The following is a 72089-nucleotide window of genomic DNA, read 5'->3' as shown; positions in this document are numbered from 1 at the left end:
GTTCAATCTCGTTACCGGCAAGTCTCTTTACTCGTTTTGTAATACATCATCCCGCAACTAACTCATTAGCTGCGATGCTTGCAAGGCTTAAGTAATGTGCATTACCGAGAGGGCCCAGAGATACCTCTCCGGCAATCGGAGTGACAAATCCTAATCTCAAAATATGCCAACCCAACAAGTACCTTCGGAGACACCTGTAGAGCACCTTTATAATCACCCAGTTACGTTGTGACGTTTGGTAGCACACAAAGTGTTCCTCTGGTAAATGGGAGTTGCATAATATCATAGTCATAGGAACATGTATAAGTCATGAAGAAAGCAATAGCAATAAACTAAACGATCAAGTGCTATGCTAACGGAATGGGTCAAGTCAATCACATCATTCTCCTAATGATGTGATCCCATTAATCAAATGACAACTCATGTCTATGGTTAGAAAACATAACCATCTTTAATCAACGAGCTAGTCAAGTAGAGGCATACTAGTGACACTCCGTTTGTCTATGTATTCACACATGTATTATGTTTCTGGTTAATACAATTCTAGCATGAATAATAAACATTTATCATGATATAAGGAAATATATAATAACTTTATTATTGCCTCTAGGGCATATTTCCTTCAGTCTCCCACTTGCACTAGAGTCAATAATCTAGTTCACATCGCCATGTGATTTAACATCAATAGTTCACATCACCATGTGATTAACACCCATAGTTCACATCGACATGTGACCAACACCCAAAGGGTTTACTAGAGTCAATAATCTAGTTCACATCGCTATGTGATTAACACCCAAAGAGTACTGAGGTGTGATCATGTTTTTCTTGTGAGAGAATTTTAGTCAACGGGTCTACCACATTCAGATCCGTAAGTATTTTGAAAATTTCTATGTCAACAATGCTCTGTACAGAGCTACTCTAGCTAATTGCTCCCACTTTCAATATGTATCCAGATTGAGATTTAGAGTCATCTAGATCAATGTCAAAATTTGCATCGACGTAACCCTTTACGATGAACCTTTTGTCACTTCCATAATCGAGAAACATATCCCTATTCCACTAAGGATAATTTTGACCAATGTCCAGTGATCTACTCCTAGATCACTATTGTACTCCCTTGCCAAACTCAGGGCAGGGTATACAATAGGTCTGGTACACAACATGGCATACTTTATAGAACCTATGGTTGAGGCATAGGGAATGACTTTCATTCTCTCTCTATCTTTTGCCGTGGTCGGGTTTTGAGTCTTACTCAACTTCACACCTTGTAACACAGGCAAGAACTCCTTTTTGACTGTTCCATTTTGAACTACTTCAAAATCTTATCAAGGTATGTACTCATTGAAAAACTTATCAAGCGTCTTGATCTATCTCTATAGATCTTGATGCTCAATATGTAAGCAGCTTCACCGATGTCTTTCTTTGAAAAACTCCTTTCAAACATTCCTTTATGCTTTGCAGAATAATTCTACATTATCTCCGATTAACAATATGTCATTCACATATACTTATCAGAAATGTTGTAGTGCTCCCACTCACTTTCTTGTAAATACAGGCTTCACCACAAGTCTATATAAAACTATATGCTTTGATCAACTTATCAAAGCGTATATTCCAACTCTGAGATGCTTGCACCAGTCCATAGATGGATCGCTGGAGCTTGCATATTTTGTTAGAGGATTAACAAAACCTTTTGGTTGCATCATATACAACTCTTCTTTAATAAATCCATTAAGGAATGCAGTTTTGTTTATCCATTTGCCAGATTTCATAAAATGCGGCAATTGCTAACATGATTCGGACAGACTTAAGCATAGATATGAGTGAGAAACTCTCATCGTAGTCAACACCTTGAACTTGTCGAAAACCTTTTCGTGACAATTCTAGCTTTGTAGATAGTAACACTACTATCAGCGTCCGTCTTCCTCTTGAAGATCCATTTAATCTCAATGGCTCGCCGATCAATGGGCAAGTCAATCAAAGTCCATACTTTGTTCTCATACATGGATCTCATCTCAGATTTCATGGCCTCAAGCCATTTCGCGGAATCTGGGCTCATCATCGCTTCCTCATAGTTCGTAGGCTTGTCATGGTCAAGTAACATGACCTCCAGAACGATATTACCATACCACTCTGGTGCGGATCTCACTCTGGTTTACCTACGAGGTTCGGTAGCAACTTGATCTGAAATTACATGATCATCATCATTAGCTTCCTCACTAATTGGTGTAGTAGTCACAGGAACATATTTCTATGATGAACTACTTTCCAATAAGGGAGCAGGTACAGTTACCTCATCAACTTCTACTTTCCTCCCACTCACTTCTTTCGAGAGAAACTCCTTCTCTAGAAAGGATCCATTCTTAGAAATGAATATCTTACCTTCGGATCTGTGATAGAAGGTGTACCCAACATTTTATTTTTGGGTATCCTATGAAGATGCACTACTCCGATTTGGGTTTGAGCTTATCAGGTTGAAACTTTTTCACATAAGCATTGCAACCTCAAACTTTAAGAAACGACAGCTTAGGTTTCTTGCCAAACCATAGTTCATACGGTGTCGTCTCAATGGATTTAGATGGTGCCCTATTTAACGTGAATGCAGCTGTCTCTAATGCATAGCCCCAAAATGATAGTGGTAGATCGGTAAGAGACATCATAGATCACACCATATCTAATAAAGTACGGTTATGACGGTCGGACACACCATTACACTATGGTGTTCCAGGTGGCATGAGTAGTGAAACTATTTCACATTGTTTTAACTGAAGGCCAAACTCTTAACTCAAATATTTTACCTCTGCAATCATATCATAGAAACTTTTATTTTCTTGTTACGATGATTCTCCACTTCACTCTGAAATTCTTTGAACTTTTCAAATGTTTTCATACTTGTGTTTCATTAAGTAGATATACCCATATCTGCTCAAATCATCTGTGAAGGTCAGAAAATAACGATACTTGCCGTGAGCCTTAACACTCATCGGACCGTATACATCAGTATGTATTATTTCCAATAAGTCAGTTGCTCGCTCCTTCTGGAGAACGGAGTCTTAGTCATCTTGCCCATGAGGCATGGTTCGCAAGCATCAAGTGATTCATAATCAAGTGATTCCAAAAGTCCATCAGCATGGAGTTTCTTCATGCGCTTTACACCAATATGAACTAAACGGCAGTGCCACAAATAAGTTGCACTACCATTATTAACTTTGCATCTTTTGGTTTCAATATTATGAATATGTGTATCACTATGATCGAGATCCAACGAACCATTTTCATTGCGTGTGTAACCATATAAGGTTTTATTCATGTAAACGGAACAACAATTTATTCTCTTACTTGAATGAATAACCGTATTGCAATAAACATGATAAAATCATATTCATGCTCAACACAAACACCAAATAACACTTATTTATGTTCAACACTAATCCCGAAAGTATAGGGAGTGTGCGATGATGATCATATCAATCTTGGAACCACTTCCAACACACATCGTCACTTCACCCTTAACTAGTCTCTGTTCATTCTGCAACTCCCGTTTCGAGTTACTACTCTTAGCAACTGAACCAGTATCAAATACCGAGGGGTTGCTACGAACACTAGTAAAATACACATCAATAATCTGTATATCAAATATACCTTTGTTCACTTTGCCATCCTACTTATCCGCCAAATACTTGGGGCAGTTCCACTTCCAGTGACCAGTCCCTTTGCAGTAGAAGTACTTAGTCTCAGGCTTAGGACCAGACTTGGGCTTCTTCACTTAAGAAGCAACTTGCTTGCCGTTCTTCTTGAAGTTCCCCTTCTTCCCTTTGCCCTTTTCTTGAAACTAGTGGTCTTGTCTACCATCAACACTTGATATTTTTCTTGATTTCTACCTTCGTTGATTTCAGCATTACGAAGAACTTGGGAATCATTTCCGTTATCCCTTGCATATCATAGTTCATCACGAAGTTCTACTAACTTGGTGATGGTGACTAGAGAATTCTGTCAATCACTATCTTATCTGGAAGATTAACTCCCACTTGATTTAAGCGATTGTAGTACCCAGACAATCTGAGCACATGCTCACTGCTTGAGCTATTCTCCTCCATCTTTTAGCTATAGAACTTGTTGGAGACTTCATATCTCTCAACTTGGGTATTTGCTTGAAATATTAACTTCAACTCCTGGAACATCTCATATGGTCCATGACGTTCAAAACGTCTTTGAAGTCCCGATTCTAAGCCGTTAAAGCATGGTGCACTAAACTATCAAGTAGTCATCATATTTGAGATAGCCAAATGTTCATAACATCTGCATCTGCTCCTGCAATAGGTTTGTCACCTAGCGTTGCATCAAAGACATAATTATTCTGTGCAGCAATGAGGATAAACCTCAGATCACGGATCCAATCCGCATCATTGCTACTAACATCTTTCAACTTAGTTTTCTCTAGGAACATATCAAAAATCAAACAGGGGAGCTAAACGCGAGCTATTGATCTACAACATAGATATGCTAATACTACCAGGACTAAGTTCATGATAAATTAAAGTTCAATTAATCATATTACTTAAGAACTCCCACTTAGATAGACATCCCTCTAATCCTCTAAGTGATCATGTGATCCAAATCAACTAAACCATGTCCGATCATCACGTGAGATGGAGTTGTTTCAATGGTGAACATCACTATGTTGATCATATCTACTATATGATTCACGCTCGACCTTTCGGTCTCCGGGTTCCGAGGCCATATCTGTTATATGCTAGGCTCGTCAAGTTTAACCTGAGTATTCCGCGTGTGCAACTGTTTTGCACCCGTTGTATTTGAACATAGAGCCTATCACACCCGATCATCATGTGGTGTCTCAGCACGAAGAACTTTCGCAACGGTGCATACTCAGGGAGAACACTTATACTTTGATAATTTAGTGAGGGATCATCTTATAATGCTACCATCAATCAAAGCAAGATAAGATGCATAAAAGATAAACATCACATGCAATCAATATAAGTGATATGATATGGCCATCATCATCTTGTACTTGTGATCTCCATCTCCGAAGTACCGTCATGATCACCATCATCACCAGCGCGACACCTTGATCTCCATCGTAGCATCGTTGTCGTCTAGATAATCTTATGCTTCCATGACTATCGCTACCGCTTAGTGATAAAGTAAAGCATTACAGCGTGATTACATTGCATACAATAAAGCGACAACCATATGGCTCCTGCCAGTTGCTGATAACTTGGTTACAAAACATGATCATCTCATACAATAAAATTTAGCATCATGTCTTGACCATATCACATCACAACATGCCCTGCAAAAACAAGTTAGACGTCCTCTACTTTGTTGTTGCAAGTTTTACGTGGCTGCTACGGGCTTAGCAAGAACCGTTCTTACCTACGCATCAAAACCACAACGATAGTTTGTCAAGTTGGTGTTGTTTTAACCATCGCAAGGACCGGGCGTAGCCACACTTGGTTCAACTAAAGTAGGAGAATGTAGCGACCCGACCCGAATGGGTCAAGTCTCTGTGCTTAAGTGTCATCCCTGGATCGATATGCTGACACACACAGTACTCGAGGATTTATAACAGAGGTAAATCACATGTAAAAGTAACGTAAATACTATTACCTCAAATCCAAAATAGCGGAAGTAACAAGGTTGTGGATTCCCATCAACACCAACGGCAAAGTTGAGTGTAGAAATCGTAACCCTAACGTATCACTTACTCGTCGTAAGATAATCCTGCAACATGAGACGTTGCAGCCACAGAGGGTCAGTACATTGAATGTACTGGCAAATTCACACCATAGAGAATGATGAATAAAGACTATCACTACATGCATATTTGGCTGGTGGAAAAGCTCTATGGTTATAAGGTTTTTGCGTAAAGCCAATTTTTCCCTACTGCAAAGGAATAAATTTTATTTAACTATCATGGTGGTTGTTGAACATTGAGAATGGTTGACAGCATTCTCAATCCCAATTAAGTAACATCATTAAACCCAACAATATTCATTTAAAGTAACGTGATGAGATCAACAGGATAATCCAAGAACTAGATACTCAAGATGTCCATAACCGGGGACACGGCTAATCATGATTAGTTTATACACTCTGCAGAGGTTTGCACACTTTTCCCCACAAGACTCGATCGCCTCCGTTTGTTTTCTCGCACTACATGGTGTTTGAGAAGATGGCGGATGACCGAGACATAGTCTTTCAGAAGCGTTTGCACCTTACGATGGGTAGACCGTACCACCTACAACCCCTACATCTGCTAGTCTACCACTGTAAGAGTTCACACGACTTAATCAACTATGCTAGAGCCCATAATAGCTTGTGGCTGCACACGGAAGTTTCTAGTATGAATAATCTCATGATCCCTTTGAGCCTGGGTGGCGGTCCAAAAAAACAGGCAAGTCCTGGATTACCCAGGTGCCTAGACAGGCAATCCTAGAATAACCAGGTGCCTCAAATCCACCCAGATGTGTGTTTAAGTTGCCACCTTAAGTAAACCATTAATTAACAATCTCACATCTGTCATGGATACTCTCAAAAGTCAATCCATGTCTACGAGCATAGCATGGCCATGTAAGCATAACGTAAAAGTAACTCCCAAGGTTTGAATGCAGGGAAATAGGTTCCTACCTCATCAACTACTTCCCAATACCCACATGTTATCAATCCTACTCATGCAATGTTTGAGGGTGAAGCTAATGCATAAAAACTGGGTATGGAAGGGGATATGATCAAAGTGTGAACTTGCCTGCAATGTTGATGAAGATGATTCGCACTCAAAACTCTTGATAGCTCTACTCGTCACACTCCGGTCAATCTATCGTAAGCAAGCAATAGTAACCACACATAAGCAATCACTCAAAAGACCAGAAAGATCGAAGAAGTCGATTCGAAAAACATCAAAACCAAGCAAATAACTCTTGCAACATAAAACAATTTCTAACAGTACCAAAATTATGTGAATTTGGCCTTATCAGAAAGTTTAGGTCAAGAGCTTCGATTTGCAAAAAGAATCAACTGAAACGGAGCTACGAAACTCAAGTTATGATCAAACGAAGGTTTGAACTAGATTTGAAGTTGAACAAATTTGATTTGCTCAAACTCCAAAATCCACTTTTTATTGGAAAGAAAATGTCACAAGGAGTATTTTGCAAAAAGAGTCGCTTAAATCGGAGTTACGGATAAAAAGTTGGAGGGTTTTGAAGTTCAGGGACTGTTCTGAAAATTCCAGGGGCTAATCTGCAAAGATAATAATCACAGATAGGCCCCTGCCACGCGGCGCAAAACAACAGGCTGAAAACCGTTCGCTGCAACGCTAATCGAGCGAACGTCTGCTACTTAGCGCATACCGGTTCGAAGAAAAAAACTTCTAGATCTAATCTTGGCCGTCGATTCTAGATCGGACGGAGGAGGCGGCGACGATGACTTACTGCGGCGGTGGCGAAGAGCAACGGCGGCGGGGCGTCGGGCTTGATCGACGCGGCTGCTCCGGGGCTCGTCGGCGATGGCGGAGTAGCGGGGAAGGGGCGACGCGTCGAGGCAGATGCAGCGGTGGGGTCGGCGGCGCTCGGGGGCGTCGGAACGAAGCGCGGCGGCGGCAGCAGATCTCGTCGGAGGCGGGAGCTCCGGCGAGGGCGGCGGTTGCGGCGGAGGAGGAGAGAAACGGGGCCCGGGGCTCTGGTATTTATAGGAGGGGCCGGAGAGGCTTGCGGGAGGGGCAAGGCGAGGCGGCGGAGGAGTCCGCGGCGGCTACGGCGGCGTCCGGCGACGTGCGGGAGTCGAACTTCGGCTCGGGGAGGGAGACGAAGGCGGTGGCGCATTGGGCCTAGGCCTGGCACGAGCTGGGCCGGCCCAGTCGGCGAAAAGATTTTTTTTAAAAAAAACACAACGGAAAATAACATAAAGCAAACTAAAATAAAATAGAACCTAAGCATATAATATATAAAAAATTTCAGAAAAACATTGTCTACAACGTGGGCATTTTAGTAAAGTCAAATAAAATCCACACAAAATCAAATAAATCAAAGAGTGCTACTGGTCTATTAGAACCCAACAAAAATCATTTAAAAAAAACCAAAATGATTTCAAATTAATTTTTCTCCAATTTTCTATTGTAGGGAATCATGTTACCCTAATTTCCATATATTTTATTTTTGGAGAAAAATAATTTGAATAAAACTCAAATAACTCCAAATTGAAAATAAATTCAAAAGAACTTTGAATTTAATTCTTTGAAACTCCCAACTCATATTTCATATAATTTGAAGAAGTCCTTTTATATTCTCTCATGAAAATCATTAAGCTGCATGAAGTTTATGAATTGAAATATTTCCAAATGAAATCCAATTATTTTCAAATACCCTTTCATTTAATTTAAATGGAAGAAGTCATATCATCTTCGCTCAAGGGTTTTGTATTTGAAAAGAATTTGAATTCATGGAGATCAGAAAGCAAATATGAAAGTTTGGGAAAGTCCTTTTATTCCCTCTCATTTAACTTTCAAAAAGTTTCGAATTCACTCACTTTCAGACAATCAATCAAACAATCATTCAAATCTATCTATTTATTATAACATTCCAAAATTTAGAATTTTGGGATGTTACAAACCTACCACCCTTAAATGAATCTCGTCCTCGAGATTCGTAGAGGCTAGCAAGAAAAAGGTTAGGGTTTGGGGGTCTCCTCAAATTCCATCAATCATCACCGGGGTCTGGGGTGCTACCACCCTTAGAAGCATGGTTACGGTTCTATCAAAACTCATATACTCCATCCTTATTCTTGACAATGTCGGTCTTCTTAGATCTTCAGGATAATTCCTTATCCGGGCTCTCCCGGTAGTGGCATAACCTTACCACAATTTTTCTATCCTTTCATCTTGGTAAGGTTCTTCCGAGATTGGGTCTTCTTAGCTGACGGGTCTGGCGCCAAAACTAAACAACTATCCATATCTCATGGTGGTCAACAATTTGGGGTTTCTCCTGTAGGAAATGGGTCTGGGTGATCCTCACCGTATAACCTACGGTTGGCAAAGCTGCCTTGTACAAGGGAAAAATACCTATACCATTCTAAGGCTTAAACAAGGTTTTGATCGTAGTCTCTCCACTATAGGTAAGTCACTCAGATTTACCATCCCATATAGCAAGGCAAATAATAAGAGTAAGTCGGTATGGTGATCAATCCATCCCGCACCCAAATCATTACCTTGTATACGGTTTAGCGAATCTCGCATTGTAACACTCGGTCATCCTCACAAGCATTGCAGAATTTCTCTCGTCGACGAACCAAGTTCGGAATAATCCATTGATTCTGCAAGCCAGACAAACATCTATCGTTCCTTCACAACTCTCAGGTTTTGCGTAAACTCCTATAAAATCGTCTGTCGACAAAGGTATATCCACTTCCAGAGTTTTTCCTTCAGCAAGAATGTGCTTGCTTCTTGGCAGGTCCTGGGGCATGTGGGTTATGGCACACCTCATCACTTGTAGTCCTTGAACTTATCATTGGGCAACTTATCGTTATTCCAACATCAAACTTCCAGCTTCCTAGCATACTTAGAATCCATCCAATTGTATTGTCTTCTTCCTTCTATTGGCACCAAACTAGGACATGATTACTCAGACACATCATGGAGTTTCCGTTGATCGATATTTCCGACATCATACCTCCTTTATATCCAATAGTAATTTATCTCTTCATCCTCGTGGGATATCCCTCATACCGAGATAAAAACTTATACTTATGAAGTCCGTATTCCACTTCGTGGAACATCATTATCCTTTCCGCGGTCAAGCGTCCTTAGAGGGGAATATTGGCCATCTCTGCATGGCACTTCTTCAACTGGGAAACGTGAAACACATCTTGAACTCCTGGCAGTCCTTCGGGTAACTCAAACTTGTAGGCCACTTCTCTCATATGCTCCAAAACTCGGTATGGTCCTACAAATCTCGGGGCTAACTGTCCCTTAACTCCAAATCGTTTAACTCCTCGCAGAGGGGTCACACGAAGACATGCTCTGTCTCCAATTTCATAGACTACCTCCTTGAGTTTTTGAGTCTACATAACTCTTCTGCCTGGACTGAGCTACCTTCAGTCTATCTCGAATCAACTTAACATTCTCTTCTGACTCCTTGATCACATTTGGTCCAAACAACTGAAGGTCTCCAACTTCATCCCACATACTCTTGGGGCATCACACATATCGAGACAAAAGTCGTATTCATTTTTGTCCGAAATCCACTTAGTGGAGTATCCTTATCTTTTCCAGGGGTCAATGGTTCTTACAGGGTACTACCACCCTTAAAATGCACAAATCTTCCATAGAACATATTTCTCATATCCTTAGAATGGCCAAAATCCTTCTTCATAGAGTAACAACTCATAAAATCCATATCAGTACCAACTATGCTAACTTTATTCACTCTCAATTAATTACAATCTCTCGCTTTTCCATTACATGTCTCAAATCAACACCTCAATATAAAAGAAAATGTTCTCACTTCTACTACTCCATTACTTTTGTTGCAAACTCAACTATCTAGCACAAGTTTCCTTCTCCTTGGGGCATTCTCTGGCAAAGTGCCCTGCTCCATTACCACTAAAACATATTACTTCTGACAAGTATCGAGGTTTCCTTTTTGGGCAATTGTTGAGGTAGTGCCCTGACTCCTTGCACCTGTAACAGGTGATATGACTCAGGTCCTTCCTGGAATCCAATCGGTTTCTCTTCCTGGACTTTTCCATTCCAATCAGGGCTTCTATTTCCTGTGGGTCATATTCTACTTCCTCTGTTGGGAATTCTACTAGATCCCCATTCAAACAATTTTGGGAGATGTGTCCTTCTTCTCCATATGAATAACAAGACTTGGTGCAGGGTTTACTCAGGTCTTCTTTAGGCGTGTCCTCCATATCTTCCTTCATCACAACTTCTTCTAAAATTTCCATGAGGGCTCCTTTCATTACTTATTTCTTCTGCTGGATGGTTTGTTGTACCATGGGGTAAATGTGACACTGAGCAGGATAGTGGGTAGTCCCTTCACACAAGAAACAAGTAATCTACCTAATTGGGCATTCTTCAACTGGGTGACTTCCTTCAGAATTAGGGCATTCATCCTTGTGTTCTTTATGGGTGTGTCCGATTTCTCCACAAATCTTGCATGCACAATGTTTCTTCATATCCTTTCCATAAGGCTTCAACTTCTGGGACACAAGCCGAGGCTTTGGCATAGTCAACTTAAATTCTCTCCAAGTGGTTACTCCTTGCCATCCATTCATGGTTTGGTATATCCTCCACCAAGTAGCAGCACCTCTTTCAAAGCACTAAAGAGCATGCTGGGTCATATCATTTCCAACTATAGGGTTATTCTACATGTGATCTTCCATGTTCTAAATCCATCGGTCTGTCTCCAACTGACTCATCGGTCCAGAAAATACAGGCTCATCTCTATTTATCCTCTATTGGGTCCATGTGGGTTTGGGGTAAGATAAGAGAGAGGGAGAGGGATACACACAATACAAACAAAAGTTTTGAAAAGACAGATTTTATTTGTGGCTGTCGGGAAAAACATCAAACAAATGACAGCTCACAAACGTCTCATCTAACGTAGGTATATAACAGGGGTTTGGTCTTCTAAAGGTCAATAAATCTTCAACGTCTCCAAATTCTTCAAGCCTTGTTCATGCCTCCAATGGCTTCTTCCGATCATGCTTGTCTTTCTCAAGTTCTTTTGCCAGATCAATCTCTGTTGACGTGAAATCTCTCGTGACATCCTTTAATATTCCGGAGTTGCATTTCAAACTTCTGGTTTCAACATCCTTCACATGAACCATGGTCATACTGTCCTTCAGTTCCTGACAATTCTCTGGTATCTTGAGGTTGTAGCTCCTCCATCTTGGCTACTCTCATCTTCAGGATCCTGAGTTCCTCATGAAATACTTCCTTGTCTAATACGACTTCCTGGAGCTCCATTTTAAACTTCTTGATGTACTACTCCAGATCCTGGTGATACACCGGCTAGGGCTAAAACTTCATCTTATGATAGGTGCTCCATCAGCCTTCTTCCATCAAATCCATTCTGAAGACATGCATCCTTAACTCAGCACGGTGACAATAGCATTAGCGGGTGATGACATCACGGATAACCGTGTTTCTGCTCTTGTCATTTCCATGAGCTATCTCTGCACAGTTGATATCTCCTGCCTTAGGGTTTCTTTGACAAAACTTCGAGTTCTCATACTCCTTGTTTCAATATTTCTCTGATACACCTTGATCTCGGGTATTGACAACTTCCATAATCTGTCAAGTTCCATAAGGGTAGCCTTCGTAGGTCATACAAATCTGGGAATTCTTCAGAGCCTTCAAATTCTACTTGTCTTCGGTCTTCAACCGTTGTAGTTTCCATTATTCAGATGCACGGAAAATACTCTTCATTTCGAAGTGGTCTTAGTTGTCCGATATCTTGTACTTCTTGGAGTGGTCTCATCAGTCGAATCTTCGTGTGGTCAAAAAGGGGAAAGGGGTATGGTCTCACTAAAGGGAATTTTTGAATAAGCTCAAAAGAGAAGTGAGGTAAAAGATTTTTTTTTTGAAAGGGAAAGTTGTAGAGAAAAATCTTTGCTATGGGCTTGCCAGTTTCTAGGGTCACGTCCTACAATCAACATGTGCTCTGATACCATCTTGTAGTGACCCGACCCGAATGGGCCAAGTCTCTGTGCTTAAGTGTCATCCCTGGATCGGTATGCTGACACACACAGTACTCGAGGATTTATAACAGAGGTAAATCACATGTAAAAGTAACGTAAATACTATTACCGCAAATCCAAAATAGCGGAAGTAACAAGGTTGTGGATTCCCATCAACACCAACAGCAAAGTTGAGTGTAGAAATCGTAACCCTAACGTATCACTTACTCGTCGTAAGATAATCCTGCAACATGAGACGTTGCAGCCACAGAGGGTCAGTACATTGAATGTACTGGCAAATTCACACCATAGAGAATGATGAATAAAGACTATCACTACATGCATATTTGGCTGGTGGAAAAGCTCTATGGTTATAAGGTTTTTGCGTAAAGCCAATTTTTCCCTACTGCAAAGGAATAAATTTTATTTAACTATCATGGTGGTTGTTGAACATTGAGAATGGTTGACAGCATTCTCAATCCCAATTAAGTAACATCATTAAACCCAACAATATTCATTTAAAGTAACATGATGAGATCAACAGGATAATCCAAGAACTAGATACTCAAGATGTCCATAACCGGGGACACGGCTAATCATGATTAGTTTATACACTCTGCAGAGGTTTGCGCACTTTTCCCCACAAGACTCGATCGCCTCCGTTTGTTTTCTCGCACTACATGGTGTTTGAGAAGACGGATGACCGAGACATAGTCTTTCAGAAGTGTTTGCACCTTACGATGGGTAGACCGTACCACCTACAACCCCTACATCTGCTAGTCTACCACTGTAAGAGTTCACATGACTTAATCAACTATGCTAGAGCCCATAATAGCTTGTGGCTGCACACGGAAGATTCTAGTATGAATAATCTCATGATCCCTTTGAGCCTGGGTGGCGGTCCAAAAGAAAACAGGCAAGTCCTGGATTACCCAGGTGCCTAGACAGGCAATCCTAGAATAACCAGGTGCCTCAATCCACCCAGATGTGTGTTTAAGTTGCCACCTTAAGTAAACCATTAATTAACAATCTCACATCTGAAGGAAATATGCCCTAGAGGCAATAATAAAGTTATTATTTATTTCCTTATAATCATGATAAATGTTTATTATTCATGCTAGAATTGTATTAACCGGAAACATAATACATGTGTGAATACATAGACAAACAAAGTGTCACTATTATGCCTCTACTTGACTAGCTCGTTAATCAAAGATGGTTATGTTTCCTAACCATGAACAATGAGTTGTTATTTGATTAACGGGATCACATCATTAAGAGAATGATCTGATTGACATGACCCATTCCATTAGCTTAGCACCCGATCGTTTAGTATGTTGCTATTGCTTTCTTCATGACTTATACATGTTCCTATAACTATGAGATTATGCAACTCCCGTTTATCGGAGGAACACTTTGGGTACTACCAAACGTCACAACGTAACTGGGTGATTATAAAGGAGTACTACAGGTGTCTCCAAAGGTACATGTTGGGTTGGCGTATTTCAAGATTAGGTTTTGTCACTCCGATTGTCGGAGAGGTATCTCTGGGCGCTCTCGGTAATGCACATCACATAAGCCTTGCAAGCATTGCAACTAATGAGTTAGTTGCGAGATGATGTATTACAGAACGAGTAAAGAGACTTGCCGGTAACGAGATTGAACTAGGTATTGGATACCGATGATCGAATCTCGGGCAAGTAACATACCGATGACAAAGGGAACAACGTATGTTGTTATGCGGTTTGACCGATAAAGATCTTTGTAGAATATGTAGGAGCCAATATGGGCATCCAGGTCCCGCTATTGGTTATTGACCGGAGACGTATCTCGGTCATGTCTACATGGTTCTCGAACCCGTAGGGTCCGCACGCTTAAGGTTACGATGACAGTTATATTATGAGTTTATGCATTTTGATGTACCGAAGGTTGTTCGGAGTCCCGGATGTGATCACGGACATGACGAGGAGTCTCGAAATGATCGAGACATAAAGATTGATATATTGGAAGCCTATGTTTGGATATCGGAAGTGTTCCGGGTGAAATCGGGATTTTACCGGAGTACCGGGAGGTTACCGGAACCCCCCGGGAGCTATATGGGCCTTAGTGGGCTTTAGTGGAAAGGAGAAAGGGGCAGCCCAAGGTGGCTGTGCGCCTCCCCCCTTCCCCTAGTCCTATTAGGACTAGGAGAGGTGGCCGGCCCCCTCTCTCTCTTTCCCCCCTCAAGGAATCCTATTCCAACTAGGATTGGGGGGAATCCTACTCCCAGAGGGAGTAGGACTCTCCTGGCGCGCCAGACCTTGGCCGGCCAGCCCCCCCTCTAGTCCTTTATATACTGAGGCAGAGGCACCCTAGAACACACAAGTTGATCCACGTGATCTATTCCTTAGCCGTGTGCGGTGCCCCCAGCCACCATATTCCTCGATAATACTGTAGCGGAGTTTAGGCGAAGCCCTGCTGCTGTAGTGCATCAAGATCGTCACCACGCCATCGTGCTGACGGAACTCTTCCCCGACACTTTGCTGGATCGGAGTCCGGGGATCGTCATCGAGCTGAACGTGTGCTCGAACTCGGAGGTGCCGTAGTTTCGGTTCTTGATCGGTTGGATCGTGAAGACGTACGACTACTTCCTCTACGTTGTGTCAACGCTTCCGCAGTCGGTCTGCGTGGGTACGTAGACAACACTCTCCCCTCTCGTTGCTATGCATCACCATGATCTTGCGTGTGCGTAGGAAATTTTTTGAAATTACTAGGAAACCCAACAGTGGTATCAGAGCCTAGGTTATTTATGTTGATGTTATATGCACGAGTAGAACACAAGTGAGTTGTGGGCGATATAAGTCATACTGCCTACCAGCATGTCATACTTTGGTTCGGCAGCATTGTTGGACGAGACGACCCGGACCAACATTACGCGTACGCTTACGCGAGACCGGTTCCCCCGACGTGCTTTGCACATAGGTGGCTTGCCTGCGACTGTCTCTCCAACTTTAGTTGAACCAAGTGTGGCTACGCCCGGTCCTTGCGAAGGTTAAAACGGAGTCTATTTGACAAACTATCGTTGTGGTTTTGATGCGTAGGTGAGATTGGTTCTTGCTTAAGCCCGTAGCAGCCACATAAAACTTGCAACAACAAAGTAGAGGACGTCTAACTTGTTTTTGCAGGGCATGTTGTGATGTGATATGGTCAAGGCATGATGCTGAATTTTATTGTATGAGATGATCATGTTTTGTAACCGAGTTATCGGCAACTGGCAGGAGCCATATGGTTGTCGCTTTATTGTATGCAATGCAATCGCGATGTAATGCTTTACTTTATTACTAAACGGTAGTGATAGTCGTGGAAGCATAAGATTGGCGAAACGACAACGATGCTACGATGGAGATCAAGGTGTCGCGCCGGTGACGATGGTGATCATGACGGTGCTTCGGAGATGGAGATCACAAGCACAAGATGATGATGGCCATATCATATCACTTATATTGATTGCATGTGATGTTTATCTTTTTATGCATCTTATCTTGCTTTGTTTGACGGTAGCATTATAAGATGATCTCTCACTAAATTATCAAGAAGTGTTCTCCCTGAGTATGCACCGTTGCCAAAGTTCGTCGTGCCCAGACACCACGTGATGATCGGGTGTGATAAGCTCTACGTCCATCTACAACGGGTGCAAGCCAGTTTTGCACACGCAGAATACTCAGGTTAAACTTGACGAGCCTAGCATATGCAGATATGGCCTCGGAACACGGAGACCGAAAGGTCGAGCGTGAATCATATAGTAGATATGATCAACATAAACGATGTTCACCATTGAAAACTACTCCATCTCACGTGATGATCGGACATGGTGTAGTTGATTTGGATCACGTGATCACTTAGAGGATTAGAGGGATGTCTATCTAAGTGGGAGTTCTTAAGTAATATGATTAATTGAACTTAAATTTATCATGAACTTAGTCCTGGTAGTATTTTGCAAATTATGTTGTAGATCAATAGCTCGCGTTGTTGCTTCCCTGTGTTTATTTTGATATGTTCCTAGAGAAAATTGTGTTGAAAGATGTTAGTAGCAATGATGCGGATTGGATCCGTGATCTGAGGTTTATCCTCATTGCTGCACAGAAGAATTATGTCCTTGATGCACCGCTAGGTGACAGACCTATTGCAGGAGCAGATGCAGACATTATGAATGTTTGGCTAGCTCAATATGATGACTACTTGATAGTTTAGTGCACCATGCTTAATGGCTTAGAATCGGGACTTCAAAGACGTTTTGAACGTCATGGAACATATGATATGTTCCAGGAATTGAAGTTAATATTTCAAGCAAATACCCGAGTTGAGAGATATGAAGTCTCCAACAAGTTCTATAGCTAAAAGATGGAGGAGAATCGCTCAACTAGTGAGCATGTGCTCAGATTGTCTGAGTACTACAATCGCTTGAATCAAGTGGGAGTTTATCTTCCAGATAAGATAGTGATTGACAGAATTCTCTAGTCACCATCACCAAGTTAGTAGAACTTCGTGATGAACTATGCTATGCAAGGGATAACGGAAACGAATCCCGAGCTTTTCATGATGATGAAATCGATGAAGGTAGAAATCAAGAAAGAGCATCAAGTGTTGATGGTTGACAAGATCACTAGTTTCAATAAAAGGGCAAAGGAAAGAAGGGGAACTTCAAGAAGAACGGCAAGCAAGATGCTGCTCAAGTGAAGAAGCCCAAGTCTGGTCCTAAGCCTAAGACTAAGTGTTTCTACTGCAAAGGGACTAGTCACTGGAAGCGGAACTACCCCAAGTGATTGGCAGATAAGAAGGATGGCAAAGTGAACATAAGTATATTTGATATACATGTTATTGATGTGTACTTTACTAGTGTTTATAGCAACCCCTCAGTATTTGATACTAGTTCAGTTGCTAAGATTAGTAACTCGAAACGGGAGTTGCAGAATAAACAGAGACTAGTTAAAGGTGAAGTGACGATGTGTGTTGGAAGTGGTTCCAAGATTGATATGATCATCATCGCACATTCCCTATACTTTCGGGATTAGTGTTGAACCTGAATAAGTGTTATTTGGTGTTTGCGTTGAGCATGAATATGATTTGATCATGTTTATTGTAATACGGTTATTCATTTAAAGTAAGAGAATAAATTGTTGTTCTGTTTACATGAATAAAACCTTATATGGTTACACACCCAATGAAATTAGTTCATTGGATCTCGATCGTAGTGATACACATAATCATAATATTGAAACCAAAAGATGCAAAGTTAATAATGATAGTGCAACTTATTTGTAGCACTGCCGTTTAGGTCATATTGGTGTAAAGCGCATTAAGAAACTCCATGCTGATGGGCTTTTGGAATCACTTGATTATGAATCAGTTGATGCTTGCGAACCATGCCTCATGGGCAAGATGACTAAGACTCTGTTCTTCGGAACAATGGAGCGAGCAACAGATTTGTTGGAAATCATACATACTGATGTATATGGTCCGATGAATATTGAGGCTCGCGACAGGTATCATTATTTTCTGATCTTCACAGATGATTTGAGCAGATATGAGTATATCTACTTGATGAAACATAAGTCTAAAACATTTGAAAAGTTCAAAGAATTTCAGAGTGAAGTGAAAAATCATCGTAACAAGAAAATAAAGTTTCTACGATCTGATCGTAGAGAAGAGTATTTGAGTTACGAGTTTGGTCTTCAATTAAAACAATGTGGAATAGTTTCACAAACTCATGCCACCTGGAACACCACAACATAATGGTGTGTCCGAATATCATAACCGTACTTTATTAGATATGGTGCGATCTATGATGTCTCTTACCGATCTACCACTATTGTTTTGGGGTTATGCATTAGAGACAGCTGCATTCACGTTAAATAGGGCACCATCTAAGTCCGTTGAGACGACACAATCTGAACTGTGGTTTGGCAAGAAACCAAAGTTGTCGTTTCTTAAAGTTTGGGACTGCGATGCTTATGTGAAAAAGTTTCAACATGATAAGCTCGAACCCAAATCGGAGAAGTAAATCTTCATAGGATACCCAAAGGAGACTGTTGGGTACACCTTCTATCACAAATCCGAAGGCAAGACTTTTGTTGCTAAATTCGGAGTTTTTCTAGAGAAGGAGTTTCTCTCGAAAGAAGTGAGTGGGAGGAAAGTAGAACTTGATAAGGTAATTGTACCTTCTCCCTTATTGGAAAGTAGTTCATCACAGAAATCTGTTCCTGTGGCTACTACACCAATTAGTGAGGAAGCTAATGATGATGATCATGTAACTTCAGATCAAGTTACTACCAAATCTCGTAGGTAAACCAGAGTGAGATCCGCACCAGAGTGGTACGGTAATCCTGTTCTGGAAGTCATGTTACTAGACCATGACGAACTTGCGAACTATGAGGAAGCGATGATGAGCCCAGATTCCGCGAAATGGTTTGAGACCATGAAATCTGAGATATGATCCATGTATGAGAACAAAGTATGGACTTTGATGGATTTGCCCGATGATCGGCAAGCCATGGAAATAAATGGATCTTCAAGAGGAAGACGGACGCTGATAGTAGTGTTACTATCTACAAAGCTAGAATTGTCGCAAAAGGTTTTCGACAAGTTCAAGGTGTTGACTACGATGAGAGTTTCTCACTCGTATTTATGCTTAAGTCTGTCCGAATCATGTTAGCAATTGCCGCGTTTTATGAAATCTGGCAAATGGATAAACAAAACTGCATTCCTTAATAGATTTATTAAAGAAGAGTTGTATATGATACAACCAGAAGGTTTTGTCAATCCTAAAGGTGCTAACAAAATATGCAAGCTCCAGCGATCCATCTATGGACTGGTGCAAGCATCTCGGAGTTGGAATATACGCTTTGATGAGTTGATCAAAGCATATAGTTTTATACAGACTTGCGGTGAAGCCTGTATTTACAAGAAAGTGAGTGGGAGCACTACAGCATTTCTGATAAGTATATGTGAATGACATATTGTTGATCGGAAATAATGTAGAATTATTCTGTAAAGCATAAAGGAGTGTTTGAAAGGAGTTTTTTTTTCAAAGAAAGACCTCGGTAAAGCTGCTTACATATTGAGTATCAAAGATCTATAGAGATAGATCAAGACGCTTGATAAGTTTTTCAATGAGTACATACCTTGACAAGATTTTGAAGTAGTTCAAAATGGAACAGTCAAAGAAAAAGTTTCTTGCCTGTGTTACAAGGTGTGAAATTGAGTAAGACTCGAAGCCCGACCACGGCAGAAGATAGAAATAGAATGAAAGTCATTCCCTATGCCTCAGCCATAGATTCTATAAAGTATGCCATGCTGTGTACCAAATCTATTATATACCCTACACTGTGTTAAGCAAGGGAGTACAATAGTGATCTAAGAGTAGATCACTGGACAGCGGTCAAAATTATCCTTAGTGGAATAAGGAAATATTTCTCAATTATGGAGGTGACAAAAAGGTTCGTCGTAAAAAGTTACGTCGATGCAAGTTTTGACACAGATCTGGATGACTCTAAGTCTCGATCTAGATACATATTGAAAGTGGGAGCAATTAGCTAGAGTAGCTCCGTGCAGAGCATTGTAGACATAGAATTTTGCAAAATACATACGGATCTGAATTTGGCAGGCCCGTTGACTAAATTTCTCTCACAAGCAAAACATGATCACTCTTTGGGTGTTAATCACATAGCGATGTGAACTAGATTATTGAATCTAGTAAACCCTTTGGGTGTTAGTCACATGAAGATGTGAACCAATCACATAAAGATGTGAACTATTGGTGTTAATTACATAGCGATGTGACTAGATTATTGACTCTAGTGCAAGTGGGAGACTGAAGGAAATATGCCCTAGAGGCAATAATAAAGTTATTATTTATTTCCTTATTTCATGATAAATGTTTATTATTCATGCTATAAATTGTATTAACCGGAAACATAATACATGTGTGAATACATAGACAAACAAAGTGTCACTAGTATGCCTCTACTTGACTAGCTCGTTAATCAAAGATGGTTATGTTTCCTAACCATGAACAATGAGTTGTTATTTGATTAACGGGATCACATCATTAATAGAATGATCTGATTGACATGACCCATTCCATTAGCTTAGCACCCGATCGTTTAGTATGTTGCTATTGCTTTCTTCATGACTTATACATGTTCCTATAACTATGAGATTATGCAACTCCCGTTTATCGGAGGAGCACTTTGGGTACTACCAAACGTCACAACGTAACTGGGTGATTATAAAGAAGTACTACAGGTGTCTCCAAAGGTACATGTTGGGTTGGCGTATTTCGAGATTAGGTTTTGTCACTCCGATTGTCGGAGAGGTATCTTTGGGCCCTCTCGGTAATGCACATCACATAAGCCTTGCAAGCATTGCAACTAATGAGTTAGTTGCGAGATGATGTATTACAGAACGAGTAAAGAGACTTGCCGGTAACGAGATTGAACTAGGTATTGGATACCGACGATCGAATCTCGGGCAAGTAACATACCGATGACAAAGGGAACAACGTATGTTGTTATGCGGTCTGACCGATAAAGATCTTCGAAGAATATGTAGGAGCCAATATGGGCATCCAGGTCCCGCTATTGGTTATTGACCGGAGACGTATCTCAGTCATGTCTACATGGTTCTCGAACCCGTAGGGTCCGCACGCTTAAGGTTACGATGACAGTTATATTATGAGTTTATGCATTTTGATGTACCGAAGGTTGTTTGGAGTCCCGGATGTGATCACGGACATGACGAGGAGTCTCGAAATGATCGAGACATAAAGATTGATATATTGGAAGCCTATGTTTGGATATCGGAAGTGTTCCGGGTGAAATCGGGATTTTACCGGAGTACCGGAACCCCCCGGGAGTTATATGGGCCTTAGTGGGCTTTAGTGGAAAGGAGAAAGGGGCAGCCCAAGGTGGCTGTGCGCCTCCCCCGTTCCCCTAGTCCTATTAGGACTAGGGGAGGTGGCCGGCCCCCTCTCTCTCTTTCCCCCCTCAAGGAATCCTGTTCCAACTAGGATTGGGGGGGGGGGGATCCTACTCCCAGAGGGAGTAGGACTCTCCTGGCGCGCCACACCTTGGCCGGCCAGCCTCCCCCCTCTAGTCCTTTATATACTGAGGCAGAGGCACCCTAGAACACACAAGTTGATCCACGTGATCTATTCCTTAGCCGTGTGCGGTGCCCCCAGCCACCATATTCCTCGATAATACTGTAGCGGAGTTTAGGCGAAGCCCTGCTGCTGTAGTGCATCAAGATCGTCACCACGCCGTCGTGCTGACGGAACTCTTCCCCGACACTTTGCTGGATCGGAGTCCGGGGATCGTCATCGAGCTGAACGTGTGCTCGAACTCGGAGGTGCCGTAGTTTCGGTGCTTGATCGGTTGGATCGTGAAGACATACGACTACTTCCTCTACGTTGTGTCAACGCTTCCGCAGTCGATCTGCGTGGGTACGTAGACAACATTCTCCCCTCTCGTTGCTATGCATCACCATGATCTTGCGTGTGCGTAGGAATTTTTTTGAAATTACTAAGAAACCCAACAACATCTGTCATGGATACTCTCAAAACCCAATCCACGTCTACGAGCATAGCATGGCCATGTAAGCATAACGTAAAAGTAACTCCCAAGGTTTGAATGCAGGGCAATAGGTTCCTACCTCATCAACTACTTCCCAATACCCACATGTTATCAATCCTACTCATGCAATGTTTGAGGGTGAAGCTAATGCATAAAAACTGAGTATGGAAGGGGATATGATCAAAGTGTGAACTTGCCTGCAATGTTGATGAAGATGATTCGCACTCAAAACTCTTGATAGCTCTACTCGTCACACTCCGGTCAATCTATCGTAAGCAAGCAATAGTAACCACACATAAGCAATCACTCAAAAGACCAGAAAGATCAAAGAAGTCGATTCGGAAAACATCAAAACCAAGCAAATAACTCTTGCAACATAAAACAATTTCTAATAGTACCAAAATTATGTGAATTTGGCCTTATCAGAAAGTTTAGGTCAAGAGCTTTGATTTGCAAAAAGAATCAACTAAAACGGAGCTACGAAACTCAAGTTATGATCAAACGAAGGTTTGAACTAGATTTGAAGTTGAACAAATTTGATTTGCTCAAACTCCAAAATCCACTTTTTATTGGAAAGAAAATGTCACAAGGAGTATTTTGCAAAAAGAATCGCTTAAATCGGAGTTACGGATAAAAAGTTGGAGGGTTTTGAAGTTCAGGGACTGTTCTGAAAATTCCAGGGGCTAATCTGCAAAGATAATAATCACAGATAGGCCCCTGCCACGCGGCGCAAAACAACAGGCTGAAAACCGTTCGCTGCAAGGCTAATCGAGCGAACGTCCGCTACTTAGCGCATGCCGGTTCGAAGAAAAAAAAACTTCTAGATCTAATCTTGGCCGTCGATTCTAAATTGGACGGAGGAGGTGGCGACGACGACTTACTGCGGCGGTGGCGAAGAGCAACAACGGCGGGGCGTCGGGCTTGATCGAGGCGGTTGCTCCGGGGCTCGCCGGCGACGGCGGAGTAGCGGGGAAGGGGCGACGCGTCGAGGCAGATGCAGCGGTGGGGTCGGCAGCGCTCGGGGGCGTCGGAACGAAGCGCGGCGGCGGCGGCAGATCTCGTCGGAGGCGGGAGCTCCGGCGAGGGCGGTGGTTGCGGCGAAGGAGGAGAGAAACGGGGCCCGGGGCTCTGGTATTTATAAGAGGGGCCGGAGAGGCTTGCGGGAGGGGCAAGGCGAGGCGGCGGAGGAGTCCGCGGCGGCTACGGCGGCGTCCGGCGACGTGCGGGAGTCGAACTCCGGCTCGGGGAGGGAGACGAAGGCGGTGGCGCACTGGGCCTAGGCCTGGCACGAGCTGGGCCGGCCCAGTCGGTGAAAAGATTAAAAAAACACAATGGAAAATAACATAAAGCAAACTAAAATAAAATAGAACCTAAGCATATAATATATCAAAATTTTCAGAAAAACATTATCTACAACGTGAACATTTTAGTAAATTCAAATAAAATCCACACAAAATCAAATAAATCAAAGAGTGCTACTGGTCTATTAAAACCCAACAAAAATCATTTTTAAAAAAAAACAAAATGATTTCAAATTAATTTTTCTCCAATTTTCTATTGTAGGGAATCATGTTACCCTAATTTCCATATATTTTATTTTTGGAGAAAAATAATTTGAATAAAACTCAAATAACTCCAAATTGAAAATAAATTCAAAAGAACTTTGAATTTAATTCTTTGAAACTCCCAACTCATATTTCATATAATTTGAAGAAGTCCTTTTATCTTCTCTCATGAAAATCATTGAGCTGCATGAAGTTTATGAATTGAAATATTTTCAAATGAAATCCAATTATTTTCAAATACCCTTTCATTTAATTTAAATGGAAGAAGTCATATCATCTTCGCTCAAGGGTTTTGTATTTGAAAAGAATTTGAATTCATGGAGATCAGAAAGCAAATATGAAAGCTTGGGAAAGTCCTTTTATTCCCTCTCATTTAACTTTCAAAAAGTTTCGAATTCACTCACTTTCAGACAATCAATCAAACAATCAGTCAAATCTATCTATTTATTATAACATTCCAAAATTTAGAATTTTGGGATGTTACAGAGAAACTGACACCCGCCAGCCACCTGTCTGCAAAGCACGTCGGTAGAACCAGTCTCGCGTAAGCGTACGCGTAATGTCGGTCCGGGTCGCTTCATTCAACAATACCGCCGAACCAAAGTATGACATGCTGGTAAGCAATATGACTTATATCGCCCACAACTCACTTGTGTTCTACTCGTGCATAACATCAACGCATAAAACCTAGGCTCGGATGCCACTGTTGGGGAACGTAGTAATTTCAAAAAAATTCTTACGCACACGCAAGATCATGGTGATGCATAGCAACGAGAGAGGAGAGTGTTGTCTACGTACCCTCGTAGACCGAAAACGGAAGCGTTAGCACAACGCGGTTGATGTAGTCGTACGTCTTCACGGCCCGACCGATCAAGCACCGAAACTACGACACCTCCGAGTTCTAGCACACATTCAGCTCGATGACGATCCCCGCACTCCGATCCAGCAGAATGTCGGGGAAGAGTTCCGTCAGCATGACGGCGTGGTGACGATCTTGATGTTCTACCGTCGCAGGGCTTCGCCTAAGCACCGCTACAATATTATTGAGGATTATGGTGGAGGGGGGCACCGCACACGGCTAAGAGATCAATGATCAATTGTTGTGTCTATGGGGTGCCCCCTGCCCCCGTATATAAAGGAGCAAGGGGGAGGAGGTGCGGGCAGGCAAGGGGCGCGCCAGGAGGAGTCCTACTCCCACCGGGAGTAGGACTCCCCCCTTTCCATGTTGGACTAGGACTTGGGGGGGAAGGAGAGAAAGAGGGGAAAGGAAAGGGGGGGCGCCCCCCTCCTTGTCCAATTCGGACTTGGGGGGGGGGGCGCGGCTGCCCCTTGGCCTCCTCTCTACTTCCTCCACTAGGCCCATTAAGGCCCATTAGGTTACCGGGGGTTTTGGTAACCTCCCGGTACTCCGGTAAAATGCCGATTTCACCCGGAACACTTCCGATGTCCAAACATAGGCTTCCAATATATCAATCTTTATGTCTCGGCCATTTCAAGACTCCTCGTCATGTCTGTGATCACATCCGGGACTCCGAACAACCTTCGGTACATCAAAACATATAAACTCATAATGAAACTGTCATCATAACGTTAAGCGTGCGGACCCTACGGGTTCGAGAACAATGTAGACATGACCGAGACACGTCTCCGGTCAATAACCAATAGCGGAACCTGGATGCTCATATTGGCTCCTATATATTCTATGAAGATCTTTATCGGTCAGACCGCATAACAACATACGTTGTTCCCTTTGTCATCGGTATGTTACTTGCCCGAGATTCGATCGTCGGTATCTCAATACCTAGTTCAATCTCGTTACCGACAAGTCTCTTTACTCGTTCTGTAATACATCATCCCGCAACTAACTCATTAGCTGCAATGCTTGCAAGGCTTAAGTGATGTGCATTACCGAGAGGGCCCAGAGATACCTCTCCGGCAATCGGAGTGACAAATCCTAATCTCGAAATATGCCAACCCAACAAGTACCTTTGGAGACACCTGTAGAGCACCTTTATAATCACCCAGTTATGTTGTGATGTTTGGTAGCACACAAAGTGTTCCTCTGGTAAACAGGAGTTGCATAATCTCATAGTCATAGGAACATGTATAAGTCATGAAGAAAGCAATAGCAACAAACTAAATGATCAAGTGCTATGCTAACGGAATGGGTCAAGTCAATCACATCATTCTCCTAATGATTTGATCCCGTTAATCAAATGACAACTCATGTCTATGGTTAGGAAACATAACCATCTTTAATCAACGATCTAGTCAAGTAGAGGCATACTAGTGACACTCTGTTTGTCTATGTATTCACACATGTATTATGTTTCTGGTTAATACAATTCTAGCATGAATAATAAACATTTATCATGATATAAGGAAATATATAATAACTTTATTATTGCCTCTAGGGCATATTTCCTTCATGTTTTACTAATGTTATATTTTCCTATCATTTTGGCATCATTTATATGCAAATATACAATTTCTTCAATCAGTACATAAATTACTATGAATTATCGGTGTGTGATAATGTAATGCATGTCTATTTGACGATAAAGGAAATAGCACAATTCCTTATTGGCATATAATCCTTTCATGTGTATTTTAGTAATGTCATGTTTTCTGTGCCGATTTTCACCTCATTTATGTGCAACTACACATGTTTTTTAACCCAAAACCAATGCTTGGATTCAAAACTACATCCAAGCGCAACTGTGAGATTCCTCATTTTCCTAGGTGGTAGAAGAGCCTTCATTCATGGCTGAACCAATAATGTTCATCTAGTTTTTGTTTCATGCTTATGTTATTCTTTTTTTCTTTGCCTTAACTATTATTTATTTATTCATTTTATATTGTAATTTGTTTGGAAGAGGAAAATAAAAAAATAAATTTAATTATATTTGTTGATATACTTAACATTTTCAAACTATTATGTAAACATTTTTCAATACATAAACTATATCTCATGAATGGTGGGACATATGAAAGGAGAATTTATCTGTCCATTGAAACAGTTTCTAGAAATTGCTTGGAACTTTTTTTTACATATATGAATATTTTTTTGAAATAAATGAACTCTTTTAAATAGGCATTGGAATATGTTTAGAATAGAAGTTTATTTATACTAAACATTTTTTTGAGTGAAAAAATAGTAGAGAAGGCCCCGCATGCTATTACACTTTTCATTAAAAAAATTGACATGTACAATGGTTGTGGAATAGAGAATTACAAAGTGTCCAGCCACTTTTGCATGCCCTCTCCTTAAGATTAGTTTAGCTCCGACCATAGCGGTAGAGAAGAGGTCTTTGAAAGTTATAACTTATAAGGTAATATGGTTTTATTTCTCCCGCAAAAAAGAGAAAAGGGTGATTTATCACTAAATTGTACACTGGCTCCAACAGCCAAGTGCATCTCCTTGAAGCAAGTGACTTTCCTTCTGTTCATTCCATCAATGAGCATATCCATGAAATCAGATCAAATAATAGGTAAACCACGGACTCCCTAAAATTTTCAGCGCAAGGAGCAGATGCAGCAGTCTCTACCTAGAAGTTTTGTCTTAAGTATGTCATTAAGCAAAAGATAGAAGAAAAAGTTACACTGTTGATGAGAGCATGATTTTCATATCCATGCATAGAGGCCGGTGCAAGTTTCTTGTTAGACAATAGTTTTAGGCCCTGTTTGGAACAAAAGAAAAGCATAAGAATTTTGGATGGTAGGATTTCTATTGTAATTTTTTCCTTTGATGCCGTTTGGAACAAATGAATTGTTACCGCACGTTCTTTTGAAATTCCTATGGAATGAGCTATTTCACAGGATTTCAGAGGAAACCACACATGAGGTGTTTTCATCTATTTGTGTCTACAATTCTTGTGTTTTTGTGTGTGACATCCAAATGACAGTTCTGCAGATTTCCCGTGGTTTTAGTCGATGTGTGAAATCTTAATTTATGTGTTTTTCCTTCTTTTTTAGCACAATGCACTAGGTTTTGTGCTTTAAGAAAATAAAAAAACACATTAGTTAATCTATGGTTCTGTGTTTTTCCTATTTGTATGTTTGATTGAATTCTTGTGTTCCAAACGAGGCCTTATACATTTTAATGCTAGAGTTTGAGCCATTGTAACGTTGGAGCTCTGTTTGTTTCACCTGCCCAAGCGAGGCCCCGTGTTCGGCCCGCGTCGTATAATTGGACCGGGCTCACTCACACGACACGCACGCGGCCTGGCCACACCGCACCACACCCTGGTGACACCACCACTGGCCCCTCAGGCGTCAGATTCGGTGGCTGCCACGAACTCGCCGGCGCGGCGGCCACCTCACGCCATCAGATCGGCTGGGCGCCGTCCGCCGAACTGCCGAGGTCAGGTCGCAACGTGCCACAAGGCGGCGTAACGTGACACGACCCGAGGGGCCCCGAGGCTGCTCATCGTCGCACCCACCGGGCTGACGCGGCGGAGGAGCGGCAGCCCCGTCCCCGTCGGCTCAGTCCTGCACCTAGGGCTAGCGGGAGGCCGGGAGCTCGCGTAAGCCCCAACTCAGTCCTATTATCTACTTACTCTCTATTTGATTTCGGCGGCGGTGCACGAGCCATAGTGGACATCTTGGTCACCCTTAGTCATACTGTGCCACTGAATGTGGTTTCTGAGTTCAGCCCGTAAACATTTCACCGTGTTTTAGGCGAAATCGTTTGGCCATCTCTTTGGTTCGCTTCCCATATACTCAACATGAAAAATGAGTGCGCCATCTGCGTCCGTTTTCACGATTTCTCCATCAGAATTTGGGGCATTTCGTCCTAGATATAATAACTTACCTAAACTGGATACATCAGTCTACATATTTTTGCCGAATCAGACACCCGAGTCACTGTCCTCTATTTGGCATGTATGAAATTGCGAAACCGACACCGAATCTGAGCCAGATTCCAACACTCCTGTCCATGTCCGAGAGTAGCGCCTGCTGTTACCCGCACTAATTTACAAATGGCTGGCTGTCCACTTGACCACTAATAGACAGGGCGGTGCCACAGCGACAATGCAAAGTGTACTACATCAATCCAACTCATTGTCCCCCCTGAGAATATAGTTTTCTGCCAAGCTCTTAAAATGTTTTATTCAGCTATGTATAGATCTTTACAATGGGGAAAAAATGCACAGCCATTCATCTGAGGCGTGGTTAAAAAAAAATCTGAGAGTAGGACCTGTAGGTAAAATATTTGGGCTACTCAAACTTTTCAAACCTTGGGTAGGGTTATGTTTTAAAATATTTACATCAAACATCAGCTTTTTCTTGATATATCTTGTCGCTCTAATCTTTCCATTTAAACATGTTATGCTCCATCTATTAGCATGCTAGTATGAACAATATAGCTGAGATTTAACACAAACAGGTAGACATTACCACGGAAGAACTGTTTTGACTGATCCATCGTGAGGTGACATGTATGGTAGCATAATCTAGCTGTTTTCTGTTAATAAGCACGTGCACGCGCCTAGTTTTCGTGCCATGGCAGGCTTTTTCGGCCCGTTTTCGCTGCCATGGCAGCAGTTCTCCCGTTAACTTTTTTTTTTCAGCAAATTAGTTGGAGGAGGCACAGGACTGAGGACCCGGATTATTATTTTGGTCATGGAGATGGAACCAATGTGAGGAGAATTCTCTGAGATCACATGGTCCGAGAGGTCAATCTGCCTGATTCTTTGCTTCGGCATTCGGACTTCATTTTGCTTTGAACAGAGCTTACCCTGCATCTGTAGATATTACAACGATGTCACTTTTATTTCTCCCTCAACAGCGCATATGTTCATTTCTTATGAAGATCACTTTCTCCATCTGGTCTTTTCTTCAGGTTTTCGAAGGGCTGCTGGTCTCTAATCCACGGCGAGAATGCTGCCACGAACCTACACTCCTGCACAGTCAGTGGTCAGACTCAGACCGTATGGATTCCTGATCCTTGGTATGTGGCTTTAATGCTTTATGAACAAAGTCCCTTCAGTTGCCTTGGGTCACATGATTTCCAGCAGTTGTCTGGTCATTATGATTCTGTGTAGTATCGGTGTGGTGGGTCATTATGTGTTCAATGAGGAATGGGACTGTTGTTGTCTGCGCCTTGGAACCTTGCTATTCCTCAGCTGTACCCTACACTCATTTTCTTTTGATTTTTATGGGGGTATTCTACGCTCGTTGAATGCATGAAAGGTTGGTGTTCTTTCACCATCCTCTCGACCTCTCCTAAACCCCACTACAATTATGGCTTGGCGCATTCAGAAAATTAATTATGCCCACTTGTCTTTTGATGGCACCCATGTTTTCATACTTGCAAACAAAATCTAGTTAAGCTGTTACGTCTCGATTCAATGTATGTCTGTTACGTTTTTATAAAGTATGCCCATTTAATATATTTTTTATTCGTTTTCAGTATATACTAAGCTCCTTGCTATAGAAAAAAAATGTAAAATTCCTTTTTGAAAAAAGAAAAATATAAAACTAGCCTGTCGGTCTTGTAGAGCATTTGAGCGATGACTTCGAGTTGCTCTCTTGATGATATCAACGTTGGGAATCAATGAAAGCTTGTCTTTTATGTTGGATCTGAGTATCAGACATATAAAATCCTGACATCGAAACAATTTGGAGTTATTTGCGAGGTGTGAGTCCTTGTGATCAACAAGTTAGCTCTCGTAGTACAATACAAATCTAGTTAAGATAGGAGAGAGGATTTTTGCTAGCCACCTGTGCTCTGTGATCTGTCCCACTAGTAGCCACAACTGCAATACACAGTGTTCTATATAAATCTAACTCATTGTTCCCCAGAGAGTACCAAGTGCTTAAAATGTTTTATTCAAGTATAGATCTTCACAGAAGAATGTTCAACCATTCATTAAAATATCTTCTGTTGTCTACATAATAGATTTAAGTGTCGGACTGTGTTTAATTATGAAGAGAAGTGCGACTCAAGTGAAACGTCTGAAATGGAGTTGAGCTAAACTTGAAACTATCTTTTGTGAACATTTGATTTGAACGAGTTGTACCTGAGTAAATAGGCTTCCATGAATAATTCGTAGTGTATTTGTACTGTCTGCAATTGTTGCATAGCGAAGGTCTTCTCTCAAATGGCTTGACACAATCCCAATACCATCCTTGAATAATTGATTACTCAAGGCCCTATCATGTGCCTTAAACATGTTGTACTTGTGTATATATAACCGGTATGACTACAATCCACCCATAACCAAAGAAAAACAAGCTCAACAAAAATGCCGCCCATCCAAGACAAGCATAGCTCTCAGGAGCTGCTCCAGGCTCAAGTTAACCTTTGGCACCATGCACTGGGATTCGTCAAGTCCATGGCACTCAAATGTGCAATGGAACTGCAAATCCCTAACACCATCCAACACCATGGTGGGCTTATGACCCCGTCAGAGTTGGCCACAAAGATCGGCCTCCATCCGTCTAAGCTTCCCCGCTTACGGCGACTCATGCGTGTGCTCACCATATCAGGCATCTTTGCTGTTCATGAGGCAGCCTCGCCAGGCAAGGAGGTTGTTTACGGGCTTACCCCAACCACACGCCTACTCGTCGGTGATGAAGTTAAATCAAACTTATTTCCTATTCTATCTTTGATGCTTGATTCAACTGTCATTGCCCCCTTTTTGGGCATGCACTCATGGTTCCTAGATGAGTATTCCACGTCCCTGTTCAAAAAGGCCCACAGCCTTAACTTTTGGGAGATGGCTGAGCAGGATGATATTTACAACCAGATACTCAATAATGCAATGGTTTCTGATAGTAACTTTCTCACGGACATCATCTTAAGGGAGTGTGGTGATGTATTTCTTGGCATAAACTCTCTTATTGATGTTGGTGGAGGCCACGGTGGAGCTGCCAGGGCAATTGTGAATGCATTCCCGCAAATGAAATGCACCGTGTTGGATCTCCCTCATGTTATTGCAGAAGCTCCTAGTGATGTCCATGTGTCGTTTATTTCTGGCGATATGTTTAAGTACATTCCGCCAGAAAATGCTCTTTTCCTAAAGGTAAACTCTCTAGAAGTTTCTTCTTCCCTTGCAATACAACACATCATCATTTGACAATATGCTGTCATAACTCTTAAAGTGTGTATTTAGCCGCTTGTCTGAATTAAATTAAGTTAACTAAATTTCTTACAATAAATTTCTATAATTCAATATATTATAGGGACTAATGGTAACCTTTTTTTGGGCTGCTGCTGTGCATCTTAGTGGGTTTTTCATGATTGGGGTGATGAAGACTGTGTCAAGTTATTGAAAAATTGCAAGGAAGCTATTCCTCCCAGAGATGCTGGTGGAAAGGTGATTAATCGTAGATATGGTGGTTGGATCTGGGCTAAATGAGATTGTAACAAGAGAGACACATGTTTTATATGATCTATTTATCATGTGCGTTGAGGGGATTGAGCGAGAGGAATTTGAGTGGAAAAGGATATTCATGGAAGCTGGATTCGGCGACTACAAGATTATATCAGTGCTGGGAGTTAGATCTGTTATTGAGTTCTACCCTTGAACACTCAATTAAAAATTACATGGTAATCAGTGTTGTATGTTCATAAACGGGCATCAACAGCATGTGTGCTCTCTTGTTGCACGCGTTGGCCTAGTATGGTGAAAAATGTACTACCTTATTATATTTTTGTGATATGTAACCGCTGTGATCAATGAATTTGTCCCGGTAGTGTTTATGTATGGACTACCATCTGCAGCTGGGTCTATACTTTGTTTCTGTTGTGAGAATTGAGATAACATATACTGATATTAAGATGCTATATGTCCATGTTTCAGTGGTTACTCTGTTGTTTTTCAGCGTCCGTACCTTTGTGAATCATGTGTTTAGATAGCTTTGTGCTCATGAGGTCGTTAGAAACTGTTCATTCGATGTGATACTGTAATGCATGACCTATTGCGGGCTAAAAAAAATGTACAGCTCCTTGCTTGCATATAATCATTTCATGTGTATTTTAGCAGTGTCATATTTTCCTCTGTCTATTTGGCGTCATTGACTTGCAACTTTACAGGGTTTTTTTCTTCCAAAAGTTATATGCTTGGATCCATTTTAGTAAGACTGCATCTGCATGCTGCTGTGTTCAGATTGCTCTTGGTGATTCAGTGATGCAATTCTGAATTTCAGTAAACATGTGAGGAATGGACCCATTTTTCAGGTCCTCTCTGCCTCAGGTAAGTACCTCTTTTGGAAGTTACCTAAGACTGTTCATGCAGCAATTGTGAAGCGATAATGGCATCCATATTGTGACATAACTTGAGTACTGGCTGTTTTTTTGTGTGTGTCTATATGTTTGGCAGTGGCGCCTGTAAACCGGATCAATGGAGATAAAGAGAAGCATATATTGTCCCCAACATTTGTCCCTGGAGATAATTCTGATCTTGTGCTGGATGTCATCATATAACCAAGGGACTTGCAGTGTCAGCACTGCAAGTCTTTAGATAGCTCTGGTAGCTTTCAGGTGTTTCACTTCATAAATCTTTTGATGTTACTTACCAAAAAAATTCAGGTAATAGTTCTCTTTCACCGGATTTATGGATTTTTTTTGCTTGTAATCTTTTTGTTAAAAATAAAATAAATGATATAATAATGTTTACTATCCTTGTTTTGTGACATAATTTTTTTATATGAATGACGTGATCTTCTTGTTTAAATGCATAAAATATACTATTTAATGAACTATGGAATGCATTTAGAAAGCATTTGTCCAAAGAAGTTCCAAAAGTCACCTAAAAGTTCCATTACATTCATGACCACTTTTATATTGGGTGGAATATGTCCCAGGATAAACATTTTTCTATATGGAACATTTTCATCCATCATTTTTTAAATTTGCAAGGACACTTTTTGACATACATAAATATTTTTATCACACACATGCATATTTAAATAGACTGTTGAGCATATCCTAATAAAATCTTGCTCGTGCAATTTTTTCTGTAAATTCTATTGTGCAGAGTCAACTTTTTCATTATGCATGATATACACATTACATTTTTTTACTTTTAATAAATATTGCAAATAAAAATTCTATAAAACATAAGCTTTTTTTCTGAGGGATTCTATTAAACATAAGTGTAGACAATTCCATGCTTCCCCACTGCTGCCGCCATCCGCTATTGGGCCGCCCCAATTCCCCTCACAAATGCTATGTCTAGCTTATTGCGAGGCAGAAGCAACGTTAGTCTCATTTTTGTGTGTTTTCCTTTACCTTTTTATCAGTTTTTTTCTCTATTATTTTTTTCAAATACATGTTGACTTTTTTAATACACATTTGAACATTTTCCAAATACACGCTGAACACTTATCCGGATACATGTCAAACATTTTTTAAATACACGGTGAACATTTTTAAATACTTGTTGTGAATTTTTCAAAAATGTCATGTACATGTTCTTAAAACATCTAAACATTTTTTAAAGACACAAATATTTTTTTCTATGTTATTAACAGTTTTAAACTATTTACGTGAACAAATATTGACATTTCATTAAGATTTTTAAAATGCAGGAACAATTATTAAATGCCATGAACAATTTTTTGAATGGTACGACTGTTTATTACAAATTAAGCGAACCAATTTTGACATTTTAATGGATTAAAAAAATTATGAATTTCTTTTTAAACTTTTGAACATATTTTCAATGACAAGAATATTTGTTATATTATAAGAATATTTTTGTAAAACTGCAAGAATAAAACTTTACATTTCACCAAAAAAATGGTAATGCATGATGAGCATTGTTAATAACCATAAATATGTAAAGTAATTTATCCATATACATATGTTCAGAAAATTTTCGGAATATATAAGAAAAGTAAGTAAGAAGAGGAAAAAATACGAAAAACGCACGCCTCAAGCTGGGAAAAAGGGAAAACACTGGAACCCTGGAAGCTCCTACTGGTCCGGCCTACTTCCTGGCCCTGGTCATGCACGGGACACAGCCCACCAGGGCCACCACTACCGTCGACGGATGCCCGCGAGGCTGCGACGAAGCGCGGCGGCTGCAACCTCGTGCCGGCGGTCGGGCCGCCGAAGTCGCGTAGCACCACCAGGCTATCGCGACTGGTCTGGGCTGTCACCTCCCGCCGTCAGAGCGGGCGGCCGAGGTCGCGGTGCGCCGCCAGGCAGCGCAGCGTGAGCGTGAGGACCCAGGGCCGTGGCTGCTGCTCGCGGACGCGCCACCGCCCACATTGCCCAGTAAGCGCTTGTTTGATCCAATCTTCGATTGCTCTAGGTTTGATTTCGACGGCGTGCATGGTGGGTCCTGGGTGGGCACTTGGTCCTCCTAATCCTACTGTCTGACCATCTGCATCTGCTGTAAATCTTGCTCGCATGATTTCCAGCAGCTGCCCGGTCATAATGATTCTGCGTGGTGTGGTGGACAGGACATCATGTGTACAGTGAGGAAAGGGACTGCTGTCTGCGCCTTGGAACCTTGCTAATTTCTACACCTCTGAACCCACGGAAGGTTGGTATTCTTGCACCATCCTTCGAAGAAACCCCACTAGAAATTACAGCTTGGCGTGCAGAAAATTAATTATACCTTGTTTTTTCTATTTACTTGCCCGGGGGTCTACTCTCAACAGATAGGGCAATTCAATGTATGCCCATAAGCCCATTAGTCGTTGGTTACATTTTATACCGAAAAAGGGTTCCCCGCTTTATATTATATTGGTAAGTGTGCACGTGCAACGCACGTCTAGACTAATATGACAATTATATGTTAAAATTCGTATGTAAAGGGATAATCTAATAGCAGCAAGAAATATTTAAAATGAATTGTTGTATACAAAAGGTTGATTTTTCACCAAAGAAAAGGTATTGCATTCATGTTTCAAACCATTAGTACCCTTTTTATTCTATGAATCTTGAATAACATGTTCAAGTACTCGGTTACAATCACTATTTAATGTTTCAATCTACTCAAGATCTACATCTATTGTTAGTAATATGATTATTCTCTTACAAGTCGAACTTCTCATAATCATCTTTCTATTTTGCCGTCGTCATCGTCTCAACCAACGCCATTGAGTATCACATCTCTATGGAGTACGGGAACAACCACTCTGACCTATGGTGTACATGGCGAGCTTCTTCAAATAGAAGGCCAACAAGAATGTCACTCCGAGCATAAGTTTGGTTGCTTAGCGGACATCCCAGAAATTAGAAATAGATTCCTAACTCACCTACAAGTCAGGCTAGAGTTCCAAGGAATACTGCAATGTGACCATTAAATTAAATAATTGAATAAATACTGCAATATGAAGATTAAAAGTGAATTATGAAGACAAAAATTAGTTAATGCTTGCTGAGCTTGGGTTAGGTAGTTGCATTTTCAATACCAGCTATCATATGGATAACCGCATACCAGCAAGAGAAAGAGGAAGTGACTCAACAACAATAATTGGCCTTAAATAACAACAATATCTTCCCACTCAAAACTTCTGTCCTTTTAGCCCGCCAAAAAGAAATTTTCAACTTACAAATATCGATTTTGACTAAATTTCAGTTGATGACTACAATGGCAAGTGGATGTGTAGTAGTAGTAGAGCCATGGTTCCCAAACATGCCATGCGATCCGAGTATATAGTCTTCGATGTCGATATCTTTTAATCAACATGGCAAAACCTTGCATCACAACTCGACACCTCTCTGTGAAAAGAGTACAGACTAAGCCAACAAATAACATATCAGAGGTGGTTAGACAGGTATTGAAGAAGAGAATCATTTTTATTGGATAGTATGGTAAGATAACATAAAGCCTAGAGAATCATAATATTCCCCTGATCCCCTCAATTGTTACCACAGTATTGAAGAACTATGTACTGACTATGAAGTATTGGTCGATACTAAAAGATGAAGTTGTATAGTAGAGGAACAACAGTCAAACCTGTTAAACACAAGATAAGTACAGAAGAACCTATAGACAGAACGTCTTGCAAACTGGACGATGTATTGTTACATAAATAGCCAAAATGACTGCATGACCATATGTAAAAACTGCACAATGGAAGTTCCATAATTCAGTCACAAGAAAACTTTGGCAAACCAACATTTAGTTATTTAAATAAAAGTTCAGCTTATTTACTACAGAAGTGGCGCTTGGATTAAGTATTTTAAAAACATGCATGCAAGGCTGCCAATACCCATCGGCAGGCCAACATATAAGAACAAATCTTGTATTGCAGATATTCATAGAAGCATGTACTGAATTTTCTGTGCAGGAAATGATTTGCAGTAGATTGTCAAAGAGATTCTGTATAGTCCTTACATTCAAATAGTCTAAAAACTAACATAAAAATGCGGTAATCCATTGGCATAATGCACTCCATAAAATCATAGTGTACATTTTAGGACTGAGCTAAAAAAAGGAGAAACAATAAAATCATACTGTACAAGATGCTGATCCTCAATCAATAACAGATCAAATGATATTCAAATCCTTTTTAGGAAATAAAAAATAATACTTACCTGCAGAAAAACAATGGATCAACACTCGAAATTGAACTCAGTATATTCTCATCTTCAAATGAATGCAGAAATAAATACTGTGTAGGTTTTGAAGTACAATGATGCTTAAATCAGATCTCTTTTTTCTTGCAACAAACAAGCAGCTTTCGAAGATATATTCTTGATTCATCGGCAAGCTTCGAAACAAAATTCAATTTATTCCCATTGAAAGCTGGATGCAAAATGTGTGATTTTCCATCTCTGCATATGAGGGCATAACCTAAAACAATGCACATAGGAACATAAGAAAGATCAACGGCGAAACATTTATTCTTCTTCTTTCTAAAGGCCAAAGGCACTCCATGAACTCAGACTCTGCATGCAGTTCAGCGGAAGGGAAAAGCACGAAAGCTGCCTCTAAAAGCCTCCCGCTTGAAGGGTCAATAAGAATTAAGAAAGGATTTTCTCCTGCAGTATAATAGAGAACCTGATGGGTGGATGCAGAACCTGAATGGTTTTTGTTCATCTGCATAACACATGCACTGCAGTTTATGAGAAACCCCAACAATTTTTTTTTTGAAACAAGGCAAAAGGCTTGCCATTTTCATTAATAAAGAAGAGAGTTTAAGACAAGGCTCCCTAGAGAGGGTAAAAAAAGTCTATCACTCTCGCGGCATTACAACGCCCAAGTTTTTCGCTCCCGCCATCACCCATAATTTAACTTCCTCCTTAATGTTTCGCACTAGCACCGCGGTGGGGGTCGCCGAGTTGCGGAAGACTCTCGCATTGCGCTCCTTCCAAATCTCCCAAGAGACGAGCATCAAAAGGGAGGTCATCGCTGACCGCGAAGGGGCCCTCCACTAGTAGAAAAAGGGTCAAATGTGAAGCACATTAGTGCCGGTTTGAATTTGAGCCGGCACTAATGTGACCATTAGTGCCGGTTCCAACGACTAGGCGGGCAGACATCATTAGTACCGGTTCGTGGACAACCTTTAGTACCGGTTCATGCCACGAACCGGTACTAATGAGGCTGTGTGAGGCTATGGTCAGGCTGGGGCCCCCATGAAGACCTTTAGTACCGGTTCATGCCCTGAACCGGTACTAGAGTTTCTTAGTAAGCTGATTTTTAGTCCCACCTCGCCAAGAGAGAGGCAGTATGAGCGGTTTATAAGCCGTGAGTGCACAGACAATGACGAAGAGTTGCAATGCTCACCTGCATGTTGATTAGCTTCAAGCCTTGCGGAATAGTATAGATTGCACTGAGCTATGTGCAGTGCAGTCTACACTATTCCGAATGGCTTGAAGCAAATTAACCAGCATTGCACCTCTTTTTTATTTTTAATAACTTATTTGAACTCCGGACTTCTTTTGTGTTCAGTATGCAGCATTCAAAGCAACGTCATCAATTTCCAACATGTTCTGACATCATTTGTTGTTTTTCGGTCATTTACCTAATTGTTTAGAGAGCTAAATGACCATGAAATTGTTGAGGGCGTGCATACTTTTCTGCTTGCGGCTGAGGCAAACAAGCGGGCGGATGGTTTTATGCCTTGTCCATGTGCTGGCTATAAGAATGGTCACAATTACTCTACGTCAAGAACCATTCACGTCCACCTGTTTAAGTCCGGTTTCATGCCCCACTATCATGTTTGGACCAAGCACGGAGAAAGAGGGGTTATGATGGAAGACAATGAAGAAGAAGAGGACGACGACAGCTATCCTGGCCATGGGTTCCCTGAATACGATGATACAACAATGAGGGAAGAAGCTGAGCCGGCAATGCGGGAAGAAGCTGAAGAAGAGGCATCAGATGAGCCCGTTGATGATCTAGGTCGGGCCATTGCCGATGCAAAGAGAAACTGCGCAAGTGATTTGAAGAAGAAAAAATTGTTGTACCCGAATTGTGTGGGTGACAAGAAAAAGCTGGGCACCACACTGGAATTGCTGCAATGGAAGGCAGAGAATGGTGTATCTGACAAGGGATTTTTAAAGTTAAGTTATTCACAAACTAGTGATTCACACTAATTTCAAATAATTCAAAATTTAAACTATTCAAATTTGAAAACTACGGGCACTAACAGAAAGTTTGTAATTTTTTGTACCTAAAGCAAAAATATTCACAAAGAAACTCTAAATACACAAAAAACAACTCAAAAATAAATAAAGCAAAAAAAATAAAAAAAGCCCGCCTACTAGGCCAGAGCGGCCTGCATACGACTAGAAACCCAACCTGTTGTTAGGCCAGGATGCAGGCCCGCAAAGGCCCAGTAGGCCAACAGGGCAGCACAGAACATGTAGGCCCAGTAGGCCTGCTTTGGAGAGGAGCTCGAGAGAGCTACCGCACGGGGGTTTATAAACCAGTGCGGTCGCCCCTCGGCTAGCGAGGTGGGACTAAACTTGCGCACCGCACCTGCGCCAGCGCACCCCCTTTAGTACCGGTTCGTGGCACCAACCGGTACTAAAGGGGGTCCTTTAGTACCGGTTGGAGCCATCAACCGGTACTAAAGGGGGTGCGGTTCTCGCCGCTTGGCCTGGCCAAAACAGGCCTTTAGTACCGGTTGGTGGCTCCAACCGGTACTAAAGGTGCCTTCTATATATACAACAGTTACGAAAATTTCATTCTCCCTCTGTTTCTTTCTCTGTTTCCCCATTGAAGCACCGCCCGCGCGCCCCGATCGATCGATGCCGTCGCCGTCGCCGCCCCCGTCCCCGTCGCCGCCCCCGTCCCCGTCGCCGCCCTCGTCTCCGTCGCCGCCCCGGGCCCGTCCCTGTCGCGCCGTCCCCACGTCCCCGCCCCCGCGTCACGCCCCGGCCCATCGCCGCCCCCGGCCGTCGCCTCGCCGTCGCCGTCGCCCCGCTGTGAGCTCTCCCCCTTTAACCCCTCTCCCTCGCCCCCGGCGGCCACCATGGGCGCCGCCCCTCTCCGAGCCCATACACACACAAGCATGATGAACACACACACACACATATGTATGAATTAATGCATGTATATATTAGTATATACGTATTTTGTATGTTTAATTAGTTTAGATTTTTTAGATTATTATTTTTTCACTAGTATATATGTATGAATGCATGTTAGATGGATATAATTACTATGGAATTTTTTTATATAATGTTGTTTTTCAGTTTTTTAATGGATGTATAAAAGTTGTGTTTTCTGTTTTTAGTGTTAGATGCTTAATTAGTATGAAATAGCATATAGAATTTTGACATATGCAATGATAGCATAATTAGTGTTATATAGAAATGTTAGAAATTTTAGTTATCAAAACCCAATCATTAAAAAAATGTTACTTTTTGCGGGCATATAGCTAGTATTTGTTCTCGACGATGCCATTCTCGTAATTAAGGCCCTGAAGCAGGCGCAGGAGACTGATCTGTGTGCATTCTGCGTTTGCGAGAACATTCGCATGATGGCGTCCGAAAGGAGCAGATCTCAAAGACAGGAATGGGTACGCTTGTCAGAACACTATTCACAATTTTTACACCATTGTCGATATCTAGTCACACAACTAATACACATGCATATTGATCTCCTTCTTAACAGTTCACAGAGGTGCGGGACAAGCTCCTCGAAATGGAGCGCGTAGAAGCACTTCAAGAGGAAATAGCGGGATTTTTGCTCGACCAGGTCATAAATCCGAAGGGAGAATACTATTACCCGCTACCGCCCCCATCGACCAGGTCATGAACCACTTCCAATTGTCATCGTGCTTCGAAGGCACCAATTAGGCTAATGCCAATGGCTCCAAAGGCAACATGCATATGTAGGAGAAATTGTATATAGCTATACATGTGTGTATGTGTGAATTAATATGGTGGTTTGTGAGACATTGATGATATATATATGATTGGTTCTATTAGAAATTCTATATATATATATATGCATAACGTGTACAATGTGTAGTATTGTAAAATACCAGCAAACAAAAAAGAATTAAAATGGAAAACACAAAATTAAATGAAAAAGAAATCATAAAACCAAAAACCCCCCAAACATTTTAGTACCGGTTGGTGTTACCAACCGGTACTAAAGGGCTCCCGGCCCCCGGAGCTGGCTCGTGCCACGTGGTTGCCCTTTAGCACCGGTTCGTGCTGAACCGGTACTAAAGGGGGGGGGCTTTAGTGCCCACACTTTAGTGCCGGTTATGGAACCGGCACTAAAGGGCCTTACGAACCGGTGCTATTGCCCGGTTCTGCACACTAGTGCTCGATTGGGCGATCTGAAGCCACCAGTCTTTCACCGAAGTAGCAGTGCTCCACTCCGTAGGGATGACGTCTTGGAGCCCAAGCCATTGGACAATGTCGCACCACACCCTGACAGAAAAACGACAGTGGCAAAGAAGATGCGTGGAGGATTCTCCGGTTTGCATACAGAGGGGGCAGAGACCACAGTTTGGCCATCCACGGCGCGCGAGTCTACCAACAGTCCAGACTCTATTTTGCATCACGAGCCAGGCGAAAAATTTGCATTTCGGCGGCGCCCAAGATTTCCAAACAGTCACATGCATGGGCGAGCGCGTGTGTCCTTCAAATTGCGCATTGTAGGCTGACTTTGCTGAGTAGGTGCCGTCCATAGTGAATTTCCAAGTAATCCTATCAGGGGCATCAACCACAAGATGAATGGCACCGATCTTCTCCCAAAGGGAGGCGAACTGCTGAATGTGTTCCAGGGAGAGACCTTGATGCAGATTAATTTGACTCACCCAGAAGTTGTTTTCCAAGGCTTCCTGGACCGTTGACTTCTTCTTTTTGGAACACTCAAAAAATTTTGGGAGCAACATCTTTCGGCCTCCAACCGTCAAGCCAGGAGGACTTCCAAAAAGAGCAGTAGCTCCATCTCCAATGGTGACGGTCATGGCTGTGGCGAAGAGGACCTTGTCCGCCTCGGTACATGGGTTTCCCAGACCAATCCAGGGCTTCGATGGATCGGTCCAGAGGAGCCAAAGCCATCTAATCCTAAGGGCCGAAGCGAATTTCTCCAGGTTTAGAATCCCAAGGCCTCCGAGTGATTTGGGCTTGCACACCAGCTCCCAATTCACTTTACACTTGTCTCCTGACACCTTGTCGCAGCCAGCCCACAAGTAAGCCCGACGGAGCTTGTCAATATATTCCCGGACCTCAGCCGGGAGCTCTAGCGGCATTATAGAGTAGATGGCAATAGCAGTGAGGACCGCCTTGACCAAGACAGCACGGCCAGGCAAAGCCACGTGCTTCCCTAGCCACGGGACGAGTTTAGCAGTCGCCTTGTCTTTGAGGTATTGGAAATGGACAGCTTTCAAACGGGACACCGAAAGAGGCAAACCGAGGTATTTCAATGGGAAAGTAGCCCTGGTAGCCGGGAAGGAATGCAGCACCTCGTCCAAGTCGGCTGCACAACGGATAGGGATGACACTGCTCTTCAAACAGTTTGTGACTAACCCGGTGACTTCACCGAAGGAGTTCAGAGTGTCTGCTAGGAACTGGATATCCTCCTTGAACGGGGCCACAAATATAGCAGCATCGTCGGCATACAAAGAGGCTCGGATAGCCGGAGATCGCCTGCCAATTGGGTGTAGCTTTCCTTGAAGGGTCGCTTTTGCCAAGATATGATGAAGCGGATCGATGGTCAGAACAAAAAGCAACAGAGAAAACGGGTCTCCCTGTCTTAGCCCTTGGCCATGCTTAATCGGCTCCCCCACAACCCCATTGAGTAGCACCCTAGAGGAAGCCGTGGAGAGGAGGGCCGAAACCCAACCCCGAAATCTAATAGGGAATCCGCGATGGCGCATCAGATCCATGAGGTAATCCCATCTGACCGAGTCGAACGCCTTTTTAATGTCCAACTTGAAGAGCAAAGATGGGGTTTTGTTGCGATGCAGTCGCCTGGCAAGGTTCCTAACATACAAAAAGTTGTCATGGATACTTCTTTTTTTGATGAATGCACTCTGAGCAGGGGAGACAAGGTTGTTCATGTGAGGCACAAGGCGAGAGGCCATCATCTTTGCAATAACTTTTGCGATGGCGTGAATGAGACTAATGGGTCTAAAATCTATGATGTCCTCTGCTCCGTCTTTCTTTGGAATGAGTGCAATGTTTGCGGAGTTGAGCCAGTGCAGTGAGCTGACGCGCAAGTCTGAGAAAAGGTTGATCACCTTGAGGATCTCCGGCTTGACAATCTCCCAACAGTCCTTAAAGAACACTCCAGTGAAACCATCTGGTCCTGGCGCCTTATCACCTGGCAGGTCGAAAACCGCTGCCTTGACCTCTTCCTCGGTAAAAGCAGCCCCCAGTTCAGAAAGGTCCGCATTCGGCACGGGGATGTAGTCCCAGTTGAAGTCCTTTTTCCTCGGCAGCCCCTTCTTCATGATGGCCGAGAAGTGCCGCTGGACAATCACTGTTTTATGCTCATGGGAGGTGACCCAGCCCGACCCCTGTTTGAGCCTATGAATAAAATTTTTCCTCCTCCGGTGGTTGATTCAAAGGTGGAAGAATTTGGTGTTGGCTTCCCCCTCTTTCAAGCTTGTAATTCTGGAGCTTTGCCATTTGCGAGCCCTCTCAAGAGCGGCCAGCCCAATGACTCTTCTTTTTAGTCTTCTCCTAAGATCACACTCTTCCGGCGTCAACTGTCTGCACTCTTGGGCGAAATCGAGACGAAGAATGACATCCAGAGCCGTATGTAGCTGAACCTTGGTTCTGGAGAAAATGGTTTTACTCCAAGAACGGAGCCTCCGACTAGTCGTCTTGAGTTTATGGAAGAGAGCCTGACAAGGATCGTTGTGGGGGCAAGGCTCGTTCCAAGCCTTTTGGACGGCCGGCTTGAAGCCCGGCATATTGATCCAAAAGTTCTCGAAGCGGAAAGTCTTAGGACGGACCGGGCCATCAACATTGGCAAGGAGCAAAGGGCAGTGATCGGAGAGGGAGGAAGACATCGCGTGTAGGATGTGATTAGCAAAGGTGATGTCTCAGTCCTCGTTACAGAAGAAAGTGTCCAGTTTGCTCATGGTAGGGTTGATTCGTTCATTTCTCCAAGTAAATTTGCGGTTTTGAAGATGGATCTCCTTAAGCTCACAAGCATTGAGAGCATCTCTGAATTTAAGAATCCGCCTATGACATGCGTTTGGGCAGTTTTTGAAGGAAATATGCCCTAGAGGCAATAATAAAGTTATTATTTATTTCCTTATATCATGATTAATGTTTATTATTCATGCTAGAATTGTATTAACCGGAAACATAATACATGTGTGAATACATAGACAAACAGAGTGTCACTAGTATGCCTCTACTTGACTAGCTCGTTAATCAAAGATGGTTATGTTTCCTAACCATGAACAAAGAGTTGTTATTTGATTAACAGGATCACATCATTAGGTGAATGATCTGATTGACATGACCCATTCCATTAGCTTAGCACCCGATCGTTTAGTATGTTGCTATTGCTTTCTTCATGACTTATACATGTTCCTATGACTATGAGATTATGCAACTCCCGTTTGCCGGAGGAACACTTTGTGTGCTACCAAACGTCACAACGTAAATGGGTGATTATAAAGGTGCTCTACAGGTGTCTCCAAAGGTACATGTTGGGTTGGCGTATTTCGAGATTAGGATTTGTCACTCCGATTGTCGGAGAGGTATCTCTGGGCCCTCTCGGTAATGCACATCACATAAGCCTTGCAAGAATTGCAACTAATGAGTTAGTTGCGAGATGATGTATTATGAACGAGTAAAGAGACTTGCCGGTAACGAGATTGAACTAGGTATTGAGATACCGACGATCGAATCTCGGGCAAGTAACATACCGATGACAAAGGGAACAATGTATGTTGTTATGCGGTCTGACCGATAAAGATCTTTGTAGAATATGTAGGAGCCAATATGAGCATCCAGGTTCCGCTATTGGTTATTGACCGGAGACGTGTCTCGGTCATGTCTACATTGTTCTCGAACCCGTAGGGTCCGCACGCTTAAGGTTTCGATGACAGTTATATTATGAGTTTATGAGTTTTGATGTACCGAAGTTAGTTCGGAGTCCCGGATGTGATCACGGACATGACGAGGAGTCTCGAAATGGTCGAGACATAAAGATTGATATATTGGACGGCTATATTCGGACACCGGAAGTGTTCCGGGTGATTTCGGAGAAAACCGGAGAGCCGGAGGGTTACCGGAACCCCGCCGAGAGAAGTAATGGGCCATATGGGCCTTAGTGGAAAGAGAGAGGGGCAGCCAAAGGTGGGCCGCGCGCCTCCTCCCCCCTGGTCCGAATTGGACTAGGAGAGGGGGGGCGGCGCCCCCCTTTCCCTCTCCCTCCCCACTTCCTTCCCCCTCCTAGTAGGAGTCCTACTCCTACTAGGAGGAGGACTCCTCCTTGGCACGCCTATAGGGCCGGCCGGCCTCCTCCCCTTGCTCCTTTATATACGGGGGCAGGGGGAACCCCTAGACACACAAGTTGATCCACGTGATCATATTCTTAGCTGTGTGTGGTGCCCCCTTCCACCATAGTCCTCGATAATATTGTAGCGGTGCTTAGGCGAAGCCCTACGACGGTAGTGCATCAAGATCGTCACCACGCTGTCGTGTTGGCGGAACTCTTCCCCGACACTTTGCTGGATCGGAGTGCGGGGATCGTCATCGAGCTGAACGTGTGCTAGAACTCGGAGGTGCCGTAGTTTCGGTGCTTGATCGGTCGGGCCGTGGAGACGTATGACTACATCAACCAAACGCTTCCGTTGTCGATCTAGAAGGGTACGTAGATCACACTCTCCCCTCTCGTTGCTATGCATCACCATGATCTTGCGTGTGCGTAGGAATTTTTTGAAATTACTACGTTCCCCAACAGTGGTATCAGAGCCTAGGTTTTATATGTTGATGTTATATGCACAAGTAGAACACAAGTGAGTTGTGGGCGATATAAGTCATACTGCTTACCAGCATGTCATACTTTGGTTCGGCGATATTGTTGGACGAAGCGGCCCGGACCGACATTACGCGTACGCTTACGCGAGACTGGTTCTCCCGACGTGCTTTGCACATAGGTGGCTTGCGGGTGACAGTTTCTCCAACTTTAGTTGAACCGAGTGTGGCTACGCCCGGTCTTTGCGAAGGTTAAAACAGCACCAACTTGACAAACTATCGTTGTGGTTTTGATGCGTAGGTAAGATTGGTTCTTACTTAAGCCCGTAGCAGCCACGTAAAACTTGCAACAACAAACTAGAGGACGTCTAACTTGTTTTTGCAGGGCATGTTGTGATGTGATATGGTCAAGACATGATGCTAAATTTTATTGTATGAGATGATCATGTTTTGTAACTGAGTTATCGGCAACTGGCAGGAGCCATATGGTTGTCGCTTTATTGTATGCAATGCAATCGCGCTGTAATGCTTTACTTTATCATTAAGCGGTAGCGATAGTCGTGGAAGCATAAGATTGGCGAGATGACAATGATGCTACGATGGAGATCAAGGTGTCGCGCCGGTGACGATGGTGATCACGACGGTGCTTCGAAGATGGAGATCACAAGGACAAGATGATGATGGCCATATCATATCACTTATATTGATTGCATGTGATGTTTATCTTTTATGCATCTTATCTTGCTTTGATTGACAGTAGCATTATAAGATGATCTCTCACTAATTATCAAGAAGTGTTCTTCCTGAGTATGCACCATTGCGAAAGTTCTTCGTGCTGAGACACCACGTGATGATCGGGTGTGATAGGCTCTACGTTCAAATACAACGGGTGCAAAACAGTTGCACACGCGGAATACTCAGGTTATACTTGACGAGCCCAGCATATACAGATATGGCCTCGGAACACGGAGACCGAAAGGTCGAGCGTGAATCATATAGTAGATATGATCAACATAGTGATGTTCACCAATGAAACTACTCCATCTCACGTGATGATCGGACATGGTTTAGTTGATTTGGATCACGTAATCACTTAGAGAATTAGAGGGATGTCTATCTAAGTGGGAGTTCTTTAAGTAAATTAATTGAACCTAAATTTATCATGAAACTTAGTACCTGATAGTATCTTGCTTGTTTATGCTTGATTGTAGATAGATGGCTCGTGCTGTTGTTTCGTTGAATTTTAATGCGTTCCTTGAGAAAGCAAAGTTGAAAGATGATGGTAGCAATTACATGGACTGGGTCTGTAACTTGAAGATTATCCTCATTGCTGCACAGAAGAATTACGTCCTGGAAGCACCGCTGGGTGCCAGGCCTGCTGCTGGAGCAACACCAGATGTTATGAACGTCTGGCAGAGCAAAGCTGATGACTACTCGATAGTTCAGTGTGCCATGCTTTACGGCTTAGAATCGGGACTTCAACGACGTTTTGAACGTCATGGAGCATATGAGATGTTCCAGGAGTTGAAGTTAATATTTCAAGCAAATGCCCGGATTGAGAGATATGAAGTCTCCAATAAGTTCTATAGCTGCAAGATGGAGGAGAACAGTTCTGTCAGTGAGCATATACTCAAAATGTCTGGGTATAATAATCACTTGATTCAATTTGGAGTTAATCTTCTGGATGATTGCGTCATTGACAGAATTCTCCAATCACTGCCACCAAGCTACAAAAGCTTCATGATGAACTATAATATGCAAGGGATGAATAAGACTATTCCCGAGCTCTTCGCAATGCTGAAAGCTGCGGAGGTAGAAATCAAGAAGGAGCATCAAGTGTTGATGGTCAACAAGACCACTAGTTTCAAGAAAAAGGGCAAAGAGAAGAAGAAGGGGAATTTCAAAAAGAACGGCAAGCAAGTTGCTACTCAAGAGAAGAAACCCAAACCTGGAGCTAAGCCTGAAACTGAGTGCTTCTACTACAAGCAGACTGGTCACTGGAAGCGGAACTGCCCCAAGTATTTGGCGGATAAGAAGGATGGCAAGGTGAACAAAGGTATATGTGATATACATGTTATTGATGTGTACCTTACTAATGCTCGCAGTAACACCTGGGTATTTGATACTGGTTCTGTTGCTAATATTTGCAACTCGAAACAGAGACTACGGATTAAGCGAAGATTGGCTAAGGACGAGGTGACGATGCGCGTGGGAAACGGTAGCAAAGTCGATGTGATCGCAGTCGGCACGCTACCTCTACATCTACCTTCGGGATTAATATTAGACCTAAATAATTGTTATTTGGTGCCAGCGTTAAGCATGAACATTATATCTGGATCTTGTTTGATGCGAGACGGTTATTCATTTAAATCTGAGAATAATGGTTGTTCTATTTATATGAGTAATATCTTTTATGGTCATGCACCCTTAAAGAGTGGTCTATTTTTGTTGAATCTCGATAGTAGTGACACACATATTCATAGTGTTGAAGCCAAAAGATGCAGAGTTGATAATGATAGTGCAACTTATTTGTGGCACTGCCGTTTAGGTCATATCGGTGTAAAGCGCATGAAGAAACTCCATACTGATGGACTTTTGGAATCACTTGATTATGAATCACTTGGTACTTGCGAACCGTGCCTCATGGGCAAGATGACTAAAACACCGTTCTCCGGTACTATGGAGAGAGCAACAGATTTGTTAGAAATCATACATATAGATGTATGTGGTCCGATGAATATTGAGGCTCGTGGCGGATATCGTTATTTTCTCACCTTCACAGATGACTTAAGCAGATATGGGTATATCTACTTAATGAAACATAAGTCTGAAACGTTTGAAAAGTTCAAAGAATTTCAGAGTGAAGTTGAAAATCATCGTAACAAGAAAATAAAGTTTCTACGATCTGATCGTGGAGGAGAATATTTGAGTTACGAGTTTGGTGTACATTTGAAACAATGCGAAATAGTTTCGCAACTCACGCCACCCGGAACACCACAGCGTAATGGTGTGTCCGAACGTCGTAATCGTACTTTACTAGATATGGTGCGATCTATGATGTCTCTTACTGATTTACCGCTATCGTTTTGGGGATACGCTCTAGAGACGGCCGCATTCACGTTAAATAGGGCACCATCAAAATCCGTTGAGATGACGCCTTATGAACTGTGGTTTGGCAAGAAACCGAAGTTGTCGTTTCTGAAAGTTTGGGGCTGCGATGCTTATGTGAAAAAACTTCAACCTGATAAGCTCGAACCCAAATCGGAGAAATGTGTCTTCATAGGATATCCAAAGGAAACTATTGGATACACCTTCTATCACAGATCCGAAGGCAAGACTTTTGTTGCTAAATTCGGAAACTTTCTGGAGAAGGAGTTTCTCTCGAAAGAAGTGAGTGGGAGGAAAGTAGAACTTGACAAGGTAACTGTACCTGCTCCCTTATTGGAAAGTAGTGCATCACAGAAAACTGTTTCAGTGACACCTACACCAGTTAGTGAGGAAGCTAATGATGATGATCATGAAACTTCAGAACAAGATACTACTGAACCTCGTAGATCAACCAGAGTGAGATCCGCGCCAGAGTGGTACGGTAATCCTATTCTGGAAGTCATGCTACTAGATCATGATGAACCTACGAACTATGAAGAAGCGATGGTGAGCCCAGATTCCGCAAAATGGCTTGAAGCCATGAAATCTGAGATGGGATCCATGTATGAGAACAGAGTATGGACTTTGGTTGACTTGCCCGATGATCGGCAAGCAATTGAGAATAAATGGATCTTCAAGAAGAAGACTGACGCTAACGGTAATATTACTGTCTACAAAGCTCGACTTGTCGCAAAAGGTTTTTGGCAAGTTCAAGGGATTGACTACGATGAGACCTTCTCACCCATAGCGATGCTTAAGTCTGTCCGAATCATGTTAGCAATTGCCGCATTTTATGATTATGAAATTTGGCAGATGGATGTCAAAACTGCATTCCTGAATGGATTTCTGGAAGAAGAGTTGTATATGATGCAACCAGAAGGTTTTGTCGATCCAAAGGGAGCTAACAAAGTGTGCAAGCTCCAGCGATCCATTTATGGACTGGTGCAAGCCTCTCGGAGTTGGAATAAACGCTTTCATAGTGTGATCAAAGCATTTGGTTTTATACAGACTTTTGGAGAAGCCTGTATTTACAAGAAAGTGAGTGGGAGCTCTGTAGCATTTCTGATATTATATGTGGATGACATATTACTAATTGGAAATGATATAGAATTTCTGGATAGCATAAAGGGATACTTGAATAAGAGTTTTTCAATGAAAGACCTCGGTGAAGCTGCTTACATATTAGGCATTAAGATCTATAGAGATAGATCAAGACGCTTAATTGGACTTTCACAAAGCACATACCTTGACAAAATTTTGAAGAAGTTCAGAATGGATCAAGCAAAGAAAGGGTTCTTGCCTGTGTTACAAGGTGTGAAGTTGAGTAAGACTCAATGCCCGACCACTGCAGAAGATAGAGAGAAAATGAAAGATGTTCCCTATGCTTCAGCCATAGGCTCTATCATGTATGCAATGCTGTGTACCAGACCTGATGTGTGCCTTGCTATAAGTCTAGCAGGGAGGTACCAAACTGATCCAGGAGTGGATCACTGGACAGCGGTCAAGAACATCCCGAAATACCTGAAAAGGACTAAGGATATGTTTCTCATATATGGAGGTGACAAAGAGCTCATCGTAAAAGGTTAAGTTGATGCAAGCTTTGACACTGATCCGGACGATTCTAAATCGCAAACCGGATACGTGTTTACATTAAGCGGTGGAGCTGTCAGTTGGTGCAGTTCTAAACAAAGCTTTGTAGCGGGATCTACATGTGAAGCGGAGTACATAGCTGCTTCGGAAGCAGCAAATGAAGGAGTCTGGATGAAGGAGTTCATATCCGATCTAGGTGTCATACCTAGTGCATCGGGTCCAATGAAAATCTTTTGTGACAATACTAGTGCAATTGCCTTGGCAAAGGAATCCAGATTTCACAAGAGAACCAAGCACATCAAGAGACGCTTCAATTCCATCCGGGATCTAGTCCAGGTGGGAGACATAGAGATTTGCAAGATACATACGGATCTGAATGTTGCAGACCCGTTGACTAAGCCTCTTCCATGAGCAAAACATGATCAACACCAAAGCTCCATGGGTGTTAGAATCATTATTGTGTAATCTAGATTATTGACTCTAGTGCAAGTGGGAGACTGAAGGAAATATGCCCTAGAGGCAATAATAAAGTTATTATTTATTTCCTTATATCATGATTAATGTTTATTATTCATGCTAGAATTGTATTAACCGGAAACATAATACATGTGTGAATACATAGACAAACAGAGTGTCACTAGTATGCCTCTACTTGACTAGCTCGTTAATCAAAGATGGTTATGTTTCCTAACCATGAACAAAGAGTTGTTATTTGATTAACGGGATCACATCATTAGGTGAATGATCTGATTGACATGACCCATTCCATTAGCTTAGCACCCAATCGTTTAGTATGTTGCTATTGCTTTCTTCATGACTTATACATGTTCCTATGCCTATGAGATTATGCAACTCCCGTTTGCCGGAGGAACACTTTGTGTGCTACCAAACGCCACAACGTAAATGGGTGATTATAAAGGTGCTCTACAGGTGTCTCCAAAGGTACATGTTGGGTTGGCGTATTTTGAGATTAGCATTTGTCACTCCGATTGTCGGAGAGGTATCTCTGGGCCCTCTCGGTAATGCACATCACATAAGCCTTGCAAGCATTGCAACTAATGAGTTAGTTGCGAGATGATGTATTACGGAACGAGTAAAGAGACTTGCCGGTAATGAGATTGAACTAGGTATTGAGATACCGACGATCGAATCTCGGGCAAGTAACATACCGATGACAAAGGGAACAACGTATGTTGTTATGCAGTCTGATCGATAAAGATCTTTGTAGAATATGTAGGAGCCAATATGAGCATCCAGGTTCCGCTATTGGTTATTGACCGAAGACGTGTCTCGGTCATGTCTACATTGTTCTCGAACCCGTAGGGTCCGCACGCTTAAGGTTTCGATGACAGTTATATTATGAGTTTATGAGTTTTGATGTACCGAAGTTAGTTCGGAGTCCCGGATGTGATCACGGACATGACGAGGAGTCTCGAAATGGTCGAGACATAAAGATTGATATATTGGACGGCTATATTCGGACACCGGAAGTGTTCCGGGTGATTTCGGAGAAAACCGGAGAGCCGGAGGGTTACCGGAACCCCCCCGGGAGAAGTAATGGGCCATATGGGCCTTAGTGGAAAGAGAGAGGGGCAGCCAAAGGTGGGCCGCGTGCCTCCTCCCCCCTGGTCCGAATTGGACTAGGAGAGGGGGGGGGCGGCGCCCCCCTTTCCCTCTCCCTCCCCACTTCCTTCCCCCTCCTAGTAGGAGTCCTACTCCTACTAGGAGGAGGACTCCTCCTTGGCGCGCCTATCGGGCCGGCCGGCCTCTTCCCCTTGCTCCTTTATATACGGGGGCAGGGGGCACCCCTAGACACACAAGTTGATCCACGTGATCATATTCTTAGCCGTGTGCGGTGCCCCCTTCCACCATAGTCCTCAATAATATTGTAGTGGTGCTTAGGCGAAGCCCTGCGACGGTAGTGCATCAAGATCGTCACCACGCCGTCGTGCTGACGGAACTCTTCCCTGACACTTTGCTGGATCGGAGTCCGGGGATCGTCATCGAGCTGAACGTGTGCTAGAACTCAGAGGTGACGTAGTTTCGGTGCTTGATCGGTCGGGCCGTGGAGACGTACGACTACATCAACCAAACGCTTCCGTTGTCGATCTACAAGGGTACGTAGATCACACTCTCCTCTCTCGTTGCTATGCATCACCATGATCTTGCGTGTGCGTAGGAATTTTTTTGAAATTACTACGTTCCCCAACAATTTTTGTCCTGGGCTCGGTGTATTTGGTTAAAGTCTCCATTAACAAGCCATCTATCCCCAGGGGGTGGTTTTTCCAGAATGAGCTCTTGGAAAAAGGCATCCTTGAGGTTTGAGCGAGTTGGGCTGTAAACCGACGTGATCTTGAAAGGGATACCGGAGCTCACTAGAGTACTCTTGGCTGACAATGAGTACACGCCGAAATGAACATCCTCAACCTTCAATGACAGCTCATCCCAGAGCATCAGGATTCCACCACGGGTGCCGACAGCAGGGCGTTGGGCGAATTTACCCAGCCTCTGCCCACCAATGGAGCTTGCGATGAAGGAGTCGACGTGCTCGAGTTTAGTTTCTTGGAGGCATATAAGGTGACAAGGAGTAGCAGCAATGGTTTCGCGAACGGTCGCACGGCGAGCAGGACAGTTTAGGCCACGAACGTTCCAGTTCAGAACAGCAAGGTTGTGGCTTTGATCTGTCATTGAGCACTAGACAAACATCGTTGTGAGCAGAATAGGAAATAGACAAGGTTCAATATCAAAGGGCACTTCCCAGTTACAGATAAAGGCCTCACACATGGCCAACGCCTCGCCAAGGCAACCTCCAGCAGACACAACAATAGTCTGGGACAAACAGGTGTACAAACTGGGACCATCCGCTGAACTATAATGGCTACACTAATTAGGTAGTTGTCTAACATTAGCAACAAATTAACTCCAGCAGCAGGCAATCTTCCCAGGATCAGCATGAGGTCGAGGTGCCGCCAAGTCCATCCTGTAGCTCAGGAGCCGCCACACCTCCGTGCTCAATCAGAGCATCTTCAACGGCAGTAGCAAGGTCGCAATCGAGCTGGAAAATGGCTCGCAAAGCCGCCACGGCGATGTCAGGGAGTTGGCCCTTGAACAGCTCCACGTACCTGCCAATGGCCGCCTCCGTGACAGGCTCACCATCAGCAACAATCCCCAACCTGCGGCAGAGGAGCTGCTCAGCCAGTTGCGCGATGGGGACGGTTCGCTGCTTCTCTCTAAGTCTGGGGCTGCACCTTCCGAGGTTGAAGCCAGTGATGCCGGCGAGCGTCTTATGCCGGTTCTTTAGAGCTCTGGGAGCCACTGCAATTGGATCAGCAAGGATGGCGGGCTGCAGCGGTACAAAGAGCGGCGACGAGCTTGAGGGAGCGTGAGCAGGGGCCGGGGCAGCAATCCCTGCCTGGAAGACGGGAGTGACAGGCGAGGACTGGGCTGGGGAGATCGCCGCAGAGACCGGGTAAACTTGAACCCTGCGTAGCCAGTCACCACCTGACGGAGAAGCCATGATCTCACAGGAGGTTGACCTTGGAGTTGGTGGTGGGGAGCGGCCACGACCTTCATCTTCAGTTGGTGCCGCAGGCGCCGGACCCCGTCCATGGCCTCGGGAAAGGAAGCGGAGCGGACTCGAGGTAGCCCCCCGGCGCTGAGAAGTGGCGCGAAGCCCCTCGCGGGAGCAGGCAGGAGGTGCGGCTCCAGCATGGCAGGATGGGAGGCGCCATCCGGCTCTGCAACCACCACGGTCGAAGTAGGCGAGGCGTCATGCACACGCTCGCACGCAGCTGAGGACAACGTGGTCAAAGCTGGGGAGAAGTAGGCGCCAAGGCTTGTCCCCAACTTCCTGATGCGCCAGGCTAGAGCAGCCACAGGGGAGCGGGTGCGTCTTCTGGGCATGGCCGAAGCGCGGGCAGCAAAGGTAGTGCCGGAGCGGCGGCGAGACACCGGGGACACATCCCTCCGACGACGGCCAGCAGCGGGGATGACGGCACCTCCAGGAAGAACCTGCACCTTGGAGCGATCGACACAGCGGTAGTAAGCCTCCTGCTCGTACCCGTGTCTGCGTCCTCCATCTCTTCTATCTTCACGGCCGCGGCTACGCGCATCATCACGCCGGTCTATAGGACGCGAACGGCTTCGGAAAAACCTGTCCCGCCACGAGCCGCCATGATCTTCGCGACGACCACGGGTCTCCACATCCCGACCATGGCCGTCCTGCCGCGGCGACCCCCTGGATTCCCTACGCCGCCGCCCCTGCTCCCTAGGCCACGGATCGAACCGGGCAGCCATGGCCGGCCAAACATAGGCACACTTCGATTGTCGCATGTGCAAATCGAACAGCTGGAGAGAACAATCCTGTTACCGAACGCAAACAAGAATCATTAGAATGAACTTATATAACAGGAAGAACATCATGCTGTATCACACAATTTTTGTTGACGTGTTTTGAAAATTTAGATTTGCATCAATGAAGTTACCACAGCAACCTATCCCGTTGATCTTGTAAGGATACGTACGCACATCGATGAACCACCACCTCCGCGTACATCGTACATCGTTGCCCCGCTGGCCCGACCATGATGCGCTGGACTTATGCGCTCTGCTGAGCCCTACTCGCGCTTAGCAGCCTGCCTGTTAGAGCCGCTCCATATGCCGGACGACCGCCATCGCCGCAGCCCTGCAGCCCATCGCCGCTCCTGTCGAGCCGCTGCTGTTTGTGAGCTGCTGCATACGCGCCGTGCGAGCCGTGTTGTGGCCACGCAGCTGCAGCCGGACTCTCGCATCCCACACATCGGGCAGCGCCGATCTAGCGGAGGGCGAGCATCGGGCGTTGGAGGTCGAGGCAATGTAGTGGAGGGGGAGGCTGGTGGCGATTGAGGTGAGGTGTGAGTTGCAGCGACCAGGGGAGGGCAGCGAGTCGTGCCTGTGGGAGAGATCATAGACGCGGCGGCGGCGGCGCTCGATGGGGAGAGGAAGAACGCGAGGTTTGGGGAAGGTTGGACGAAGGGCACAGGCGTGATTGCGGACCTTTCCGGTTTATCGTTACTTTTTTTTCTTGTAGCTGTGCGAACGTGGGATTAGGATGGCAGAGTTTTCGTTCGCCAGGGGAACATGTTTGCTTGTTTAATAGTAGTATAGATAAAGCACCCACCGAGTCACAAGTTCAAGATACAAAAGAAAGGAAGAAAAAACCATAAGCGGCAAAGATACAAGATACCAGAGCAACTAACAAGACTCGAATGCACCAAGCACAAGCTTGAACATCGAAGCCCTCGGCGAACAGGAGCCAACACACGTCGCGACTAAGCCGAGGTAGATCCCGCTGCAGGACGATTGTCACGCTCCGTCATCCCCCTTGAGCCAAGCCATCCGGTCCACCATTCGTCTCTACCTCCGAAGAGAGCCCCCTGCCCTCTAGTCCTGGATTGGAGGACACTACGCCGTCGACAGGCAGAGTCGCTCACCCCTGAGCTCGCATGATCAGGACCAATAGGTTTCCGGGAGGGGGCGACAAGCAAGACTACCGCACCAGGCAGTTGCACCACCAAGCATCGCTAACGCCGCGCGCCGGCGCCAACTTCAACCGCAAGTGGCCGAGCATGGACACCACTGGCGATATCCGGCAGCCACCTCCCTGTTGGGGAACGTAGCAGAATTTTTTAAAAAAATTCTACGCAACACCAAGATCTATCTATGGAGTCATCTAGCAACGAGGGAGAGAGGAGTGCATCTACATACCCTTGTAGATCACGAGCGGAAGCGTTCAAGAGAACGGGGTTGATGGAGTCGTACTCGTCGTGATCCAAATCACCGAAGATCCTAGCGCCGAACGGACGGCACCTCCGCGTTCAACACACGTACGGAGCGAGGACGTCTCCCGCGCCTTGATCCAGCAAGGAGGAGGGAGAGGTTGAGGAAGAGGGCTCCAACAGCAGCACGACGGCGTGGTGGTGGTGAAGCTGCAGTACTCCGGCAGGGCTTCGCCAAGCTCTTACGGAGGAGGAGAGGTGTTGGGAAGGGGAGGGGCTGCGCCTTCGATGTTGTGTGCATCCCTCCCCTTGCCCCTCTATTTATAGGGGAAGGAGGAAGGGGGCCGGCCCCCTCTAGATGAGATCTAGAGGGGGGGCGGCGGCCAAGGGGAGGGGGCTTGCCCCCCAAGCAAGGGGGGCGCCCCGTTTAGGGTTTCCCCCCAACCCGAGGCGCATGGGCCCAAGGGGGGGATGCGGCCAGCCCATGCAGGGCTGGTTCCCTTTCCTCTACAGCCCATTAGGCCCTCCGAGAGAGGTGGCCCCTCCCGGTGGACCCCCGGAACCCCTCCGGTGGCCCCGGTACAATACCGATATGCCCCCGAACCTTTCCGGTGACCGTATGACAACTTCCTACATATAAATCTTCACCTTCGGACCATTCCGGAACTCCTCGTGACGTCCGGGATCTCATCCGGGACTCCAAAAAACATTCGGTAATCACATACAAGTCTTCCTAACAACCCTAGCGTCACCGAACCTTAAGTGTGTAGACCCTACGGGTTCGGGAGACATGCAGACATGACCGAGATGACTCTCCGGTCAATAACCAACAGCGGGATCTGGATACCCATGTTGGCTCCCACATGCTCCTCGGTGATCTCATCGGATGAACCACGATGTCGAGGATTCAATCAATCCATATACAATTCCCTATGTCAATCGGTACGTTACTTGCCCGAGACTCGATCGTCGGTATCCCAATACCTTGTTCAGTCTCGTTACCGGGAAGTCACTTTACTTGTACCGTAATGCATGATCCCGTGATCAACCACTTGATCACATTGAGCTCATTATGATGATGCATTACCGAGTGGGCCCAGAGATACCTCTCCGTCATGCGGAGTGACAAATCCCAGTCTCGATTCGTGCCAACCCAATAGACACTTTCGGAGATACCTGTAATGTACCTTTATAGTCACCCAGTTACGTTGTGATGTTTGGCACACCCAAGGCACTCCTACGGTATCCGGGAGTTGCACAATCTCATGGTCTAAGGAAATGATACTTGACATTTAGAAAAGCTACAACAAACGAACTACACAATCTTTGAGCTATGCTTAGGATTGGGTCTTGTCCATCACATCATTCTCCTAATGATGTGATCCCGTTATCAATGACATCCAATGTCCATAGTCAGGAAACCATGACTATCTTTTGATCAACGAGCTAGTCAACTAGAGGCTCACTAGGGACGTGTTGTGGTCTATGTATTCACACATGTATTACGATTTCCAGATAACACAATTATAGCATGAACAATAGACAATTATCATGAACAAAGAAATATAATAATAACCATTTTATTATTGCCTCTAGGGCATATTTCCAACAGTCTCCCACTTGCACTAGAGTCAATATTCTAGTTATATTGTGATGAACCGAACACCCATGCAGTTCTCGTGTTGATCATGTTTTGCTCTAGGGAGAGGTTTAGTCAACGAATCTGCCACATTCAGGTCCGTATGTACTTTAAAAATCTCTATGTCTCCATTTTGAACACTTTCACGAATGGAGTTGATGCAACGCTTGATATGCCTGGTCTTCCTGTGAAACCTGGGCTCCTTGGCAAGGGCAATAGCTCCAATGTTGTCACAGAAGAGAGTCATCGGGCCCGACGCATTGGGTATGACTCCTAGGTCGGTAATGAACTCCTTCACCCAGACTGCTTCTTGTGCTTCCTCCGAGGCTGCCATGTACTCCGCTTCACATGTAGATCCCGCCACAACGCTTTGCTTGCAACTGCACCAGCTTACTGCCCCACCATTCAAAATATACACGTATCCGGTTTGTGACTTAGAGTCATCCAGATGTGTGTCGAAGCTAGCATCGACGTAACCCTTTACGACGAGCTCTTCGTCACCTCCATAAACGAGAAACATTTTCTTAGTCCTTTTCAGGTACTTCAGGATATTCTTGACCGCTGTCCAGTGTTCCATGCCGGGATTACTTTGGTACCTTCCTACCAACTTACGGCAAGGTTTACATCAGGTCTGGTACACGGCATAGCATACATGATAGACCCTATGGCCGAGGCAAAGGGGACGACACTCATCTTTTCTCTATCTTCTGCCGTGGTCGGGCATTGAGCCGTGCTCAATCTCGTACCTTGCAATATAGGCAAGAACCCCTTCTTTGACTGATCCATTTTGAACTTCTTCAATATCTTGTCAAGGTACGTACTCTGTGAAAGACCAATGAGGCGTATCGATCTATCTCTATAGATCTTGATGCCTGATATATAAGCAACTTCTCCAAGGTCCTTCATTGAAAAACACTTGTTCAAGTAGGCCTTTATGCTTTCCAAGAATTCTATATCATTTCCCATCAACAGTATGTCATGCACATACAATATGAAAAATGCTACAGAGCTCCCACTCACTTTCTTGTAAATGCAGGCTTCTCCATAAGTCTGCATAAACCCAAACGCTTTGATCATCTCATCAAAACGAATGTTCCAACTCCGAGATGCTTGCACCAGCCCATAAATCAAGCGTTGGAGCTTGCACACCTTGTCAGCATCTTAGGATCGACAAAACCTTCCGGATGCATCATATACAATTCTTCCTTAAGGAAACCATTAAGGAATGCCGTTTTGACGTCCATTTGCCATATCTCATAATCATAGAATGCGGCAATTGCTAACATGATTCGGACGGACTTTAGCTTCGCTACGGGTGAGAAAGTCTCATCGTAGTCAACCCCTTGAACTTGTCGATAACCCTTAGCGACAAGCCGAGCTTTATAGATGGTCACATTACCATCCGCGTCTGTCTTCTTCTTAAAGATCCATTTATTTTCTATGGCTCGTCGATCAACGGGCAAGTCAGTCAAAGTCCATACTTCGTTTCCATACAAGGATCCTATCTCGGATTTCATGGCTTCCAGCCATTTGTCAGAATCCGGGCCCGCCATCGCTTCTTCATAGTTCGAAGGTTCACCGTTGTCTAACAACATGATTTCCAAGACAGGGTTGCCGTACCACTCTGGTGCGGAACGTGTCCTTGTGGACCTACGAAGTTCAGTAGCAACTTGATCTGAAGTTTCATGATCATCATCATCAACTTCCTCTCTAGTCGGTGCAGGCACCTCAGGAACATTTTCTTGAGCTGCGCCACTTATCGGTTCAAGAGGTAATACTTCATCAAGTTCTACCTTCCTCCCACTTATTTCTTTCGAGAGAAACTCTTTCTCTAGAAAGGACCCATTCTTGGCAACAAAGATCTTGCCTTAGGATCTGAGGTAGAAGGTATACCCAACAGTTTCTTTAGGGTATCCTATGAAGACGCATTTTTCCGACTTGGGTTCGAGCTTTTTAGGTTGAAGTTTCTTGACATAAGCATCGCATCCCCAAACCTTCAGAAATGACAGCTTAGGTTTCTTCCCAAATCATAATTCATACGGTGTCGTCTCAACAGATTTTGACGGAGCCCTATTTAAAGTGAATGCGGCAGTCTCTAAAGCATAGCACCAAAATGACAGCGGTAAATCGGTAAGAGACATCATAGATCGCACCATATCCAATAGAGTGTGATTACGACGTTCGGACACACCATTACGCTGAGGTGTTCCAGGCGGCGTGAGTTGTGAAACTATTCCACATTTTCTTAAGTGCGTGCCAAATTCGTGACTCAAGTATTCTCCCCCACGATCTGATCGTAAGAAGTTGATTTTCCTGTCACGTTGATTCTCAACCTCACTCTAAAATTCCTTGAACTTTTCAAAGGTCTCAGACTTGTGTTTCATTAAGTAGACATACCCATATCTACTCAAGTCATCAGTGAGGGTGAGAACATAACGATAGCCACCGCGAGCCTCAACACTCATTGGACCACACACATCAGTATGTATGATTTCCAATAAGTTGGTTGCTCGCTCCATTGTTCCTGAGAACGGAATCTTGGTCATTTTACCCATGAGGCATGGTTCGCACATGTCAAATGATTCGTAATCAAGAGACTCTAAAAGTCCATCTGCATGGAGCTTCTTCATGCGTTTGACACCTATGTGACCAAGGCGGCAGTGCCACAAGTATGTGGGACTATCATTATCAACCTTACATCTTTTGGTATTCACACTATGAATATGTGTAGCATTACGCTCGAGATTCATTAAGAATAAACGATTCACCATCGGAGCATGACCATAAAACATATCTCTCATATAAATAGAACAACCATTATTCTCGGATTTAAATGAGTAGCCATCTCGAATTAAACGAGATCCTGATACAATGTTCATGCTCAAAGCTGGCACTAAATAACAATTATTGAGGTTTAAAACTAATCCCGTAGGTAAATGTAGAGGTAGCGTGCCGACGGCGATCACATCGACCTTGGAACCATTCCCGACGCGCATCGTAACCTCGTCCTTCGCCAGTCTCCGCTTATTCCGCAGCTCCTTCTTTGAGTTACAAATGTGAGCAACCGCACCGGTATCAAATACCCAGGAGCTACTACGAGTACTGGTAAGGTACACATCAATTACATGTATATCACATATACCTTTTGTGTTGCCGGCCTTCTTGTCCGCTAAGTATTTGGGGCAGTTCCGCTTCCAGTGACCACTTCCCTTGCAATAAAAACACTCAGTCTCGGGCTTGGGTCCATTCTTTGGCTTCTTCTCGGCAGCTTGCTTACCGGGAGCGGCAACTCCCTTGCCGTCCTTCTTGAAGTTCTTCTTACCCTTGCCTTTCTTGAACTTATTGGTTTTATTCACCATCAACACTTGATGTTCCTTTTTGACTTCTACCTCTGCTGATTTCAGCATTGAATATACCTCAGGAATGGTCTTTTCCATCCCCTGCATATTGAAGTTCATCACAAAGCTCTTGTAGCTCGGTGGAAGCGACTGAAGGATTCTGTCAATGACCGCGTCATCCGGGAGATTAACTCCCGGCTGAGTCAAGCGGTTATGCAACCCAAACATTTTGAGTATGTGCTCACTGACAGAACTATTTTCCTCCATCTTACAGCTGAAGAACTTGTCGGAGACTTCATATCTCTCGACCCGGGCATGATCTTGGAAAACCATTTTCAACTCTTCGAACATCTCATATGCTCCGTGTCTCTCAAAACGCTTTTGGAGCCCCGGTTCTAAGCTGTAAAGCATGCCGCACTGAACGAGGGAGTAATCATCGGCACGTGACTGCCAAGCGTTCATAATGTCTTGGTTCTCTGGGACAGGTGCGTCACCTAGCGGTGCTTCTAGGACATAATCTTTCTTGGCAGCTATGAGGATGATCCTCAGGTTCCGGACCCAGTCCGTATAGTTGCTGCCATCATCTTTCAGCTTGGTTTTCTCTAGGAACGCGTTGAAGTTGAGGACAACGTGGGCCATTTGATCTACAAGACATATTGTAAAGATTTCAGACTAAGTTCATGATAATTAAGTTCATCTAATCAAATTACTCAATGAACTCCCACTCAGATAGACATCCCTCTAGTCATCTAAGTGAAACATGATCCGAGTTAACTAGGCCGTGTCCGATCATCACGTGAGACGGACTAGCCAACATCGGTGAACATCTTCATGTTGATCGTATCTTCTATACGACTCATGCTCGACCTTTCGGTCTTCCGTGTTCCGAGGCCATGTCTGTACATGCTAGGCTCGTCAAGTCAACCTAAGTGTATTGCGTGTGTAAATCTGGCTTACACCCGTTGTATTCGAACGTTAGAATCTATCACACCCGATCATCACGTGGTGCTTCGAAACAACAAACCTTCGCAACGGTGCACAGTTAGGGGGAACACTTTCTTGAAATTATTACGAGGGATCATCTTATTTAAGCTACCGTCGTTCTAAGCAAATAAGATGTAAAACATGATAAACATCACATGCAATCAAATAGTGACATGATATGGCCAATATCATTTGCTCCTTTTGATCTCCATCTTCGGGGCTCCATGATCATTGTTGTCACCGGCATGACACCATGATCTCTATCATCATGATCTCCATCACCGTGTCTTCTTGAAGTTGTCTCGTCATCTATTACTTCTACTACTATGGCTAACGCTTTAGCGATAAAGCAAAGTAATTACATGACGTTTATGTTGACACGCAGGTCATAAATAAATAAAGACAACTCCTATGGCTCCTACCGGTTGTCATACTCATCGACATGCAAGTCGAGATTCCTATTACAAGAACATGATCATCTCATACATCACATATATCATTCATCACATCCTTTGGCCATATCGCATCACAAAACACTTGCTGCAAAAACAAGTTAGACGTCATCTAATTGTTGTTGCAAGTTTTTACGTGGCTGCTATAGGTTTCTAGCAAGAACGTTTCTTACCTACGCCAAAACCACAACGTGAATTGCCAATTTCTATTTACCCTTCATAAGGACCTTGTTCATCGAATCTGATCCGACTAAAGTGGGAGAGACACACACCCGCCAGCCACCTTATGCAACCAGTGCATGTCAGTCGGTGGAACCGGTCTCACGTAAGCGTACGTGTAAGGTTGGTCCGGGCCGCTTCATCCCACAATGCCGCCGAATCAAGATAAGACTAGTAACGGCAAGATAATTGACAATATCGACGCCCACAACTGCTTTGTGTTCTACTCGTGCATAGTAACTACGCATAGACCTAGCTCTGATACCACTGTTGGGGAACGTAGAAGAATTTTAAAAAAAATTCTACGCAACACCGAGATCTATCTATGGAGTCATCTAGCAACGAGGGAGAGAGGAGTGCATCTACATACCCTTGTAGATCACGAGCGGAAGCGTTCAAGAGAACGGGGTTGACGGAGTCGTACTCATCGTGATCCAAATCACCGAAGATCCTAGCGCCGAACGGATGGCACCTCCGCGCTCAACACACGTACGAAGCGAGGACGTCTCCCGCGCCTTGATCCAGCAAGGAGGAGGGAGAGGTTGAGGAAGAGGGCTCCAACAGCAGCACGACGGCGTGGTGGTGGTGAAGCTGCAGTACTCCGGCAGGGCTTCGCCAAGCTCTTACGGAGGAGGAGAGGTGTTGGGGAGGGGAGGGGCTGCGCCTTCGATGTTGTGTGCAGCCCTCCCCTTGCCCCTCTATTTATAGGGGAAGGAGGAAGGGGGCCGGCCCCCTCTAGATGAGATCTAGAGGGGGGGAGGCGGCGGCCAAGGGGGGCGCCCCCTTTAGGGTTTCCCCCCAACCCTAGGCGCATGGGCCCAAGGGGGGATGCGATCCTTAATGTACCTTTATAGTCACCCAGTTACGTTGTGACGTTTGGCACACCCAAGGCACTCCTACGGTATCCGGGAGTTGCACAATCTCATGGTCTAAGGAAATGATACTTGACATTCAGAAAAGCTACAACAAATGCACTACACGATCTTTGAGCTATGCTTAGGATTGGGTCTTGTCCATCACATCATTCTCCTAATGATGTGATCCCGTTATCAATGACATCCAATGTCCATAGTCAGGAAACCATGACTATCTTTTGATCAACGAGCTAGTCAACTAGAGGCTCACTAGGGACGTGTTGTGGTCTATGTATTCACACATGTATTACGATTTCCGGATAACACAATTATAGCATGAACAATAGACAATTATCATGAACAAAGAAATATAATAATAACCATTTTATTATTGCCTCTAGGGCATATTTCCAACACTCCCGTGCCAAAGCCTCGACCACCACTCCGCCGCTCCAAGGTGGTGTCTTCAAGAAGAAAAACGACGCCGGAGCGCCGTCACCACCCAATCCGAAGATTTGGGGCTTTCACCCGGGACGAGGAAGGGAGGGCGAGGGGGGGATTGCGAAGCCGCCTTCAAGAAGGGGAACGACGCCGGAGCGCCGCCGGCATCGTGGCTGCAGCGAACAGCCAAGGGGTTTCCCCCAATCCATCCCCCCGAGAGGAAGCACCATCGCCAGATCTGCACCAAGGGCAAACGGGGAAGCCCCAGGAGCCAGCCACGCTCGCCGCCGATCCGCCGCCCACGCGGCCAGGAGGGGCGCTCCCCGCATATGCATCAACCACCCGCCGAAGGGGGCCGACGCGCTCCACCAGTGGCCGCCGCCACCACGCCAGGCACAATCGCGCGGAACAGAACACCACCGAGCCCATCTCGCCGCCGCCAGGCACCGGCCCCGCCACCGCCGCCCGCCGCCGCGCCGTCACGCCCTCGGCCAGCGCCACGCCGCCGCCCGCTGACCCCGACCCGCGTCGGCCCTAGCGAGCAGGGGAAGGAAGGCCCCGCCGCCGCCGAGGCTGACCGGGCTTCGCCCGTCAGCGTGAGCCGGCGGCGGTGAGGGAGGAGTCGAGGAGGAGGGGGGGCCTGCGGCCAGCGGCTAGGGTTTCCCCTCCGCGTCGCTCGCGGGAGCGACCGGGAGGGAAGGGGGAGCACTAAATCACCCACTAGTCGCAATCATGTCTTCTCAAAATAACATCGGTTACATTTTATTGATTTTGGTAAACACTAGGCTCTTTGCTATAAACTTTTGTTTTTGTAAAACTGAATTACCTGTCAGTCTTTTAAAGCTTTCAACCGATGATATCGAGCTGCGCTCCTGGTGAAATCAATGATGGGGGTCAATTAAAAGCTTGTCTTTCATGTTACAGTAACATATGTATATGTAGTTCTAATGTGAAAACGTTAGAGTTATCTGTGTGGTGCGAACGTCTTGAGAAAGCCTCAAGCCTCACATAGGACAACATCCAAAACAATATCTTACGTCAAGAGAACCACCCCAATCTGCAGTAGTGGCATGAACACATTGGACACCATATTTTGGAAAATCCCCAAATTGGGGTAAAAACCATAAGCCGAAGCCACTAAAATCTTCTTATATTATCAAATGTGGGATACACCAAGTTCTTCTCTAAGCAGTTATATGAGCTCGTACATCAAGGTTTCACTACATTGGACAGCAGCAACAAATATGGGGCTGCAAGAGCTAGGAATTCAAGTATGGGGTACAACAAGTTCTTCTCTATCTGGGATACCAACGACGATACTTAGGGCTGCAAGAGAGTGAGGGAGAGAGAAAGAGTGGAGAAGAATAGGGAGAGGGGGAGAGGGAGAGAAAGACAATCTCACAAAAGATTGTGGAACCACAACTTCAAAAAGACAAGGTGGTGGATTTAAAATTCACAACCTTGGAGAGGAACCCCCTTTGCTTTTTGCAGATGATGCCATGCTTTTCATCAAACCTTCAATGACATAGTGCACTACTGTCTACGAGCTCCTCTCTCTGTTTGGCGAAACTTCGGGCCTTAGGACCAGCCTTTGTAAGAGCTCAATCATCCCGGTCCGCTTTTAGCAGTCCCTCAAAGATTTTGCTAATACCCTTCCATGCTTGATTGCCGGTTTCCTTCACTGATACCTTGGGCTACCGCTTAGCCTTCATCTCCTCCAAAAGTGCGGCCTGCAGTCGCTTGTGGACAAGGTGGCCAGCCTCATTCCAACACGGAAAGCTTCACTCCAGAGTCCTGACTAGGGGAGGCAGGTTAATTCTCAAGAGCGATGACCGCCCGTGGAGTGACTTTCGTCTTGAAGTGTTGTGCCAGCCGTAGGATCTCTTTTGTGCAGCAACAAGGTATGTGCTTCGTAATGGGAAAAATATTCCCTTCTGGATTGACAGTTGGTTGGATGGTTGTGCGATAAAGCACATTGCACCAGATTTGTTGTCCTTTGTTGGCAAGCAGGCCCTAAAAGATCAGCGAGAAAAAGTGTTAAGTTAACGAATGGCAGATGGATATGGGACATCAAGGGCCAGCTATTAGTGCCAGCAATCATGCAACCGTGTGAGCTTTGGGGCAGATTCTCACAAGTCCAGCTCAACCCTTGGTTGATGATCAATTCAGCTGGAAGCTAACAACTAATGGTCAGTTTTCATCGCGGACGACCTACGCAGCTTGTTTTTTCTACGACAAAACGTTTTTTTTTTTTTGCGCCAATGAGGCGTTGGACGTCGGATAGACTGGCTCACGGAGGATTGCAACATGAGCCACATAGCCTATTATGCTTCCAACAGCCAGAACAATCAGCCACCAATGGTGCAATGTTCTCTGTGCAGGGCAATCTGGTTTGACAACTTGCAAGACGCCAGCCTAGCATTGCTGGTGGGACGGGGGGTTCACGTACGTAGTGCCCCTTTCTTTTCTGGTAAACCTACGCAGTCTCTTGTGTTGGTGTATACATTTCGAACGGACTTGTCACAATCTCTTGTACTATAACCCTTTTTCTCATAATCAAATGACGCAAAAGTCTTTGGTGCGTTCGGAAAGAAACGAAAGTATGAAACTGACACCCAAACCTGCAGTGTCGATGTCCCAGTACAAAGTGCGGACTGTACTATCGTCCAGCAGGCCACAGGTAGTTAAACAAGTGATGTAAAATCCTTTATTCAGGTATATAGGTCTTTACAACGGGAAACTTTATACCAACTACCCAGTAGGTGTAGCCAATTAATGTCTCCTGTACTCTAATAGATCAAATTCGACAGCCGGATATAGGTTGGACATGGCCCGAGCAGGTCTGTTGCCCCGGTCATGGGTCGAGGACCGTTTGTGCAGGACTCCCTTTGCGCATGGGTCGGCATCGTTGATGTCGCACTGACCGTGCTAGTGCTATGGCATGGTGGTTCCGCTCCTGTGTGATCCGTGCCAAGGTGTGGGCCTTATGGTGGTCCGTTGGTCTGGCAGCAGTGACATGTCTCTCCTGGAAGCCAGGGTGGTGGCCCCGGATGGAGAGGTTGTGTGGTTGGCTCTCCGGCGAGCAGCGTTTCAACGGTGGTGGTGCCTCATATTGACTATGAGTTTAGTGAGGGGGCGGGTGATCATGATGTCATCGTGGCTTCGGCGGTGGTGACCCCCTGATATGGATCTAGAGGCCTAGCACGAATGGCTACGCCCCCCCCCCCCTCGTGAGTTAGGGTATCACTTGTGTGGGTCCGAGAAAATGCTATGTGCTCTGGGCGTCGGCAACAACGATATCTACGGTGTTGCTTCCCTCTTGGCGGCGTTGCTATGGCCCCCTCACGGTGCCAGGGGTCCAGGGTGAAAACCTAGTCCATCTTTCGGGCTAGATGATGGTGGAGCCCGGTGTCATCACCCCTCTTGAGGGTGTCGTGGCGGATCCCCGACCCCTCCTGGTTGCAGATGGTATATGCGTCGAGTTTTCCTTTTCCCCAGCGTAGTGCGTCTTTATTTCTGGCGAGGGGTGGATCCGGTGATCTCCTATCTCAAGACGTGTCCCTGTGGTCTCCGTTCTCGATCCTTGATGTCTCTTGGCAAGAGCGACGCTCCATGGCCCAGAGCGAGGGGTTTGTCTCAATGGTGAGTCGGACCTTTCCGAAGATGGCTCGGTGCGTTCGTTTCCTCGGTGCCCGGTGGTTTCTCATGGCGGCACGACTCTGGTCCTCTTCTGTAGTGTTGGATGTAGTTTGTTAGGGGCGGCCTCTCCTATTTTTTATGCTTGGTGTTGGGTTGGTGGCCCTTGTATGAGGGTTCTCTCATAAGTTTGTATCGATTTGGTTGTTTGTGCCTTTATTTATAGAGGGGGGCGAAAACCTGTTTCGTGGAAATTCACGGTAGAGTGTACTACAACTGGATCTGACAATGAAATAATAGATTTGAAGAATCAAATAGTATATGATGACAAGTGTGAATGGGCGAAATAGCTGGGACCTATGCAAAACATGCAAATATTTGGATCGATTTGATTGTGATGATTGTGCAAGTAGCGAATAGTACTAATGAAATTAAATAGTATGGTAGCTGCAATAGTAAAGATGGGATGAAACAAACCATGTCCAGTATAAGTTGTTTTAGTTATGCTAAAAAGGACTAAATCACGGACAATAGGAGTCAGTGAAATGGTGTTTTTACAAATTTACAATTAATATAAAAATTGACAGAATTTTTAGCCAACAATAGGATGAATGCTATGTGGTATCTATTCATCATGTATGTACTGTCAAACACCACAGCATCACCAAAATCTTGGAAGTACATACTGGACTGTCAATCACACCAGAACATGCTCTTCTAACGTCCTTCCTCATCCAGTTGGTATTCATAAAAGAAATCAGTGTTTTTGTCTTTCCTGCTATTCATGATACCCAAAGTTGTCATCATATCACCCTTTGCAATCCGTGGCCTCTTGTTCCTAGAACATAAATTATAAACATCATTGGGTATGAAGCCAACATTGCCATACCAACCAGCCCTACATGTGAAAGATTTCATAACGAGATGCTTCCACATGCCAACTGCTCCCAATGCAAAGATTTCGGCTTTCTGAAATTCCTTTATTCTTCTGTGAGACCGCATGGAAGGAACCTCATCTGGCTAGCTAAAACATGACAGTGTTCATCCACAAAAGTTATCAAAATACCGAACTCCACGAACTCTGTCAAGTTTGACGGTAGGTTGCGCCTTACATCTGCAACGACTTTCAGGTCGTAGTTTCCGAGTGCGGCCCTCCATAGTGAGGAATTGTTCTTGCTGTTTCCCTGCTCTAGAGCACACAAAACGCCTAAACCGCATTGTTCGTGAAAGCTTAACCTTCTCCTTTCTAACACTGAAACCATGGCCCTTCGCATATTTGTTGTAGAACATGTATGCCTCTAGTTCACTTCCAGAAGTCATATACTCATATTCACTATCTTCGGTTACTATCCAAATTGTTGTTCACATCATGAGCTTCATCAAAATTTGTGTATGGATCCTCAAAATCATCACAGTCAGCTTCACCAAAATCTATTAAAAATGAAAACAAAGGAAACATACTTGTTACACCGTTCCTTGCTTCAGAAGTAATAACGAACGTACATTACTTACATTTGAACCATTGATGTGGATGGATAGTACCCTTTTTAAAGTTTTAAGGGGGTGTATCGAAGCACCTCTCATTAATATATTGATCCCATATTCAATATTAGTATCATAAATAATGATGCTAAAGCTGCACAAGGGAGACTGGCAAAATCAGAAACGACGTGTAGAACAATATGTATGAAGTCTAGCCGCACAAATGTGCGAGTTCCCTTGCTAGTTAACATTAATTTCTCTGCCATGTAAAAATTGTATATTGTTAATAATCAATATACAGCCAAGTACCTTCTCTCAAATGCCTTGACACAATCATGGCACATAAACATCTTACAATCCTTAATATGTAATTACATGCCCCTACCTTGTTCCTTCAGGCTTAGTTGTTTGCATATAAATAGACCAGCCAACGTAGCTACATTCAACACAAAACCACAGAAAAACAAGCTAAAAAAAATGTCTCCCACCCATGACAAGCATAGCTCCCAGGGGCTGCTCCAGGCTCAAGTTGATCTTTGGCACCACGCATTGGGATTTGTCAAGTCCGTGGCACTCAGATGTGCAACAGAACTGCGAATCCCTGACATCATCCAACACCATGGTGGTTCTATGACCCCTTCAGAGTTGGCCTCAAAGATCGGGCTCCATCCGTCTAGGCTTCCCCACTTACGGCGACTCATGCGTGTGCTCACCGTGTCAGGCATCTTTCTTGTTCCTGAAGTAGCCTCACCAGACAATGAGGTTTCTTACGGGCTTACTCCAACCGCATGCCTACTTGCCAGCTGCGATGAAGTTAGATCAAACTTATCTCCCTTTCTATCTTTGTTACTTGATTCAACTTTCACTGCACCCTTTTTTGGCATGCACTCATGGTTCCTGGATGAGCATTCCACGTCCATGTTCAAGAAGGCTCACGGCCTTAACTTTTGGGAGATGGCTGAGCAGGACGATACTTACAACCAGCTAATCAACGACGTGATGGTTTCTGATAGTAACTTTCTCATGGATATCATCTTGAGGGAGTATGCTGGTGTATTTCTCTGCATAAACTCACTTATTGATGTCGCCGGAGGACACGGCGGATCTGCCAGGGCAATTGCTAAGGCGTTTCCACAAATGAAGTGCACCGTGTTGGATCTCCCTCATGTGGTTGAAGAAGCTCCTACCAGTGACCATGTGTCATTTATTTCTGGCGATATGTTTAAGTACATTCCACCAGCGGATGCTCTCTTCCTGAAGGTACACACTCCAGATTTTTCTTATTCCCTTCCCACATATACCCAGTTTACAAAAGGATGCCATAAAGTGTGTATTTAGCCGCTTGTAGGTACAAATTAAACAAATAAAGTAAGCTAATTAACTTTTTATGGAAAAACTCAACAATTTTCAATATTACAGGGGCTAATCATAACATTTTTTGCTGATGTACATCTTAGTGGGTTTTCCATGATTGGGGTGATGAAGATTGTGTCAAGATACTGAAAAATTGCAAGGAAGCTATACCTCCCAGAGAAGCTGGTGGAAAGGTGATAATCGTAGATATGGTGGTTGGATCTGGGCCAAATATGAGAATGTAACAAGAGAGACGCAGGTTTTGTTTGATCTCTTTATTATGTGTATTGAGGGGATTGAGCGAGAGGAACATGAGTGGAAAAAGATATTCATGGAAGCTGGGTTCAGCGACTACAAAATTATATCAGTGCTGGGAGTTAGATCTGTTATTGAGCTCTACCCTTGAACACTCCCATGAAAATTACGTGGTAATCGGTGTTGTATTTTAATAAACTGGCATGGCACGTGTGCTTTCTGGTTGCATGCCTTTGGCCTAGTGTGGTGAATAGTGTACGTATTTTTGTGATGTGAGACCACTGTGATGAATGAATTTGTTCCAGTGGTGTTTATGTATAGACCACTGTGAGGATTGAGATAACAAATGCTGATATTAAGATGCTAATATGCTATGTCCATGTTTTTCAGCGCCAGTACCTTCGTGAATCAGCGTATGCATGCGTAAGTTGTTTACAGCTTTAGATTACTGCGTATTATGCACGCTTGACAGTCCCGTGTGACCCCACGTACTTCCTTCCATGGATGATCACTCATGCGACTATGATTGAGCTGAAATATGAATCTGCCATACATGCATTAGTAAACTGCACCCCCCATGCTGTTGTGTTCAAATTGTTGTTATCAATTATTCAGGTGATTCATTCCTGAATTTCAGTTTAAATGGGACCAAACGCACAGCCATTTTTTCCGTTGCTCTCTGCCTCACACATACATGACTCTTTTGGAAGTAGATACACGTAGACTGTTTTGTGAAGTGCCACATTG

At 44.1% G+C, this 72089-nt stretch overlaps 1 long non-coding RNA gene and 2 pseudogenes across 1 annotated transcript; all 3 read left to right on the top strand.

The window, feature by feature from the left end:
• Window positions 1-28029: 28029 nt before the first annotated feature.
• On the top strand, window positions 28030-33515 carry LOC125525088. Its single transcript, XR_007291147.1, has 4 exons — window positions 28030-28401; window positions 29721-29828; window positions 32919-33078; window positions 33205-33515. It is a non-coding gene; the product is annotated as an uncharacterized LOC125525088 (long non-coding RNA).
• LOC125525080 lies at window positions 29835-32605 on the top strand (annotated as a pseudogene).
• Window positions 33516-70211: 36696 nt separating the features above from the next.
• Window positions 70212-71588, top strand: LOC125537380 (annotated as a pseudogene).
• Window positions 71589-72089: the final 501 nt, after the last annotated feature.

The sequence above is a fragment of the Triticum urartu genome, chromosome 1, assembly GCF_003073215.2.
Source record: "Triticum urartu cultivar G1812 chromosome 1, Tu2.1, whole genome shotgun sequence".
Taxonomy (NCBI): Eukaryota; Viridiplantae; Streptophyta; class Magnoliopsida; order Poales; family Poaceae; genus Triticum; species Triticum urartu.
Note: the sequence above shows the minus strand (reverse complement) of the source record. Positions and strands in the feature narration are given on the sequence as shown.